This window comes from Rhinopithecus bieti, unplaced genomic scaffold, assembly GCF_001698545.2.
Source record: "Rhinopithecus bieti isolate Rb0 unplaced genomic scaffold, ASM169854v2 scaffold_11744, whole genome shotgun sequence".
NCBI lineage: Eukaryota > Metazoa > Chordata > Mammalia > Primates > Cercopithecidae > Rhinopithecus > Rhinopithecus bieti.
This window is the reverse complement of record NW_016807094.1, coordinates 714348-780009: the sequence shown is the minus strand read 5'-3', so window position 1 is coordinate 780009 and position 65662 is coordinate 714348. Positions and strand designations below refer to the sequence as shown.

Genomic DNA, 65662 nt, shown 5'->3' with positions numbered 1-65662 from the left:
AAAAAAAAAAAAAAAAAGAGTGACCACTAAGAAAAGATATTTTCAGAGAATAACAGAGAGGTTATCACTTACAGATTCTTAGTCTGCTGTGTGTTGCTACAACAGAATTCCACACACTGGGTAATTTATAAAGAAAATAAACTGATTTCTCACAGTTCTAGAGACTGGGAAGACCAATATCAAGATGCTGGCATCTGATGGGGGCCTTCATGCTGCATTGTCCCATGGCAGAAGGTGTAAATGCAAGACAGCACGACAGCCAGAGAGCAAAAGGAGGCCAAACTCCTTTTATAACAAGCCCACTCTCATGATAACTACCCCCCTCTCATGATAAAATGACATTAATCCATTGATGAACGCAGGGTTTTCATGGCCTAATCACCACTTAATGGTCTCACCTCTTAATACCAACACAATGGCAATTAAATTTGAACACAAGTTTTGGAGGGGTCATTCAAACCATAGCAAATGCTATAAAAACTATCAAAGAATGTATTTCAGAAAATAGAAAGTTAAAACCAGAAAGGAGGAATAAAGTCCAAGAAACACTGCAAACAAATAAACTGGTAACCATGTAGATAAATCTAAATAATAATAATAATGACCAAATTTTGGAGCATAAAAATAAGGTAAGATTGAATGTGGTGACTCACATCTATAATTCTAGCACTTTCAGAGGCCAAGATGAGAGAATTGCTTGAGCCTAGGAGTTCAAGACCAGTCTGAGCATCATAGAAAGATCCTCATCTCTACAAAAATAAAAAATTAATTAGCTATGCACGGTGGCATGTGCCTATAGTTCCATTACTTGGAAGACTGTGACAGGCAGATAGGTTGAGCCCAGGAAGTTAAAGCTGCAGTGAGCTATGGTCATGACACTGCACTCCAGCCTGGGCAACAGATCAAGATCCTGTCAATAAATAAATAAATAATAAAATAAACCGAGGTATAAAAAGTAAAATAAAGAACATAAATAAAAATTTCTAACAGGGCACAGTGGCTCACACCTGTAATCCCTACACTTTGGGAGGCCAACACAGAGAATCCCTTGAACCCAGGAGTTCAAGACCAGCCTAAGCAAAATAGGGAGACTTTGTCTCTACAAAAATAAAAAGTAAAAAATTAGCCAGACATGGTGGCATGCACATGTGGTCCCAGCTACTTTGGAGGCTGGAGGCAGGAGGATCACTTGAGCCTGGGAGGTTAAGGCTGTAGTGGGTCATTGTATTAGTCCATTCTCACACTGCTATAAAGAAATACTTGAGACTAGGTAATTTACAAAGAAAAGAAGTTTAATTACCTCACAGTTCTGCAGGCTGTATGGGAAACACAGAGACTTCTGCTTCTAGGGAGGCCTCAGGAAGCTTCCAATCATGGTGGAAGGCAAAGGTGCAGCAAGGTGTCTCACATGGTGGGAAAAGAAGCAGGGGAGCGGGGTAGGTGCTACACAACTTTAAACAACCAGATCTTTTGAGAACTCACTCACCATTGTGACGACAGTACCAAGGAGGATGGTGTTAAATCATTTATGAGAAACTGCCCCCATGATTCAATCACCTCCCACCAGGCCCCACCTCCAACATTCGGAATTACAATTCAACATGAGACTTGGGCAAGGACAACATCCAAACTGTATCAGCTATGATTACACCACTGCACTCCAGCCTGGGTAACAGAGTCAGACCCTGTCTCTTAAAACAAAAAAACAAAACATCTTCTATGGACCTTGTTTTATGCAAGAAGGAAGAGATTAAATTAGATAGTGTTAAATCAAGTGTGCACATTTAAAATTAAGAACACTTATTAAAAGGGGAACAAAGAAAACAAGATCAATCCGCAGGTGTCAGGAAGTGAGGAAACAATAAGCAATGAGGAAACAATAAGCAAAGAAAAAAAACCATGCTTAATGGAAAGGACAAAGTAAGATTTTTTAAATAAGTCCAAAAAGTCAGTAATAAAATTACATGTAAATAGAGTAAATCCTATTTCTCCACATCAGACATAGAGTGCCCTGACCACCTTATCCAAAAGTTTTCACCTCCTATTCCCTTTCCTATTTTTCCTCTCAGCACTTATTGCTTGACATGGTCATGCTTGCTTGCCTCTTTTTATTGTCTGTCTTCTTCCACTTGAAAGTAAGCTTCTTAGAGCAGGTCTTTGCTTTGTTCACTGCTCTGCCCAACAGGCACCATCATAAGCACTCAATGATTATATGTTGAATTGAATTAAATTTATAGAGAAGACACATGAATGACCAACAAAAATATTTTTAAATGTTTAATTTCACTAGAAATTTTAAAATTACAAAGTGAGACAAGCTAGCATTGTACCCACATTTCATCGGCAGCATTGCCTTGTCACACTAGATGGCCAGTCGCAGGTCATCATCATGTCATGGTGAATTTTACAGCCAGTGTATCTTGCCAAGTCAGTAAGCTGAGTAGTGCCAACTGAAAAATCACAAGATTCATAAACTTGGAAAGGAGACCTTTATTTCTCGTAAAAGGCTGCAGCCCCCAGCCTGGCCATCCTACAAATTGAGAAGCGTAGCCTCTGGCAGAAGCCAAGAGTAAGCATTTTGAGGGAGGGAAATGTGAGAAAGGAATGTATGCTGAGTGAGGCGGCCAAATATACTATTTAATAAGCTACAGGAGGAGTCATGAATATTTATGAAAAGACAAATGTAAGCATGTGCAATTTAGCTTCATGCCTCTTCATGGGTCGCATGTTCACAAATGGTGGCATTAGCATGATCCAAGGATGGAGTTTTTGACCCTCTAATGTTGAAAGGTGAGGCAGAGGATGTGAAAACTCCCACTGCACATCCTCTGTAGACTGGCCAGACCACTCCATGGTTGGTGGTCTCTTATCAGGAAGGAATGCCGGTTGGTTGCCGTGTTGAAACCGCAAAAGGGAGGAGGAAGGAATCCAGTCACAGCTTCAGATGATGGGCCAAAGGTGATAAAGGAATGATTCATCTGTTTCTTATTTTCCAGAGCTAGTTTCTGCTTACTCCTTAGGAAAGAATTCAGGTTAAAGGTTAATAAGGAAGGGGCACACTGAGGCATGTCTGATCTCCCGTCCTGTCATGGTCAGGGACTCTGATTTTTATTTTCTTTCCTTCTTTTCCTTTTTTTTTTTTTTTTTTTTTTTTTTTTTTTTTCTTATTATACTTTAAGTTCCGGAATATATGTGCAGAACGTGCAAGTTTGTTACATAGGTATACATGTGCCATGGTTGTTTGCTCCCTCTTCTACTATATTCTCCAATGCTATCCCCCTCCCCTAGCCCCCCACCCCCCAACAGGCCCCAGTGTGTGATGTTCCCCTCCCTGTGTCCATGTGTTCTCATTGTTCAACTCCCACTTATGAGTGAGAACATGCGGTGTTGGTTTTCTGTTCCTGTGTTAGTTGGCTGAGAATGATGGCTTCCAGCTTCATCCATGTCCCTGCAAAGACACGAATGCATCCTTTATGGCTGCATGGTATTCCATGGTATATCTGTGCCACATTTTCTTTATCCAGTCTATCATTGTTGGGCATTTGGGTTGATTCCAAGTCTTTGCTATTGTGAACAGTGCTGCAATAAACATATGTGTGAATCTGTTTTTAAGGTTTCTCTTTGGTACCCTCGGCCAAGACAGAGTCTGTTCAGTCAGTTGGGGGGCTTAGGATTTTAGTTTTATTTCTCACTAGTGACACTGACCCTTCCCAGATACTTCAGAAGAGCAGTTTGGCTTTGTCTTGAGAACAAGTGAGCTCCCTGACACTCCTTTCTCTTATCCTCCAAGGAAAGCACGATGGCAGAGATAAGAACTAAGGACTGTTTTCCCTAGACCCACGTTTCCCACTGACACAACTCCATCAAACATAGAGACAAGTTTTGCTTAATATTTTATACATTGAACACTAAGAACAAGGTGTATTTACCGTGTTGAGATCTTTCAACTCTCACTCACAAAGCACGCAACAGGGTATTTGGGAGGCACTGTTCCCGGTGAAGGCAGCTGAGAGGTAACTATCAGTGGACAGTAATCCCAGAATGTGTGGAGAACTGCCGGGATAAATTGAACAAGGGCGATTTGCATGAGGCAAGGAGGCGTCTCCGGGGAATGAACTCTCCCTGAGGAAAGAGAGGCTAGAGTCCACAAACTGGGTCTAAGACATTCTGAGCAGAGCATGGAGTATCACTCAGATGATCTTCCAAGGTCTCCTGCCTAAGCCACAGCAACATCAACAACAAAGGAGTAGATATTAAATGAACTAGAATATGAGAGTGCAAGAATGTAAGACTGGCCAGGCGCAGTGGCTCACACTTGTAATCCCAGCAATTTGGGAGGCTGAGGTGGGCAGATCGCTTCAGCCCAGGAGTTCAAGACCAGTGTGGATAACCCAGCTGGTCTCTACAAATAATACAAAAATTGGCCATGCGTGGTGGCGCATGCCTGTAGTCCCATGTACTCAAGAGACTGAGGTGGGAGGATAGCCTGAGCCTGGGGAGTTCAAGGCTGCAGTGAGCCGTGATCATGCCACTGCACTCCAGCTGGGGTGACAGAGTGAGACTCTGTCTCAAAAAAAAAAAAAAATTAAGAATTTAAGACTGACATGTGATGATGGAACAGCAAGGGAGATAGTATAAGCTTCATCTCAAGGAAAGAAGATGTAACTAGCAGATTGGTTAATCTGGGGACAATCCGCAGACTGGGGGAGTGGCCTTGGCACAAACCACAGCATGCACAGTGATGGGAACCATTAACCTTGGTTAGACATCAGTTAGGCACCAGTAGGAGCCAGGCATCAGGAAAGTGGTCACTGTTAGCATTTGCAGACGCCTGACTTGTAATATCCTAATTTGATTCTAAATAAGTTTGAGGGGGAGGGTCCCAAAATTCATATGTAGTTCCCATGGTTAAACAATTCAAGTGAGAAAAGAAACACTTTCAAAATAGGTTGGGTATTGCTCAAATATGGAAGATGGCAAGGTGGTGCTTTTTAGTATTGAGTTATTCAGTATTTCACAAAGGAGAGTTTCAAAGATGCTTTGAGCACTAACAGCATTGTGTCTCCCCAGGAGGATGTATAAGCTCTGGGTGCTTGTTTGAAATCAGTTTTATCCTCTCATAGTTACACCTTATGTGTAACTGACAAGCAGAGAGTGAATTCTGGGTTCAGTCCTGCCATTGATCCTTCCTCACTGTGAGGAAGAGAAAAAATTAGTAGCACAATTCCTGGTATTTGGTAGGTGTTCAGTAAATATTAACTTCTGTCATCCTCTGGTAGGGACTTAAAAGAAAGAGTGGAACTGTCTAGAGATGCTATCCGTTGCATTTTACTGAGTAAGGTCCCATGAGAAATATGTTTATCATATTCAGATGAGGCCTCTTGTCCTAGTGATCCCACTTGTTTTATGCTGGCCTAAGTGGATGCTGGGACTCACTGTGCTTAATGAATGTTAATGAAGGTGATGAAGACCTTTTAGGAGATGATTAACCTATAAAGTCCACCTTCTGCTTTCAAGTGGCTTTATAAGAAGTACACAGAGAGTCAACACTTTGAAAATAATGAATACAAATGAGAATCATGTCTGCTTTGCAAGAGGAAAGTTTATTAGGCGATTTGGGGAACTGCAATAAAGGTAGAAGCAGCAGAGAGAACAAAACACCTCGTATGCCACTGCCACAGCTCCAACCTCTGACCATCAGAACGCAAACTGAGTACAGGAGAAGGGCTTGGGGTGAGGAGGATCAAGTGGGCCTAGGTTCAGAGTCAGACCCAAACGCTGAGCATTTGTTCTCCTTCCACACCATAATTTGTGGTGATGCCTCGGGGTGGGGTCTGCTGGCTGACGGTTGTCAGAGATGTGGAACTGGCCCATCGATGGTAGTTCTGTCTTCATGCTATACTCCTGCTGGCCCCAGAGTATCTAGCACCCAAAGGTGTTGCAGGGCCCACAGCGGGAACGAGGACCACAAGCATTGGTGACGCAGGATCCAATGGACTTTTCATAGGCATTGGTGGTGGCGCAGGGGTTGGAGGGCAGCCTGGGATGCAGAAGCATTATACTGTCAGCATGAGAAGGGTGATTCAAACAAGGGAGGCTCAACCCAAAGAGACATAGAAACAAGCAGAAATCGTTCTCTGATGTCCTAGGAAGCCATGCCTTGTTTGGATCCCTTCTTCTACAGAGTTCTGATACAATGGCAGAAATGAGCAAACAACATGTAAGGTGGAATGCCAGCCTTCCTTCTATGACCCTGGACACACAAGAAAGTCACTTCCTCCTCTAAGCCTCAGCTTTCCCACCTGTAAGGTAGGACTGGTAGTACCAACCACACAGGATTATGAAAATTCCACAAGATTGTGTTCATAAAAATATTATGTTCGCTGGCAATTGCCATATTCTGTTAGTGATTAATCATCATCCCTATTGACACTCAAATGCTCATCTATAAGATGGTGATAATGAGTCCCACTCTGCCTGCCTCAGATGATTCTAACAAGAATTAATGAAATGGAGGATTTGAAAGTTCCATTTAAATCAGAGAAAGTGATCATTGTTACAGTTTTGTTTTCCTTTTTGTGGTGACAAGACAGTCCTGAAGATAGAAATATTTATTTGCCCATAAGCATCCAAAAAATCTCTGCTGGAGGAAGCAGTCAAGTCCCATGTCTATCTTTTGTAAAAGAAAATATAATTAGCCCGGGTAATGTTAGCGCTAAATATCCTATACTTCCCACAGCTGTAATACAAAACTCTGGCCTCTACAGACAGGTTGGCATCTGAAACTTGATCTTCAAAGTCCCTGTTTTATCCTACAGTAGAATAGTAACTGTGCCTTGCAGGGGTGCCGCCCACCAGGTACTCACTTGCAGTCCTCGCTCTCCAAGAGGCTCCGGTACGTGTTGATCTCACACTCCAGCCGGGCACGGACATCCAGCAGCACCTGGTACTCCTGGTTCTGCCGCTCCAGGTCACAGCGGATCTCCGCCAGCTGCGACTCCACGTTGGTGATCAGGCTCTGTACCTGGGACAGCTGGGAGCTGTAGCGGGCCTCGCTCTCCGTCAGTGTGTTTTCCAGAGAGTTTCGCTGTGGTGGGGAAGATCAGGAATGTCAGAGAGCTGCTCCTTATAGGGTTCCTCCATGGGGTTCCAAAAATACTCACAAGTTCCAAGGAGCTAAGGAGAGTGTGTGTCCCCAAGGGCATCCCCAGGACTCTGCCTCCCAATTTCCCATTGCTCACCAGCAGGTCAGAACAATACACACCAGGTTGTGCTGGGCCTGCAGCTCAATCTCCAGGGCGTTGACCGTGCGTCTCAGCTCAATGATCTCCGCCTGGTAGGACTGCAGCTGCTCTGCGCTGGATACCACCTGCTTGTTCAGCTCCTCGGTCTGAAACACCCAAGGGGAGAAAGGATCAGACCCTGCCTCCAGGGCCCTGGGGCACCTCGGGTCCTGAGTGGCCACGTGCTTAGATGCCCACCTGCGTGGCGAACCATTGCTCCACTTCCCTGCGATTGGTTTCCACCAGGGCCTCATACTGACTCCTGGTCTCATTCAGGACCTGGTTCAGGTCCACAGCAGGGGCAGCGTCCACCTCTACGTTGAGGCGGTCTCCAAGCTGGCAGCGCAAGGTGTTGACTTCCTAATGAAGAAAAGGGAAGAAATAAACCCACAGAGAGAAGTCTATCAATAACCTCTTTGAGGCAGTTCAATATAATGGGAAGAGGATTGCATTGCAACTTAGGAAACATGAGTTGAAGCCCAGCTGCCACCTCTGGAGATTCTGGCCTCTTCTCTGAATCCCTTCCCTCATCTGTATGATAAGGCTGCTTCATTAAATGATTGCTAATATTTCTACCCAATCCAAGATTCTATCATTTCTTTCTTATTTCCCCTTTGCTCAGTGATGAGCCTGGCATGATAATTGGCTTACAATTGTTGCTACTTAAATATAGAGAAACCAGGTTTCGTTCCTCCTATTTATTTCATGGGATACTACTAGAGTATGACACGTTTTCATCATCAAAACATCTAATGTTTGAGACATGCATCTGATTTCCTGTATTGCATTCAGCCATGAGATCTGAATCAACCATTATTTGAATTATTTCATTTCTTCCGTTTTTCCCATCGCTCAGTTCATCCATCCATCCATTCATCCATCCATCCATCCGTTCATCCAGCTTGAGTTCTAGTTATCTAGATGAAACAGAGTATAAGAATATTTTCTATCTCCTTCCAGTCTCGATCTTTAACATGGCACCTCTTCAGAAGCTGATAGATAGCATCAAACAGTAGACAGTAGTTTAAAGATATTTGTGTGATCTTTCAGCCATACATGTCTGGGTCCCAAGGGGCAATAGGTCAGCTTACCACACTCCTTTATGTAAAAAAGGGAAGCTGTCACTCATTCCCCAACAAGTCTCAAAGTACGTTTTGAGCAACCAGCAAAATGTTGTTAGGTCTAGGGTGCTTAGCAAATCAAGACCTACCTTATCCTATTCAGGGGGATCACAGAGCTCTCAGTATTGGGATATTGGGGGCTAGGACTCTTACCTGCTCATGGTTCTGCTTGAGGGACAGCAACTCCTCCTTCAGGGACTCCACCTGGGCCTCCAGGTCAGACCTGCACAGGGTCAGCTCATCCAGAATCCTGCGCAGGCTGTTGATGTCAGACTCCACCAGCTGCCGCAGGGACAGCTCCGTCTGGTACCTGCACACACAGCCAGAGGTCAAAAGAGGTCAAAAAAAAAAAAAAAAAAGTCTTTGTTTCTCAAGCTTTACTTGGCTGACTTAGTCAATTTTATTATATTTTGAAATATTTTGAATTTTAAAAAATTAAGGGAGAAAATACTCCTGTACTGAGTGAGAAAGTCTATTTTGTCACTGAGACACACATAAAAGGTATTGGTGGGACGCCTGTGGATAGTTTAGTCTAACATGAACTACGTTTGTTCTAAAAATCTCATTTACAGGTTGCTATCAACTAAGCCCTGCTGTTTTTGCCATCTCAAGTGAATCAGCGCCCTTCGTAAGCCTGCTCCACGTTGTCCTGCCATCCTTTCCAGCCTCGCCAAGAAGCAATTTAGTGTTGTGGAAGAAACACTGAATTCAGAGTCAGTTAGAGCCAGTCTTGTCATTGAATGACTGTAGATAGATACTTTAATCTCTCTGAGCCTTGATTTCCTCAACTGTAAAATGAAGACAAAACTAACACCTCACAGGGTTGGACTGAAGATGATATAGGTAAAATTATATTGTAAACTGTAAGATTCCAGGAAAATGCAAAGGATTCTCATGATTGTAATAATGGTCGTACCTAAAAGTATTGATTGATTCTCTGAAAGGAAATGGATTTTGCCTCCTGTTTTGTGGTTTAATAACTTCTTTTGGTGGGTTGACAGTGACTAACGTATACAAAGAGATCAATGTGAAAATCACTTTTAAACTTAGTCCAGACATTGGGTTGAAAAGGAATAAGAACGGATGTTGTCTTACAATCAAACTTAAAGCACAGGGCTGCGCACAGCGGCTCATGCCTGTAATCCCAGCGCTTTGGGAGGCTGAGGTGGGTGGATCACTAGAGGTCAGGAGTACAAGACCAGCCTGGCTAACATGGTAAAACCCCATCTCCACTAAAAATACAAAAATTGTCTGGGCCTGGTGGCACATGCCTGTAATCCCAGCTACTAGGAAGGCTGAGGCAGGAGAATCGCTTGAACCCGGGACACGGAGGTTGCAGTGAGCCAAGATCGCATCACTGCACTCCAGCCTGGATGAGAGAGGGAGACTCCACCTCAAAAAAAAAAAAAAAAAAAAAAAAACTTAAAACATAGAATCTGAGCACCTATTGAAGAGGCTTTGACATTTAGCCTAATCTTAACCCAATACAGGAATCCTCCCAATATCATCCAGAAATTTCTGCTTCCACACTTCCAGGATAGGGAGCTCATCACTTTGCAATTCAGCCTGTCCATTATGAGACTGCTCTGATGGTTAGGAAAATCTTACTTGGTTCTGAAGTCATCTGCAGCCAGCTTGGCATTGTCGATCTGCACCACCAGCCTGGCATTCTCAGACTTGCTGCATAGGATCTGGGGATAGGATTAATCATGAAATGGATTATACCAGAAATGCCTTGTGCCTTAAAGTGAAATGCTATTTTCTTTCAGCCACATTCCTCCCAAATAGCTTTGAGTGCTTCCAGATTTTCAGCTCTGGGATAAAAGGAGGATTTGATCATAAAACTGACCATTTCAAAACCAGGACAACCAATGTGAATTCATTATGAATTCTATTCTTATCTGCTTCTGACTTCCTGCAATAATTGAGGTTACTGGGCATCCAAGGGTCACCCAAGGGTGGGGTGACCAATCATCCCAGTTTACTCAGGACTGAGGGGTTCCTGGGATGCTAAAATGGGAAAAGTCCCAGGCAAGCCAGAACAAGTTGGTTATCCCACACACACACCAACTTTGTTCGGCCTGCTGACTTCTCTCCACTCTCCCCTCATATTGCCCTTGTTCATGCCTTTGCAAAAAGCTTCTTGCTCTACCCAGAATGCCCTCACCCACTAGCAGGACTCCTTGTGTAGCCCACATACTTAATCGATAACACTTCTTATGACCTTTGTGTGATCATTTTGTTTCCACATCTATCTGCCCTGTTAGACTGTGAGCTCCTGAAGGAAAGAGACCATCTTACTCAGTATATTATCCCCCATCCCAGCACTGTGCCTAATACTCTCCAACTCTGGGTAAATAAATGAATGATATTCAAATAGCACAACCCTTTCCTGGCATCTACTTTTCCAGATCTACAGAACAGTGGACAGTCAATTCCCTCCAAGAATCAAGGGCTTGTACAATTGGATATAAACTCCCACTCATCCTTCAAACCCTACTCAGATATTGCCTCTTCTAGGATCCCTCCCTAACCTACACCAGGTATTCAGTCCCAATTCTCTGTGGACTCTTTACTTATATCCACTTCTCCTCCAGAATGGATGGCCCCATATTGTCATCTGTATACATGGCTGCTCTAGAGGATGGTCCATATGTCTGTAGATACTGCTGGAGTCAACGACTCTCTTGTGTTGCCATAAACGCTATCTTTTGCTGCAGCTTTGAAAGGCTTTAAATATTTGGAGATTTACTTAGGAAATTCTTAGCATAGAAAATAAATCAGGTGCATACTTTTTTAAAATGCTATAATGCTCTGAAAACAAAACCAGGATATCATAATCAAACCAAAAAATCAGATATTCTGGTTTGGAGTAAGAAGCCATATAAGATTGTTATGATGGATTTTGGTCTAATGCTTCACTCTAACACCAGCCTGCATCCTTCCCTTGTGGTTCTACAACAGATTTTCTAAGACTACTTGATGTCATACCTAAGCCAGTGAATCTATGTCTTTACCATTCTCAGCGTTACTGCGAACAGACTTAGATCCGTTCACAGGTTAGTATGTTAAATACAGAGAAGTAGTTCATTAAGCTGGCAGTGTGGGTCCCACCTCCTCACCTTCTGCTGAAGCTCCTCAATGGTCTTGAAGTAGGACTGGTAGCTGGGGCACAGCAAGGGCTCCTGCTGCTGGGACCGCTCCCGGATGAGGTTCTCCAGCTCCGCATTTTCCCGCTCCAGCTGACGCACCTTCTCCAGGTAGCTGGCCAGACGGTCGTTCAGGAACTGCATGGTCTCCTTCTCGCTGCCATTGAAGGAGCCCTCGCAGAACCAGTTGCAGTTGCTCACATTGGCAGGGATGTTGCAGGCCCCGGGTAGGGTGCGGCCGTGGCAGCTGGGGGGCACGCAGGGCCGGGAGGAGCAGCTGGTGCGGCAGCTCAGGCTGGGCAGGCAGAAGTTGTAGGGCATGGTGCAGGGAGGCAGTGGAGCTCTGGAAGTCAGTTTCAAAACCTGATTCCTTTTCCCTGGGATAAGCCCTGGTCCTCTCCAGGGCTTTATATTCTGTCAGCAGTGGGTGTGGCAACCGTGTCAAGCATTCCCCCTTTTTACCTCCTTTGCTGATTTTTCCGTTTGTTATTTAGCCACTTCACCTGAGTCCTATACCTCATAAAATGTTTTACTCTGGCTTCTTGCTAAGTCAGGACTCCTCACAAAACATGCTGATTGGTTAAGTAAGAGCTTCATGGTTTGGCTTCAAAGTGACCAACCTTGCCCGCAGCAGCGCTCATCCATGGGACATTGAGCTAGAGTGACAGCTGGGCCCTGTCCCCAGAGTAGGGGGCACGTCTGTGCCTCTTTCTCCTAAATGAGGAAAGTCTTGTGTCTCATGCAGTTCATATTCAATTAAGACTCTGTGAGAAAAGCCATGTGAGGAAACCCATCTAGAAACTAGACTATGTGATAGGGAATCCTGGAAGCCGACTTATAAGGCCATTGGCTCAGGGTCCCTTTGCAGTTCCATCCAGACAGATGGAGGCAACTCTACTCTCTTCCTATGGGGCTGCAGGAAGCCACTCACCTCTGTTTCTACTAGTATTCAGTGTTCACAAGAACATTAAGAAAACTAAAATTTTGGGAGCACCTACTCTGCATGAAGCACTGTGCTGCATGCCCATGCACAGTGTGACTCTGTCACTGGTGATTGGTCCTGCTTGCTGAGTCTCCACTGTGCACCAGGCACTGTGCCAGACGCCTCATATGCACCAGCTCCTTCAGTCCTCTCAAAATGCTGCAAGGGTTTGTAGATAAGGACACGAAGCCTCTGAGAGGTCTCCCAAGGTCACGGAGCTCCTACGTGATGGAGCCCGGATTCAAAACAGATCTCTGTAATTCCAATGTCCACACTCTCTCTGTCATATTACGTGTCTCTCTCTTCCAGTCTTTTCAGTACTGAGATGCAATAATGCAGAAATACAGACTGAGCTCCACTGAACTCAATCAGTGCTGACAATATCCTAAATTAGAATGGGCCACAAAATAACAAGCCTGTTTTTTATTTATTAAAGAACCAAAAGTCACTTCTATGCTGATGGAAGGAAGTTTACTAAGTGAAAATGCATTGTACCCACTAGAAGCTTGAAAAAAAAAAAAGGAAACCCTTGGTTGATCTGATGGAGAAATATCCAAGCCTAGTTCTCCAAAGTAAATGGCCCTGCAAAGCCACCACTATGTCATGTGCGTGAAGTGGCATTTTATGACCATTGGCACATTTTGGCAAGCAGATGCTCTGCTCTCATGTGTTCCAGATGGAGCTAGGAAATACGAGGATTTTATGTTTAATCTATCAGTGCTCAAATTCTGAAAGATACTACTCCAAGTTGTTCCTTTTGGAAGCTACATATTAAGTCTTGCCATACAAGAATTCTTTTCCTACAGGAGATCTGCCATTTCTCACATCACCCTTCCTTCAAACTTGCCCTCACAGCCTGGGACACATTCTTTTGGTTATCCTCATTGAAGGCCAATCTTCATCTTTTAAGGGTGTGTTTATTTTTGGAACCAGCCAGATGTCATTTGAAACCACACCTAGTGCATAGGGTGAATAACCAAGCTGCATAGCATCTTTAATGGGTCAGAAACACGTTGTGACTGCAAAATAATAATGTGCATTTTCTTGGGTGACTCTGGAAGTCATTTCCAAGGAGAGGCTTCAAATATGCTTTTATAAAGGACAGCAGCTTTGGGGCAAACATGTGGTCTTCCAGGGTGAATGCATTGAAGGTACTGATATCCTCCTCTACAATCACAATCCACAACTTTCTGCCCCTCCTGCCCGAATCTCTACTTTTTTATTTTATTTTATTTTATGTGTTTTTTTTTTTTTTTTTTTTTTTTTTTTTTTTTTTTTTTTTTTTTTTTTTTTTGAGACAGAGTCTCACTCTGCTGCTCTATTGCCCAGGCTACAGTGCAGTGGTGCAATCTCGGCTCACTGCAATCTCCACCTCCCAGGTTCAAGCGATTCTCCTATCTCACCCTCCCTAGTAGCTGGGATTACAGGCACGCACCACCTGTAATGTGTCTGGCTAATTTTTGTATTTTTAGTAGAGACAGGTTTCCCAATGTTGCCCAGGCTGGTCTCAATCTCCTGATCTCAGGTGATCCACCCGCCTCGGCCTCCCAAAGTGTTGGGATTACAGGAGTGAGCCACCATGCCTCGTCTGAATCTGTACCTTTAAAATGATTCTACTATCAGTGAGATGTGGCATGAGCATATTCGTTTAAAATCAGTACCAGGCCGATTAAAGTCCTATTGGATGAGATCGAATAATATAAAGCAAATAGATGAATTCATTAGCTTTTCTCTAATTATCTTGTGTTCTTCTCTCCTTCTTCTATGCCCCAAGCTTCAAAAGAGAAAAATCTGACAACGGCACTTTTTAAAGAAAAGGAAAGGAATAATGTGTCACAGACTAGTAAATATGTCCATGGGGATCTCTATAACCATTGCTATAGCTTCTACCTCAGTCACAGTGGAATAATCCAGAGATAAGTATCCTTGTGTCTTTAAAAGTGGAGGTCAGAGTTTGGAAAACACAACTATTCCCACATCTTAAGTAGAAGTAACCATGATTTCTGCACAGCTACTTGGCCATTGTATACTAATAGTTGGAAGAACTTGGGTCTCTTGAGAAAACAGCCAAGTTTCAATTAGCTTCTCACAAATTCTGGAAGGCAATTGCTTTTTACTTACTCCACTTGCTGTGTACTGCGAGTCCTTACCTTTACGTGGGTGATGCTATTGTCTCTGTTCAATGGCCCTTCATTAAACACGATGAGCAAATCAAATCCTAACAAACCGAAAGGTTTTATACATGCCCATGTAATTGCGGCAGATGCTGTGGTTGAGGCTTCTGGTCTTAAGATGTGAGCAAATTGCAGTTGAGGTTTAAGGATGCTATTTATTATGGAAGCCCAGGCTATTTCCGTAGAAGAGAGTACACGAAAACCTACCAGCAATGCTTAACCATGGAGTGGACATAGGACAGGTCTTCTGCTGAGGCCACCTTCCTTGTTGTGGAACTTCAAAGGCATTAGGAGGCCTTCCTCCTTCTTCCCAAAGCTATCTTCTCCAATGTCCAGGCTCTGGTGCTTGAAATTCTCACCATGAGAAATGTAAAATGCATTCTTTTAGAAATACAAAGTAACACTGGGCTACTTGAAAATTAATTATGTTTTAATGTGTACAAATGAGAAGGAGAGGCCAGGAGCTGTATCACTGCATGCACACAGAGCAAGAAGAGGGACTTCTTGCCAAAGAGGGATCCCAGAGGGGAATTAGAAAAACAGAAACATTGTCCAATACCAACCCCAGCCCATGGTTTTGGGCCAGTCCGTTAGAGTTTCCTAGAAGAGCAGAAGATAGGGCTTCCACAAACTGTTCCATAAAGGCAACTGTTGCCAATTTATCAATCCTCCAGCCTCAGCACATTGAGAGGAGAAATTGAAGGGGTAATTCAGGAGCTAAGCCAACAGGTTTGGCCCTGTTCAACGGGGCTTCTAATAAGGGACAAGCAGGAGAGCAGCTGAAGAATGAGCCAGGTCAGCAGTAAGCTAGGCTGAGCAAAAACAGATACAAACACCTCAGAACAGAACTCAGGAGCTAGTTCTACAAACCCTCTCCAGAGCCACCATTGTTTCTCTTACACTCAGTCCTGGACTCCCAAAGGGAATGGAGTCTTGGAGTCTTCAGGGACCAAGCCAAGTCAGAAAAATATAAAGTTCATCGATGCTATGTGTTTTTTTAACTTTTATTTTAAATTCAGGGATACAAGGGCAGATTTGTTACATAGATAAACTTGTGTCATGAGAGTTTGTTCTACAGATTATTTCATCACCCAGGTATTAAGCCTAGTACCCATTAGTCATTTTTCCTTATCCTCTCCCTCCTCCCACCTTCTGCCCTTCAAAAGGCCCCGGTGTGTGTTGTTCCCCTCTCTGTGTCCATGTGTTCTCATAATTCAGCTCCCACGAGATCTATGCTATGTTTTTGACTACTCTAGACTATCAACTCAGTCTAGAATAGACAAGAGCATGACACAATCCAGGACGATGTAATTTAATGGTGCTAGTCTTCCTGAGAAAGTTGGATCCAGGGCCCACTCAGAGATGGAATGAAAACCTATATATGTATCCTGCTCTGCAGATCAGGGGAGAGGGCAGATGCTAAGACCTTTTGACAGTACACAGAAGATAAAGCAAAGTCAGCTGAGTACAAATGTGTTGTGTTGAACTTTTACATTACGCTCACTATCACGTTGGTGATTTGAGACAGACATGAAAAAACATGGAAATACAGCTTCTTCCCTCAGTATCCCACAGACCCTGTTCTCTTTTTAGTCACCAGGAGTCTCCCCGTTGCTTTAACAGTAGGTTTGTCTGGTTCTCACCGTCCTTGCCCTGGATGCTACTGATAACTCTTTCATTAAAGCTCCAACTTCTTTTGACTTCTATGTCATTTAAGGTGCTTCTCCACTTCCCTCTCAAACTGCTTATAAACAGATGTCATCTCTGTCCTCAAGATCTGGCAAAAGCAAGGCTGAACCTCACATCAAGGACTTTGGAGAGCCCCAGGTCAACTCTACGGTTTCTATCACTGCTCCTCAAGGTTCTTCTATACCCTGCTAGTCTCCATTGGACAGTCTTAACAATTCCTATAGCTCTAATTATCATCTTTATTTACCCAGCTCTTTGACATCTCCCCCATATCTAGTCATTCTTCTCCAGGTCTCTCCAATGGAGACTCGTTGTTGTTTCATTTTCTCAGGCTGAAAATCTTCAGACCCATAGTAGGTGTTTGTAATGGTTAATTTAATGTATCAACTTGACTGGGCCAAGGGATGCCCAGACAGCTGGTAAAACATTATTTCTGGGTATGTCTGTGAAGGTGTTTCTAAAAGAGATCAGCATTTGAATCAGAAGAGTGAGTAAAGATCACTCTCACCAGTGTGGGCAGGTGTCCTCCAATGTGGGTAGTCAAATAGAACCAAAAGGCAGAAGAAAGGCAAATTATTTCTCTTACTGACCCTTAAGGGAGAAGCAGGAGAGGGTCTGGAGAATAGGCCAGATCAGTAGTAAGCTATGCTGAGCAAAGACAGATACAGACAACTCAAAATGGAACTCGGGCTAGTTCCACAAACCCTCTCCAGAGCCGTCACTGTTTCTCTTACACTCAGTCCTGCACTGCCAATGAGAATGGAGCTGAGCTGGGACATCCATCTTCTCCTGCCCTCTAACATCAATGCTCCCAGTTCTTGAGGCTTCAGTCTCAAACCGGGACTCACACCATCAGCCTTCCTGATTCTCAGTCCTTTGGGTTTGGATTAGAACTATACCACTGGCTTTCCTGGGCCTCCACCTTGAAGACAGCAGATTATGGGACTTCTCAGCCTCCATAATCACATGAGCTAATTCCTCATAATAAATCTCTTTCTGTGTATCTATATATAGCCTACTGTTTCTGTTTCTCTGGACAACCCTGACTAATATAGTGTGTGATCAGTACTAGTTTCCTTCCTTCTCTTTCCATTGTTCCTCTACCTCTACTCAGCTTCCATATTTAAGCCTTGCCTCTAAAATCTACCCCTCTTCTGCCTCACTCACGTCCACTTATCTCAGTCCTTATTGTCTCTCACCTACTAATTGATCTTCCTTCTGTTTCATCCAGCTTCTAGGACTCCTCACAACCCAACCTGTACACAGCAGCCAGATACATCATATGGCAAACTCCCTTACAAGAAAATTTCATGCATAATCATTCAGAGCACTGCCAAACATGCTCCTACCTAACTACCTTGCAGTTTCATCTCCTATTACCACACTTACCCTCTGTTCTAGGCTGGGAATTGGGTTGTCAGTTTCTAAACAAACCTCATAACTCCTCCAGGCAAAGTTCATGCTCAAGAAACGTTTCCCTCTTCTCCTTTTTTTTTTTTTTTTTTTTTTTTTGAGACAGAGTCTCACTCTATCACCCAGGCTGGAGTGTAGTGGCACGATCTTGGCTCACTGCAACCTCTGCCTCCTGGGTTCAAGCAATTCCCCTGCCTCAACCTCCTGAGTAGCTGGAACTATAGGCGCACACCACCACACCCGGCTAATATTTTGTATTTTAGTAGAGACGGGGTTTCACCATGTTAGCCAGGATGGTCTCGATCTCCTGACCTCGTGATCCACCCACCTCAGCCTCCCAAAGTGCTGGGATTACAAGTGTGAGCCACTGTGCCTGGCCAAAACTTTCCCTCTTCTATGGCCTACACATACTCATCTGACCAGACATTTCCCAGCAAACTTTATTTCAGAATTATGCTAATATCATACAGTAATCGTTGATTGAAGTTGAAACCATGGGAAGTATATAAAGTTTTAATAACCTCGTGAATTTTCATTAGTTTTACTCTTCCTTATTTATTCCACTTACAGTATTCCATGGTTTACATAGGCTTTAATTAGGTGACGATATTGCCTCTTCTGAAGGGCCTGCAGTCAACGAGACAGGCAGACAAAATTTATATCAACAGAATAGTTGGGTTTTCAAGACTGACTGAGTGGTCCCTCTTTCTTGGAGCCTCTTCTTTTCATTCTCTCACACCTCTGAAATTCATAATTCTTTATCTACACCTTTCTTGAGCCACACTGATATTTGTCTATGATGGCTGTAGCTTTGTCTCATGCACTCTAAACTATAAGACATGCTGTGGGCCGAGACTGGGATTCACTTATTTGTATTTCTCAGTACCGCCCACAATACCTGGCACACACAGTAGATTGATTGTAGTTGTGTTAATCAGATAGGATTAAATTAAACGGATAATTGAGATTGTAATTGAAAGCTTTAAAAATTCAGAGATGAGGCAAGTGGGGTGTGGGGCAAGATTAATGTTTTGGGGGAGATGTTTAATGAACATTGGCCTTTCTTGGAATTACAGAAAATGAAATGATAAAGAGGCTATGGAAGTACATTATGGATAAGAGCAAAGATCTAGGGGAAAGAATAAACTTGAAGAGGGGAAAGGTAAGGACGGCATTTAAAGGGCCTATCTGGAGGACAACATATTAGGTATAACAAGTGGGCGGCAAGATGAACCAGTTTGGGAAAAATATGTTTTAGTCCGATTAAACATGATGTAATGACCTGATACCAAATGAAACTGTCATTGCGCAACAGAAAACCTGGAAACCAAGCTGAGATGAGAGGGAGATGTGGGAGTCATCAGCACAGAGGGGCTAGTTCTACATGAACAGGAACGTAGAAAGAGCAAGACACAAGGCTGAGAATATAGGTGTTTCCTTCATTTGGGACAAAAAGGGGAAGACAGCTAACAAGACAACAGAGAACAGGTAATTAGCGATATTTCAAGAAGACCCAGAGTGTGCAGGGTTATGGAAATCAATGAAGGTGCATTTCGAGGGAGGAGCAGGTATCTATATTAGCAAGTCAGGAGCAGCAGAGATGTTGAGAGGAGAGAATCACTGCTCTTTGAACAGTTTCTGTAGAAGCAGTTTCTGTAGGTTCTTCAGGCAGTTTAGGAGAAAGGGAAGCAGAACATTCTGTTCTGATGAGGGTGAGAGCCAGAGATAGCAGTGAAGTTTGGGGAGGATTTGCAAAATTGCCAAGGGCCCTGTAGTCAAGGCAAGGCAAGCATGGGTATTGAAGGCCAGGTTTCCTGCATGGCCTACCCTGGGTGGGAGTCTCCCAGAATGATGTCCTTCCCTGTCTACATCAGTGTTTCTGGTGAAGCATAAAGGCTTGGCTCAGTCATTTAATTCATTCTATTCTCCTAATGAAGGGGTATTTTTATGAAACAGCCATGATGAGTAATTTACAATGCATGAATATGAATGAGAAACATTTACTATGCCACAGAAATGAAGTTTATTGGGAAGTAAATGAAGTCTTCTCCTTGCATTCCAGAGACTGCCAAAGAAGAAAGGAAAGCAGGAAATGCAGTACGTTCAGGAAACACCCTAAAGTAGTAACTGGAGCTCAGATTATAGGGAGTTGAACGTCTTTAGAAACAAAGAGGCTCGACCCTCAACAGGAAGGAGTCGTCCAGACATTGGAAGTTGATGATGTGTGTCTTTGCTTGGGTGGGAAAGCTTTTCAGCATTCTAGAAATAACATAGTAGGTAACATGAGGTTTCTTGATGTCAGCTAAGCTCCAGAAAAGTCAGGACTTGAAGATCTTTCCTGTGGTTGATCTAAATGGCTCTGTAGATGCCTTCAAAGAGGATACAAACTTTTCAATTACAGCAACACTTTTGAGAGGTGCCACAGGATCCACAGGAGTTGCCACTAGCATTGGTGGTGGCGCATGGGTTGCAGGGGAGCCTAGAAGGACAAGGAGGTTTAGAATGGCTTTAGGAGGAGGTTTTAATGCACATACTACCTTGGGCTTGATGACACAACCTATGAATTCTCAGTGGTTGGAGTTAGTTGGAATCAAGTTCTTTTTGTTTTGTTTTGTTTTTGAGATAGGGTCTTGCTCTGAGACAGCTGGAGTGCAGTGGCGCGATCTTGGCTCACTGCAAGTGGGAGCCAAGGCTCACTACGCCTCCCAGTGTCAAGCGATTCGCTTGCCTCAGCCTCCCAAGTAGTTAAGATCACAGGCATGCGTCACCATGCCTGGCTAATTTTTGGTATTTTTGATAGAGATGGGGTTTCACCATGTTGGCCAGGATGGTCTTGAACTCCTGACCTCAAGCGATCCACCCACCTCAACCTCCCAAAGTACTGGGATTATAGGCATAAGCCATTGCACCCCGCCAGAATCAAGTTCTGATTACTACCAAATGCTTCTCTCTCTCCCAGAATGCCATGTGCAGAGGTAGAAAAACTGTCCTTTTCAAAAATATTATCTCATACACTTGAGGTCTCCTGGAACTTAATGTGCCTTACACAAATGTTATTCCTAAGACTGGCCAGCTCCTACCACCACTCCTCCATTGTTAGCCCCCTGAGGCAGGGGCTCTTCCCTTCCCTTTGGCCTCCCTTTGCTTAGCTATCACAGGTCACTGGACACACACTACACAGTTAATGTGTGTTGTCTGACTAGTTGAAAATATGGCCACCATTTGTGTGCATACAATATCCCACTGTACACATTCTTCCCAGACATTCTTTGCCCCATACTCACTTGCAGTCCTCGCTCTCCAGGAGGCTCCGGTACGTGTTGATCTCACACTCCAGCCGGGCACGGACATCCAGCAGCACCTGGTACTCCTGGTTCTGCCGCTCCAGGTCACAGCGGATCTCCGCCAGCTGCGACTCCACGTTGGTGATCAGGCTCTGTACCTGGGACAGCTGGGAGCTGTAGCGGGCCTCGCTCTCCGTCAGTGTGTTTTCCAGAGAGTTTCGCTGTGGTGGGGAAGATCAGGAATGTCAGAGAGCTGCTCCTTCAAAGGGTTTCTTCATAGGATTCCAAGGAAGTCACAAGCTCCAAGAGCTAAGGAGAGTGTGTGGCCCCAAACACATCCCTGGGACTCTGCCTCCCAACTTCCCATCGCTCACCAGCAGGGCTAAACAATACACACCAGGTTATGCTGGGCCTGCAGCTCAATCTCCAGGGCGTTGACCGTGCGTCTCAGCTCAATGATCTCCGCCTGGTAGGACTGCAGCTGCTCTGCGCTGGATACCACCTGCTTGTTCAGCTCCTCGGTCTGAAACACCCAAGTGGGGAAAGGATCAGACGCTGCCTCCAGGGCCCTGGGGCACCTCGGGTCCTGAGTGGCTACGTACTTAGATGCCTACCTGCGTGGCGAACCATTGCTCCACTTCCCTGCGATTGGTTTCCACCAGGGCCTCATACTGACTCCTGGTCTCATTCAGGACCTGGTTCAGGTCCACAGCGGGGGCAGCATCCACCTCCACGTTGAGGCGGTCTCCAAGCTGGGAGCGCAGGGTGTTGACCTCCTGATGGAGAAAAGGGTAACAATGAACCTACGGCAATGGATCTGCCATTTTCCTGCTCCAGGAAAATGAGCACAATACTGCCCAGAAAGCACTGAAAGGAATATTCTGATCATTTCCAAAGAGTGACACACACATTTTGTAGCAATAAACTCCAACAGGGATCACATCAACTGTTGTCCCATAGAAACTGAAACCTTACACCCTCTATAAGACTAAGTCTAATCTCCTTGGCATGTGCAAGTCCTTCCTCGCTTCCCATCACATCTTCACTTTCACCACACCCTTGGAGGTACTACATGCCCAGCCATACCCAGATACACCCTGCCCTGCCACTTCTGTGTCTTAGTTCAACCTCTTCCCTCAGACTGAAACACCCAAATACTGAAATCCTCCTCTTTGCATCTGAGAAGAGTTCCCTATCTCCTCTTGGGCAACCTGGATTATTTCTAGAGGATACTGCTTGTACATCTCATATAGTACTTGTTTCACTCTGTCTTGTTTACATCACTGTGTTTATATGACTGTCTTTCTATACTAGACTATGAGCTCTTTGAAGAAAAGGGCCATGTCTTATTTATTTTTTGTCCCTCCATCTCCACCACCAAATTCAGGACCTAGCAGTGATGAGCAGAGAATGAATGATGCCCCTCCTCAGTAATTCCAACACCTGCCTAACCCTCACCCAGCCGCTGGAGAATGAGCAGCTCACTCCACTCCTTGATATGGATGTAGCACCATCACTCTCTGAGAATACCTTGAGTTCCTCAGAGAAGGGTCCCAGACCAGGGATCCAGACAGTAATCGTCTCCTGATTCCCAGTACTAGTAGCTCAGCTCTGAGGCCTGCTTTTGTGAATTTGTTTCATACCTCCTCATGGTTCTTCTTCAGGCAGATCAGCTCCTCCCTCAGGGACTCCACCTGGGACTCCAGGTCGGACTTGCAGAGGGTCAGCTCATCCAGGATCCTGCGTATGCTGTTGATGTCCGACTCCACCAGCCGCCTCAGGGACTGCTCTGTCTGGTATCTGCATGCATCGGAGTGGGAGGATAAGTCAGAAAAGAAAACCACCTTCCCTTCTCACATGTTGTTTGGGTAGAATTGACCTGAATCTTCTTGAACTTACACAGCTTTCTGCCTCTTCTCTTCCATATGTTTTAGTCAAGCTGTCCATGGAGAGGCTGGAGAGGTTCCCTGACTCACCCTAACACCACGAGGAGCCCACAGGCACTATGAGATGAAGTGTCTCACTGTGCTCTCAGTTTTGTTAACTAATATACCACCAAATCAACTCCCAAAGAACAATTCATTTCAATCTCTGAATTTTGTGGTTTAACAAACACTTCCAAAAAGACCAGTATAGACCAAAGAGCAGGCAGCACATGAGTCCAGGTCTCTGTTTGAAACTGATTTTACATAACCAGCCCTAGGAGGAGAAATGGCTTTCTCCTCTCTTCCAGGCAATAGTAGGTCCCTAGGGCCATGAAAGAACCATAGGGACCTTGAAGTTCAACATACTTGCTTCTGAAGTCGTCAGAGGCCAGCTTGGCATTGTCAATGTTCACCACCAGCCTGGCATTCTCAGCCTTGGCACACAGAATCTGAAAAGAAATTTCTCTCATGAGGTACACTTGAACTTGAGAATGTCTTACTGTTCAAAGAGAGCCAGCTGCTGCTGGCCCCGACATGGCCGACCCCTCACCTTCTGCTGGAGCTCCTCGATGATCGTGAAGTAGGACTGGTAGCTGGGGCACAGCAAGGGCTCCTGCTGCTGGGACCGCTCCCGGATGAGGTTCTCCAGCTCCGCATTGTCCCGCTCCAGCTGACGCACCTTCTCCAGGTAGCTGGCCAGGCGGTCGTTCAGGAACTGCATGGTCTCCTTCTCGCTGCCATTGAAGGAGCCCTCGCAGAACCAGTTGCAGTTGCCCACATTGGCAGGGATGTTGCAGGCCCCAGGCAGCGTGTGGCCGTGGCAGCTNTTCCAGGCAATAGTAGGTCCCTAGGGCCATGAAAGAACCATAGGGACCTTGAAGTTCAACATACTTGCTTCTGAAGTCGTCAGAGGCCAGCTTGGCATTGTCAATGTTCACCACCAGCCTGGCATTCTCAGCCTTGGCACACAGAATCTGAAAAGAAATTTCTCTCATGAGGTACACTTGAACTTGAGAATGTCTTACTGTTCAAAGAGAGCCAGCTGCTGCTGGCCCCCGACATGGCCGACCCCCTCACCTTCTGCTGGAGCTCCTCGATGATCGTGAAGTAGGACTGGTAGCTGGGGCACAGCAAGGGCTCCTGCTGCTGGGACCGCTCCCGGATGAGGTTCTCCAGCTCCGCATTGTCCCGCTCCAGCTGACGCACCTTCTCCAGGTAGCTGGCCAGGCGGTCGTTCAGGAACTGCATGGTCTCCTTCTCGCTGCCATTGAAGGAGCCCTCGCAGAACCAGTTGCAGTTGCCCACATTGGCAGGGATGTTGCAGGCCCCAGGCAGCGTGTGGCCGTGGCAGCTGGGGGGCACGCAGGGCCGGGAGGAGCAGCTGGTGCGGCAGCCCAGGCTGGGCAGGCAACAACTGTAAGACATGGTGCTGGGACAGGTAATGGAAAAGCAGGTAAGCTGCTGGAGGTGGATGTGGGCGGGTTTGAGTCTCTCCTTCCTCTACGGTCCTTTTATACTATTAACGGTGGGTGGGGGCTTGGCATACGCATAGTTTCCTTTCCTAATGCTTCAGCTAATTTTTCTCCAAAATATGCTAGTTAGATGCTTCTAAAGAGTCCCCCCTCAACCCATAAAATTATTCCATTCAGCTTATGTCACACCAGGCTCTTCCTGGGTGCTAGTGGTTGGTGAAATCAGAGTTTCATCAGATGGCTTCATAGGAGATAGAATCATCACAGCCCCAAAAGGCTGTCCACATTACTCAGAGGGGAGGACATCCAGGGACATGGGGTGGAGTTGTTTGGGAATCAGGGATTCCTCACCCAGGAGGTTCCGCCACTGTTCTTTCTCCCCAGAGAGAGAACTCTGAGAGAGAGCTTTGAGAGTTACTCTTCCAGGTAACTCTTTCCTCCCACATTCATCATGTTTCAGCATTCAATTTGTTTTCATAGCAGAAACTCAACCTGTATTCGCTGAAAGGATCCTGAGCCTTACTATTGGTTGGGTTTTAGGGAACTTTCCAGCACATGGAGAGACTGAAAACAATGGCATGTTCATGGTTAAGAAATGAGAAAGTAAAATGGAAACCAACTGAATGGATGGGAATATACCTAAAAGGTAACATCTGCAAACGGCAGCCCACAGGTCAAGTTTACCCTGCTGCATTTTTGTAAATAAAGTTTTTGTTTGTTTGTTTTCTGTTTCTTTGAGATAGAGTCTCACTCTGTCACCCAGGCTAGAGTGCAGTGGCAAGATCTCAGCTCACTGCAACCTCCACCTCCCAGGTTCAAGCAATTATCTGCCTCAGCTCCCCAAGTAGCTGGGATTACAGGCGCCCACCACCGCGCCCAGTTAATTTTTGTATTTTTAGTAGAAACGGGATTTCACCATGTTGGCCAGGCTGGTCTTGAACTCCCGACTTCATGATCCACCCACCTCGGCCTCCCAAAGTGCTGGGATTACAGGCATGAGCCACCGCGCCCAGCAGTAAATAAAGTTGTTTTTTTGTTTTTTGTTTTGTTTTTTTTTTTTGTTTTTTTTGAGACGGAGTTTCGCTCTGCCGCCCAGGCTGGAGTGCAGTGGCCGGATCTCAGCTCACTGCAAGCTCCGCCTCCCGGGTTCACGCCATTCTCCTGCCTCAGCCTGCCGAGTAGCTGGGACTACAGGCGCCCGCCCCTCGCCCGGCTAGTTTTTTTTTTTTTTTTTTTGTATTTTAGTAGAGACAGGGTTTCACCATGTTAGCCAGGATGGTCTCGATCTTCTGACCTCGTGATCCGCCCGTCTCGGCCTCCCAAAGTGCTGGGATTACAGGCGTGAGCCACCGCGCCCGGCCTAAATAAAGTTTTAATGGAACACAGCCGTGCCCATTTCTTTAGCTATTGTATATGGCTGCTTTTGTGCTACAGTGGCAGAGTTGTGTAGTTGTGACAGACTATAGGGTCCACAAAGCCCTAAAATTAAAAAGTTTGCCAACTTGTAGTGAAGCAACAGCCTCTCTAAAGATGAGCAAGAGTAGAAATATCTAGAAGAAAAAATATGCTGGAAACAGTCTGGAACAGTGAGAGTTCAGACGGCAGTACTGAAGCACGAATATGAAGCATAATACCGCAGACTCACCAAGAAATGAAAATTGGAACAAGGTGCTCAGAGATACCTTTGTATCCATGGTGGCTTTTTCTCAAGTTCTCTGGAAATTTCTATCATCTTATTTCTAGACTTGCTCCTCTTTCTAGAGTATTAACTCTCCTAGAGGTATGACTCTGCCAGCCTAAGATGCTTCCAGGACAAACCACAGTGCCCATGAGAATGCAGCTTTACTCTGTTGTCCCTACAAGTAGACACTGTCTCTGGTAAGTGTGCTTCTCTCTATCACCTCTGGGATCCAGTTACCCTTTGACTCTTCCATAACCTAGGGAGCCTCTCTATTGCCCAGTAATCACTCTTAACAGAATAGCCTTCCCTACCTCACTTCTTTTCCCTGTCACTCTACCTTTGCTTTGTTCTGCATAGAAACAAAGTCATGTTTCAGAAAGAAGTCCCAAAAGATTATTTGTGGAACACAATACAAATCATTTAAAGAAGGATGCATCTGAATTTCAAAGGCAGCATGAGAGGAGCAGAAAAGTACATCTTTATTTTATTAATTTGTTTCCTCTTTTTTCTTAGTCTATCTAGAGGTTTGTAAATTTTCTTTATCTTTCAAAAAATCTCTTAGTTACATTGATTTTTTGCTATTGTTTTCTAGTCTCTATTTTATTTATTTCTATTTTTATTTATTTCTGCTCTAAGTTTTATCATAAGTATCATAATAACACTTAGAGCAAAAAGTGTTATTATATCGTTCCTGCTGCTAACTTTGAGCTTAGTTTATTCTTTATATTTTTTAATTTTTTAAATTTTAAGTTTTGTAGGTACATAGTAGGCGTGTGTGTATGTTTACATATAAGTTTATATACATATACAAAAACTTTCCTCTTAGTACTGGTTTTGCTGCATCCCATAAATTTTGATGTATTGTGTTCTCATTTTCAATTGTTCTCAAGATATTTTCTAATTTCTTTTTTGATTTTTTCTTTGACTCATTGATTATTTAAATGTGTTTTTTAATTTCTACATATTTGTGTATTTTTTAGTTTTTTCTTATTTCCATTCTAGTTTTCTAGTTTCATTCCATTGTTGTAGGAAAAGACAATTAGTATGATTTCAATCCTCTTAAATTCGTTAAGACTTGTTTTGTGACCCAACATGTGAGAACATTCTCTATCCTGGAGAATGTTCTGTGTGCACTGGAGAATATGTATTCTGCTACCACTGGATAGAACATTTTGTTTGTTAGGTCCATTTGTTCTATAGCATTGTTCAAGTCTGTTGTTTCCTTGTTGATTTTCTATCTGAATGTTCTATTCATTATCAAAAGTGAGTTATTGAATTCTTCTATTATTGCATTGTCTATTTCTCCCTTTGGTTCTGTCAATGTTTGCTTTATATACGTTAGGTGCTCTGATGTTGGGTTCATATATTGTTATGTCTTCCTGGTGAATTTTTTCATTATTATGTAATGTTCTTCTTTGCCTTTTGTGACAGTTTTTGCCTTAAGGACTATGTTGTCTGATATAGAGGTATAGCCATCGTGCTGTCTTTTGGTTACCATTTGTATGGAATAAATTTTTTTCCCATTCCTTCACTTTTCAGCCTGTACATTATCTTTAAATCTAAAGTCAGTCTCTTCTAGATAGCATGTAGATAGAGCTTGTTGGTTTTCTGAAAATCCATTCAGCTACTCCATGTCTTTGGATTGGAGAGTTTTATTCATTTACATTTCAATAAAGTATTGATAAGGAAAGACCTAATATTGCCATTTTGTTAATTCTTTTGTCTTTCTCAGAGTTCTTTTGTCTCCTTTTCCTCTCTTGCTGACTTCCTTTGTGTTTCATGGATTTTTGTATTATGTGTTTTTATTCTTTTTTTTTCTTTTGTGTATCTTCTGTAGGTATTTTTTTGTGGTCATCATAGGGCTTATATGAAACAACTTAGAGTTATAACTGTCTATTTTTAGCTGATAACTTTCACTGCATACAAAAACTACTCTTTTGCTTCTCCCACCAATACATATTTTACGTATTGGTGTCACGATTTATATCTTGTTGTATTGTGTATCCATTAACCTATTTTTATAGTTATAGTTATTTTTAATACTTTTATCTTTTAAATTTTATAGTAGAGGGCCAAGTGTGGTGGCTCATGCCTGTAATCCCAGCACTTTGGAAGGCCAAGGAGGGCAGATCACCTGAGATCAGGAATTTGAGACCAGCCTGGCCAACAAGGAGAAACCCCGTCTGTACTAAAAATACAAATATTAGCTGGGCGTGGTGGCAGGCGCCTATAATCCCAGCTACTCAGGAGGCCGAGACAGGAGAATGGCTTGAACCTGGGAGTCAGAGGTTGCAGTGAGCCGAGATCACACCACTGCATACCAGCCTGGGTGACAAGAGTGAAACTCTGTCTCAATAAATAAATAAATAAATAAATACATACATACATACATACATACATACATACATAAATTTTGTAGTAGAATTAAAAGAGTGATTTACCTACCACCATTATAGTATTACAGTATTCTATATTTATCAATATATTTAGGTTTGCCAGCAAGTTTTATACTTTCACATGCATTTATATTACTGTTTAACATCCTTTTGTTCCAAATTAAACAACTTCCTTTAACATTTTTTGTAAAGCAGGTCCAGTGATGATGAACTACCTCAGCTTTTGTTTATCTATAAAAGTCTTTATCTCTCCTTCAGTTTTGAAGGATAATTGTGCTGGGAATGATATTCTTGTTTGGCAGTTTGTTGATTGGTTGGTTGGTTGGTTTTCAGCACTTTAAATATATTATCCCATGTCCTTCTGGCCTGCAAAGTTTCTGCTAAGAAATTTACAATTGCCTTATGGAGGTTCCCCTGTACATGATGGCACTTTTCTCTTGCTGCTTTCAAAATTCCCTCTTTGTCTTTGACTTCTGACAATTCAATTATAATGTGTATCACTTTGATTTCTTTGGGCATCTTATTTGGGATACCCTGGGCTTCCTGGATCTGGCTGTCAATGTTCTTTCTCCAGTTTCAGGAGTTTTGAGCCATCATTTCTTTTAATAAGTTTTCTAAACTTTCTCTCTCTCTCTTCTCCTTCTGGATCTTCCTAATGTGAATGTTGGTCTGCTTGATGATGTCCCATATGTCTCGTCTTCACTCTTTTTTATTCTTTTTTCTTTTTGCGCCTCTGGATAATTTCCAATGGCCTATCTTTGAGTTCACTGATCCTATCTCCTGCTTGATTTAGTGTGTTATTGAATTCCTCTATTGAATTTTTCAATTCAGTTGTTGTATTTTGTAGCAGTGTGATTTTTGCTTGGTACTTTTGTATTTTCTGCCTTTTTGTTGAAAATTCCCACTTTGTGTATTGTTCTCCTGGCCTTGCAGAGCATCTTTATTATGGCTATTTTGTTTTTGTTTTGTTTTGTTTTGTTTTGTTTTGTTGAGACAGAGTCTCACTGTGTTTCCCAGGCTGGAGTGCAGTGGCATGATTTTGGCTTACTGCAACCTCCACCTCCTGGGTTCAAGCATTTCTCATGTCTCAGCCTCCTGAGAAGCCGGGATTACAGTTGCGCACCACCGCACCCAGCTAACTTTTGTGTTTTTAGTAGAGATGGGGTTTTGCCATGTTGGCCAGGCTGGTCTCAAACTCCTGACCTCAAGTGATCTACCCACCTTGGCCTCCCAAAGTGCTGGGATTACAAGCTTGAGCCACTATGCCCAGCCTATGATTGTATGGTTATTTTGAATTCTCTATTTTGAATATATGTTTATTTCAAATTCTCTTTCAGGTAAATTGTGTATCTCTTTCATTGGGGTCAACTTCAGGAGATCTATCTTGTACCTTTGTTTAGGACATATTTCCCTGTTTCTTCATTATCCTTGGATCTTTGTGCTGGTGTCTGTTCATTAGATAAAACAGCCACTGCTCCCAATCTTCATGGACTGGCCTTGTACTGGAGAAGACTTTCATGAATCAGCACAGTCAGAGATTCTGGGGACCTCTCAAATTTTTGTACCAGTCCAAACCACCATCTTTGCCGCCTCCAGGTATGTTGAGTATGGCTAGTTTCTATCAGCACTCTAGCACAGGTGAGACAGAAGCCCATCCCTGATACTGTCCACAGAAAAGTCAGAATATTGGACACAAGGTCTAACTCTTTCTCTCTCCAGGGAGAGCCTGGGACCCAGGGTTTTTCACTGGCTCACTCTGAACTTAGCCAGGGGAGAGGGCTGTGGTGAATATCCATGTGCTAGTTCAAATTGCCCTCTTTGTTCTCGATGGCTCCTAAATGTCTGGAGTATGCTAGATTCCATCTGTATTCTAAGACAGGCAAGACAGAAGCTAGTGCATTGGCAGCCCTCAGAAAAATGTGAATGTTCAATGTATGGTCTAGTTATTTCCTTCTCTCCCTGCAAAGAAGTTGGGAGCTGAGGCTTTCTTCCTAACCATATGACACTATGCTGAGAAAGCAGGGATTCTTGTGATAGAGTGTCTTAAAATCTTTCTACCAACTTTGATTTGACTGGTTTTACACTCATCCAGGATGCAAGAGCCTCTCAAATTCTTACTAAATTTCTCACAGATAAAATTTATCAGAGTATTATTATTGAATCAGTGTGTCCATGATGGTGAGGAGGGTCCAGGGCTGCTTATTCCCTCATCTTGCTGATGTCACTCTCCAAAAAACATAAATTTGAAATTAAATGACCAGGATTTACATCCTTACATATGATATGAGCTCAGAAAAGTTCGTTCCCTTTTTTGAGTCTTGTTTATCTCATCTCTTGAACTGAAATAATAATAATGCTGCCTACCTCATAGTTATTGTTTTGTTTTGTTTTTCAAAAGGTAAGGTATTGTGTGTGAACATGTTTGGGGGAGGGAGTGATGATGTTTATTTCCGTAAACTTCATTGTTCCTATTGTTGACCCAAGTGGCTCAGATGAAGAATTTTGTGAAAATTCTAATTTGTTAAGCAGACAAATTGCCCATTGCCCATCACAACTCGGTGGTGCTCAAACTTCACCCACTTACCTTGTAAGTACTAGGGGCACAGAACTCTATTCATAAATTAACCATCAAAATGCAAATGTTAACCTTAACTTAGTGGCTGAAATAGGAATTTGGCAGATAACCATTACCTCTATCTTCTCTGCTAAGTTCCTGATCTTGTGGCTTTGGTTATCTTATTTGGGGTAGTTCTTGAAGAGGATAAGTTCTCCACATGAAACTGTAATATCACCAAAACCTCTTTTCTGGTACTGGAATTGAAATGGGCTCTAGTTATCCTCTTGGAACCTTCCAGCCTTATAGCTCTGTGCAAGAATTTGTAATAAGGATAATAATGGCAGTATTGTTGTTGATGATGATTCTGCCATCTCATCAAGGCTTATTAGATGCCAAACAAGGCACTAAGCACTTTGGCACATGTCTCATTTGATTCTCCCAACAGCTTTATAAGGTTGGCCTATTTTCCCATGTTACAGATAAAGAAACAAACAGGGAAAGGCTCCAAATTTGCCCTAGATACAGGCAATAAATGGTGGAACAGGGATTTGGACAGTTCAGGTCTATGACTCCTGATCATGAACACCTAAACATAGTACAAAACCTTTATATTTGGCACAGAGGTTTCTCTGGTTTGTGAGGGAAATATTCATTGCTTCCCATCGCCCCTTACTTTGTAGTTTTTCTTTCTGGTTCCCTCTAGGGCCCTGTTCCCCACTCCTTCATACTCCATCATTCCTCCAAAGGCCTCTCTGCCCAAGCCTTTGGGCACCCAGCTAATCTCTATGGTACCTCCCTGAACTAAGGCCAAGTCTTACTCGTTTACTTTTCTCCACAGGGAAATAATCATCCTTTTGCACAACTGATCCAATCTGGAAACTAGATTGTCTTTTCTGAACATCTAAGCAAATGAAAATGCACAATCACATGACCTAAGTGATTTAGAACTTGGAAGAAAGACTACCCTTCTAACCATGAGCTTTTAACCCTGTAAAAGTTCATCTTAGAAGTAAATTCAGTTTCCTAGAATCAAATAATTCTAAAGCTAGAAGGATCTGAATTTATGGAGGAGAAAACTAGTGCCCAGACAATAAGTTAGTAAGGAAATGAATATCAATCGATCACTCTTTAGTCAGATAGTCTACTAGGTACCTTTGCATATAGTATTTCATCCTCACCCCAGAACCTGAGTGTTCAGATTCCATTTTTGTCACCATGTAGCAGAGATGAAGAATCTGAAATGTTGGGAGGAAATTTAACTCATTCAAAATGATGCAAGTAAGCAGGCTCCAGTCGGCCTGACCCGTCATATTTATTGTGAGTTAAGAGACATGAGACACTGACCTGGGCCAGGCTGTGACAAAATATAACAGCTGGGAGAAAATGCAGAAGAGAGATCATGGATTCCAATACCAGCTATGAGCACACAGACAAGGCACACCTAGGCTTCCTACTCATCGCTTTGCTCCTCAACAAACTAGGAGTTTAAAAAGTAACAAATCCCATCTGGACACAGTGGCTCACGCCTGTAATCCCAGCACTTTGGGAAGTCGAGGCAGGCAGATCATGAGGTCAAGAGATGGAGACCATCCTGGCCAACATGGTGAAACCCCGTCTCTACTAAAATACAAAAAATTAGCTGGGCGTAGCGGCAGGTGCCTGTAGTCCCAGCTATTCGGGAGGCTGAGGCAAGAGAATTGCTTGAACCTGGGAGGCAGAGGTTGTAGTGAGCCGAGATTGCACCATTGCACTCCAACCTGGTGACAGAGTGAGACTCCATCTCAAAAAAAAAAAAAAAAAAAAAGGTAATAAATCCCACAAGCTTATCATGGCATGGCTTGGCTCCTGGAAGTAATGGGATGTGCTTATATAGAGGAAAATGCTGAGCACTCCTGGACAGCCTGCTGTTCTGCCTACAGATGCTAACAGCAGCCTCAGGCCTCAAAAAAACTTATATGATGGCTTTAACTCCAGATGTAAGGATGAAAAAAAAAGTGCCTTAGCTCTATCCCAAAGTAAAGATAAAATTTGCAGGGAAACAGAAAGGAAAAGAAACAGCAAAAATATCCAGGAGATAAGCATAGGGAAAAATCAAAGGTCGGAGAGTGGTATATCCCGCCAGCTAAGAGTTTAGACCAAGATTGTTCAGGAGGCAATAAAACAGGTCACCAAAGAGCATCAGACATGCCAAATAGCCCAGACAACTGAAAAAGGAGCTGCCCTCCCACCCACCACAAGAAGAGCCTAGGGTCAAAAGGAATCAAATAATGCTGAGCTGACCATACACTCCTGGTGCAGAGCTGGGTTTAAAGAAGAAAGAATTTATGATGTGAAAGACAATAGGACAATAAGCAAATCCTGCTGTTGAACCTAAAGCCAAAAAGAAAAAGAAAATGATTATACTTTTTTTACTCTTAAGAAGTTTAGCTGTACCAGCAATAATAAAAATTGTCAATAATCCTAATAAAAATATGTGGTCTACAAAGTGTTTCCATAAACAGTTTTCCATGCTTCCTTTGGCAAGTTCATAAAGTAAATAGAGAAGACATGATTATCTCCACTTTGCCTTTGGGGAAACTACAGCCAGGAGAAGCCACATGTCTTATCTGAAGACACAGAGCTATTAAGGGTGTCAATGTTAGAACTAGAATCCAGGTTTTGGTGAGTCTCAACCTGGCTTTTGGAGGTTCATCACCTGTAGAGCTTCTAAAACTCCCAGTGGCAGGGTTGAATCCCAGACCAATTAAATCAGACTCCCTGAGGGCAGACTCAAGCCTCAAAAATTTTTTAAGTTCCCTGGGTGATTTCAAACACAGCCAAGGCTGAGAACCACCATCCTGCCATGTGTCTGATGATGATGACAGAGCACCTGGAAATAATTTGAAAGCCACCTGGAAATGTTCAAGGGGAGGTATAGCTACAACGATTGAGATTTTTATGGCTTAGAAAACATGGCAGAATTTACAGATCCTGTAAATGTTGCCTCCAGCCAGAATTTTCCTTTATTCCAGGATGCCATCTCTAGTCAAAGCATATTTAGAAATTTCTGTTTTGTTAATGTCTGTATCCTTTTAATATCCAGTTTGCTGATAGCAAACCTTTGGTCTTTGAGGATAGGTTTGACTTTTTAAAAGCTGTCCAAAGAGAAACCTTGTGAGTGATGTAGACAATCAATCAAGTTGGATCATTTTTAAAACCACCTTCATAGGATTGTGACTCATAACTGAATCTAAAGGCAGTTCCTGAAGAGACTTGCCAAAAATTAGTGGGAATCTGTGCATAGGGTACAACAATGTGGATGTACTTAATGCCCCTGAATTGTACATTAAAAATTGGTAAAATGGTAAATTTTGTGTTGTGCATATTTTACCATAATAAGAAAAAATCAGAGGGCTGGCAGGGTTGTGTTCCTCTCTAAAGAATCCCAAGGGGAATCCTTGCTCTCTCCAGGGTCTAGAGACGACCTGCATTCTTTAGCTCATGACCCACTTCCTCCATCTTCAAATCCTGCAAGGACAAGGCAAGTTCTTCTCACATCGCATCACTCTGACCTGTGTCCATAGTTTCGTCTCCCTCTCACTCTCTTCTGCCTCCCTCTTCCACTTTTAAGAGACCTGAGTCCACCTGATAATCCGAGATAATCTCCCTATCATAAAGTCAGTTGATTCGCAACTTTAATTCCCTCTGCAACTTCAATTTCCTTTTATATGTAATCTAACATATTCCCAGGTTCCAGGAATTAGAACATGAACATTTTGGTGAGAGATGGAGGGGACAATTATTCTGTCTACCACAGGAGCTATTAGCAGTATGTTTGTATTATTGTAAAATAATATACGTAAGCAGGATGTGGAAAAAGGAAACAAGCAACATGAGAGAGAGCTCCCGGACTGAGCTTGACCTGGGGTTTGGAGGAAATCACAGACACAGGGTGAATCATAGTAGAGACAGAATTCCAGGTCAGAGACTTCTCACAAGCCACGCAGCAAAGCACAAATCCAAATCCATCCTGGAACTTGAGTTTTCAAAAGAAGAATCAAGGGAGAAATTATGGTGGAGAGAATCATTGCTTTATCAAATATATATAGAATTTCAATTCACTTGATCATTTTAGGACACAGGACTATGTTTCACCCAAGTGGAGTCTGATTCCTGCTGGGAAAGCCTGGTGTGGTGGGAAAAGTCAGAGACCTCTGATCCCTTCAGATCATAATGGCCCTCTGAGGTTTCAGGAAGTCTATGGTTAAACACTTTCATGGGTCTTCATGAGAGTCAAAGAAAGATTCCCTTTCTTGATATACACTGATGCCATTGGGCGCCAGCATTGTCCCTTTCAGTACTCAGAGTTCCTTGTAGCAACCACCAGCTGTTCACAGTGCCAGGGAACTGGGCCTTACAATAGCACTACTCGGGGACTAGTTTTGTCCCTTTTAAAAAATTATAAATAAGTTGCGGTCAGGAACTGCGTCTTTCTTCATGTGTCTCTCCCCAATCCACCACCCAGCGTCTGCACAGAGTAGCTATTCAACAGGTACTGGTTGGATTGAATTGAGAAAGGCCAAAGGATCAAATAAAGAGTTGATGGGGTCTCTAAGACCTGGAGTCGAGGAGGGAAGAGAGGAGCTGGAAGCCCAGGCTGTCAATGATTGACCCACACAAGGGAAAGGAGGAATTCTTGGGCATAGCAGGGCAGGTCAGAGGGTCTCTTCACTGGGAAATTCCTGGACCACCAATAACCCAGAATAATACAGCACTGAACCCGAAACTCTCACTGAAAGAGATGAGTTTTCCAGAGCTTCTTTCCAGCCCACAGCTCATGCCTCTTCCGTTCAGATTTGGATACAAGCAGCTCTGGGAGATGTCCAAGTCAGAAGGAAAATCCAAGAACGACCAAGGGGAGATAGGGCCTGCAGCCCTCAGCCCCTCCACCCTCCTTCCCACAGGCCTGCCTGCCTCGCTCCTGGGTCCAGGGCACCAGATTCGCCATCTGCCCCCGAGGCATGAAACTGCTCTGGTATCCAAGAGTCAGGCCATTATATGGCCTGTCTTTCAAGTGGCTTTTTATAGCTTACTCAGGTGATGAGCACATTGAAACAAATGAATACAAATGAAAAAGGCATCTGCTTTGCCAAGGAAATGATATTTATTAGGAGGTTAAAAAGGAGGGCCACTGGCACATCAGAGAGTTCTCTGGGTGAGCATAGGAAGGAACAGACCCCCAGGAAGGAAAGGGTGAGCAGGACAGTCTAGAGTAGTTGGGGAGGCTGCAGGCTTTGGGTGAGTTTCTTGGCTGCCTTACAGGGGCCACTCCAGCCATGCAAATGATGTTTTCAGGCCCCTTTTGTTAAACCAGAGCCAGGTCACAGCTCTGCAGTCCTGGGCCCTGCATCCTTGCTCCTCCAGCATTTCCTAGGTCCTAGCGCACGAAGGAATTGCAGGGCCCACAGCGGGGGCGTGGGGCACAGGGTGTGCAGGGGGCAGGAGGAATGCAAGGGGTGCAGGGATTGGAGACACAGGGTCCGATGGACTTGCTGCACGCGTTGGTCGTGGCACAGGGATTGCTGGGCAGACTGGAGACAAAAGAGTGATGTGGAAAGGTGAGTTAAGGGAAATTTTAAAATCATATGCCAGAGATATCCCCAAGGGTAAGAATGCCTGTCAGGACTTGGCCTAGCCTAGAACAGAGAAGGCACAAGCTCCCCTGCTACAAAGATAGCTCACGTGGTTAATGGTCTCCCTGCCATAGAGCACCAAGGTAGACAGAAACTCTGAAACTGTGATGTCTACTCTCACATCCGTTCATGCCAAACTGATGACATGGGGTGACTCATTTACCTTCTCCAAGCCCCAGTTTACTTTCCTATAGATTGGAGGAAATACTGATCCAGCCCACCTGGTGGTAATTATAAGATCAAATCAGGTAGTCTATGGAAATGTACCCACTAGACAATACGGTAACCTATCATGCAGTCATGCATATTATCATAGTAGAATGCAAAGACTTGGCAGTGCAATTTCAGTTTGTACATCAAACAACTCTTGCTACCAAACCATTTATGTTTTAAATGATGGCCATATTATGTTGTCTGAGTTCTGTTTGAGCATGTCTAGTGTGAAGACATAATTTCCTTTCCAAGGTATGCAATCTTTGCATGGTGTCTGAGTATTACACTCACATGTGCATCGCTTCATCAAACACATCTGCCCATGTACTCACTTGCAGTCCTCACTCTCCAGGAGGCTCCGGTACGTGTTGATCTCACACTCCAGCCGGGCACGCACGTCCAGCAGCACCTGGTACTCCTGGTTCTGCCGCTCCAGGTCACAGCGGATCTCCGCCAGCTGGGACTCCACGTTGGTGATCAGGCTCTGCACCTGGGACAGCTGGGAGCTGTAGCGGGCCTCGCTCTCCGTCAGTGTGTTTTCAAGAGAGTCTCGCTGTGGTGGGGAAGATCAGGAATGTCAGAGAGCTGCTCCTTCAAAGGGTTTCTTCATAGGATTCCAAGGAAGTCACAAGCTCCAAGAGCTAAGGAGAGTGTGTGGCCCCAAGGGCATCCCCAGGACTCTGCTGTCCCACCAAAGTAGGTCAGAACCAATACAACCAGGTTATGGCTGGGCCTGCGGCTCAATGCTCAGGGCATTGACGCGTTGACGTCTCAGCTCGATGATCTCCTGGCTGATAGGAGCTGCGCTGGCTCCGAGCTGGATACCACCTGCTTGTTTAGCTCCTCGGTCTGAAACACCCAAGGGGAGAAAGGATCAGACCCTGCCTCTGGGGCCATAGGGTGGGCCTTGGGTCCTGAGTGGCCACGTGCTTAGATGCCCACCTGCGTGGTGAACCATTGCTCCACTTCCCTGCGGTTGGTTTCCACCAGGGCCTCATACTGACTCCTGGTCTCGTTCAGCACCCGATTCAGGTCCACAGTGGGGGCAGCATCTACCTCCACATTGAGACGGTCTCCAAGCTGGCAGCGCAGGGTGTTGACCTCCTATGGATGCAGAAAGTACAAGAGTTACTATGCTCAGCAAAGAATGGACTCTAAGGAATGGCATTGCTTGTTGAAGCCCTGTTAGTCTGTTCTCTCAGAACAGAAACTTTGAGTGGAGCAGTCTATGACAGCTCAAGGCACTCCATGTGGCATAGCCCCCTCCCCACTATCTGCTGTGCCATGGCACTTGGCTTCAGAAAAAAATCCCAAAAGTTTGCTTGGTTGCCACTGAAGGATGGGCTAATTGATGTTCAACTTTCCCAGTTTACAACTGGCTGTGAGGACCTCAGCATGCAAAAAAAATAAAATTGGCTGTGCAATTTCAGACCATATATCAAAAAACTCTTGTTGTCAAGTAAGAGATAAAAGCGTTTCATGGCCCCTCCCAGGAGAGACAGGAAGAAGCTCACAAACACTCTTCACCAATACTTTGAAAGAGTAGAGACTCATGTTTATAAGGTTTGATTTTTTTTCTTGGTCTTTGGCAAAAAAAAAAAAAAAGACTTTGCAAAGCAATAATACTACAATGCTAGGATTCATTCTATAACGGTTGTACAATTTCAAGCACATGGAGCTGCTCTGGGCAACTCAAAGAATGTGCTAGTTTGAAGTGAAAGATGTTTCCTGCCTGGGAACATGAACAGGTCTTATCTCTCTCCAATTTTTCTCTTGCCGTGATGTTTTTAAAGGAAACCCTCAGCCTTGTACTCATACTCTGCATTCTGCTGCCCCTAATCACTAAAGCTACCCTAAGCCAGAGGCTGAGACAGGTTTGTGCATTTCTCATTTCTAGTCTCACCTGCTCATGATTACTCTTGAGGCACAGCAGCTCCTCCTTCAGGGACTCCACCTGGGCCTCCAGGTCGGACTTGCACAGGGTCAGCTCATCCAGGATCCTGCGCAGACCGTTGATGTCCGACTCCACCAGCTGCCGCAGGGACAGCTCGGTCTGGTACCTGCACAAGGAGTGGGTCAGAGCACTACCTGGTAGATCTTCAACACTCACAGGAATGATTTTTGATAACCTCATGTGCCTTATCTTTCCACTTTCTGTAATGAATAGGCCCAGGAGACAGAGGTTTCTGGAGGCCCCATCAATACCCAATATTCATCCTAAAACAAACAGATTGATCTGAGTCCTCATCTATTTTTGTGATTTCTTTGCTTGGTTCTCCCCAATCCTCTGCAGAATCCTTCACAGCAAGTGGGTAGATCTGTTTTTCAGTACAGCCATGGAAATCCCTTTTCTGTAACTAAAGATTAAACAGAAGAAATGGACACTAGTGCAAATTCTGAACAACTCACTTGGTTCTGAAATCATCCGCAGCCAGCTTGGCGTTGTCGATCTGCACCACAAGCCTGGCATTCTCGGACTTGGTACACAGGATCTGGGGAGTGAGAGGTGGCTTAGTGAGGACTGAAAATAAATATGACTTCATCAACTTTTTAAAAATGACTTAAAAAGACATTTTGAAATAAAATAGGAAGCAAGAATTATGACAGCACAGAAGCAAGAAACACACTTCTCTATCACAGACAGAATCACAGCAAACTCTCTTGCTTGGAGATGACAGCAACGCCCCTCACCTTCTGCTGGAGCTCCTCAATGGTCTTGAAGTAGGACTGGTAGCTGGGGCACAGCAAGGGCTCCTGCTGCTGGGACCGCTCCCGGATGAGGTTCTCCAGCTCCGCATTTTCCCGCTCCAGCTGACGCACCTTCTCCAGGTAGCTGGCCAGACGGTCATTCAGGAACTGCATGGTCTCCTTCTCGCTGCCGTTGAAGGAGCCCTCGCAGAACCAGTTGCAGTTGCTCACATTGGCGGGGATGTTGCAGGCCCCGGGTAGGGTGCAGCCGTGGCAGCTGGGGGGCACGCAGGGCCGGGAGGAGCAGCTGGTGCGGCAGCTCAGGCTGGGCAGGCAGAAGTTGTAGGGCATGGTGCTGGGAGGGAGGGAGTGAGTGCCTGGCTGAAGACAGAGTCTAAATTCTCCAAGCCACAGAGCTGTGGGTCTCCTTCCTCTAGGGAGCATTTATATCCCACTGCAGAGGGTGTGGACACAGTATGCAGTGTCTTTTTTCTTTTTATTTCTTCACTTCTTTTCAAATGCCCTTTCCTTCAGTCTGTTATTTGCCTTCCTCAGAAGAGTCCCTTATCCCATAAAATTCTTTACTTGGGCTTCTTGCTAAGTCAGGACTCCTCCGCAGACAGTCCACCCATGAAATCAGACTTCTGTAGTAGGCCTTCAAAGAGGCTACACAGTCCAGCCCAAGTATCTGCCCTCATTAATTGAGGTGTTGATCCATCCAATGACATTCTTTTGTGTCACATAATCCTGCAGGCTCATAAAAGTACTCATGTCCTGGTCCACCTGCCATTTCTAGGGAGAAACACGGATTGGTTCGAGGAAGAAGTTGCATTAAGAAGCCACAGTGGACTGTCTTTCCCTCTTCATTTAAAGAAGAATCTTCAAATGATGGAGCATTCCATGCCTTGGAAGCCTTAAGGTGGATGATTAGAATCAATGGAGGACATGGCTGAAAATATTAGACAGCAATTTGTGTTTTACGGGTCTGTGTAATACTTCCCTGCCAACACCACATATTACTTAAGAAAATTGTAGAGGAGAGAATTTTAAAGGTAGAGGCTTTGATAACTAGTTTGAGAACAGAGAAGTTTCTGAGGTAAGAGATCATTGTGAAAGAAGGCTGAAAAGTGCAAACTGAGAGAGCCATAAAAAACACACTTAAGGCTGGGTGCAGTGGCTCATGCCTGTAATCCCAGTACCTTGGAAGGCCGAGGCAGGCGGGTCACGAGGTCAAGAGATTGAGACCATCCTGGCTAACACAGTGAAACCCATCTCTACTAAAAATACAAAAAAAAATTAACTGGGTGTGGTGGCGGGCGCCTATAGTCCCAGCTACTCGGGAGGCTGAGGCAGGAGAATGGCATGAACCCGGAAGGCGGAGCTCGCTGTGAGCCAGGATCCCGCCACTGCACTCCAGCCTGGGTGACAGAGCGAAACTCTGTCTCAAAAAACAAAAAACAAAAAACAAAAAAAAATTGCATTTAAATGATCTAGGAAAGATATTTAGGGGCAGAGAGAAAGGAATAAGGAGAGAGAAAAGAATAAGGAGGTGTTTGTCAAACATTTCTTCGGGTGTCCATAGTATCCAAACAGAGTAGATGGATATGTTAGGAAAGTCGGGAGATAGCCCAAAGGGGCCTCCACAGGCATGAAATCACACGTATCTGATCTTTAAACTTCATGTGAATTGACCCTATATTCCATAATATATCCATGTTGGCTTTAATGTTTTTAAAAAGCCCCTTTTAAATTTCCAGTTAAACTTTCAAATATTTTGCCCAATTCGCTAAGAGAAAAGGATACACCAGGAAGATGTGCTATATTCTGTCCTGGGCTTCCCATCTCCAGCCCTACTGTAGATGCCCCTGCTTTAAGAATCAAAGGTCTAAATGTACCAAAGGAGGTCTCTGTGGTTGTATAATTAAATCCAAGGACCTGAGCACCGGAAAAGAAAATGCTGAGCACAGCATGAGCAAGGGGGTTTTGCAAGGAAAGCTGGAGTCATTTGGGGTTGCTTTGGGAGGTGAAGGAAGGCACTAGAAGATCTGAGGAAGAGGTAGCCAAAGTTCTGAATATATAAAAGTTGCATAATTATAGGCACCGTCAGGTACCACCTGCATCTCTGGAGGCAGCACCCCCATCTCCACTGTGGCTTTGGCTGCCAGCCAGAGCTGCCGTTTTATTGACAACTTATTGGAGTGCTTCTCCCATTGAACTTTCATGATGGTATTCATGTCACACTCTGCTTGGGTCTCAGATAAAAGGTCCTTCATCTACACTCCCCAAGACCATTATCACTGCTTATTATAATGCCATTCAGATGAAAAGCCCCACAGCACTACAAGGAAGATCTAGACTTATAATAAAATCTATACTTCCTTGTTTCCTTGCAAGACAATTAAACGTGGAGAAATAGGCAGGTCTACAGGCTGTTACCCCTGAGAATCTCCAGAGGAAGGACGCAAGGCTAGGCGGCAGCTGTCTGTGGGGAGCTTCTGCCTCATTTCATCTGGGCTTGGGGTGAATGGAAAGGCTCATGCATCTGATTGATGAGCACTAGCTTACAGATGACAGCACAGGCCTTCTGCTTCCTAACTCTTGTCAGCCTGCTCCGAGCACTGGCTTTCCAGCAAGCAGCTATTTCCTCAGCCCTTTCTTCTTCCCCAGCCAGGGAGGCTTTAACCTAAGCCCAGACTAAATGCCAGCAGTTTTCTCCAAGCTCTTGGGTCCTATCTACTGACTGGCCGGCATAGCCTCATGGAGACTGTCGTCAAAGAAGAGTGTTTAGGCTCTACGTATGAGAAGATTCACGGAATGCATTGACAAGAAAGCAAACATAGAATTTTTGTACAATGCAGAGAGATCAGACAAATGGAAAGAGATGGAGACAAGGAGAGATAACAAGAAAAAGAAGAGACAAGGAAGAAAGTTAAGAGGGAAGAATCTTCAGAATCACGCAACAAATCAGACACAGTCAGCCCAGCTTCCAAGGGGCTAACCTGGAGAATGCAAAGCTGAGAAGAAGCCAAGGCAAAATCAGCCAATAGACTGAGGAGTGGCCCACCATGCTGAGTGTCCCACAAGGCATAACTCGAGTTGACTCAAAAGATCTATGGACACGGGACTGCAGCTTCTGAGGCCTCTGAAAGAAGTGACATTGTTCCAAGGTGTCCAGACAAAAGCATCACCTCTGCGATCCAGCTTAAGATTTGTTTGTGGCTGAGAAATATACTGCCATCTACATCCAGGCAGTGTAAAGTCTAAAAGGAGCGACACTGCCTGTTCCTGAAGCAATAAGGAGTGGGAAGAGAAGAAAGGAGAAATGAAGCAGGGAGAGGCAGTCCTGCACTGGCTGCAGGTCATGGCCAGTTGGCAGCCACACAGAAGATGCAGGAGAGAACAAGCGACCCCTGTTATCTTCTGGTTACTCCTAGAGATTCCTTTTTCTCCCTGCTGGTTGCCCTGCAGAATGTGAAATGGCACAAGAATTCAGGATGGGGACCACAGAGAGACTGGCTGGTGAGTAAACACAATGCTGCCATCTGTTGTAAATCTAGCTTCTTTCTTGCAGTGTTTCTAAGATCTCAGTGGGCTTGAGTGAATTTGCTCCTTGAATTAGTGGGAAAAATGGAACCCCAGGGTTGTAAGGTCCCCATGACCTCACACAGGCAAGGGATAGAGTTCATGCATTCTCTTAGTTTCCTAGTTGGAATATTTGCAAATTTTTTTCATTCAAGGAGAAATTGAGCAGTCAATGGGCTATCAAACCCACATTCATTATTTACTTCAATTTAATTCAGAACACATTTATTAGACAGCTTCTCTATGCTGAGCATAAGACTAAACTAAAACAAAAGAATCATAGTTCTGGTGAAAAAAATGTTTTTTATGAACAATTCAGGCCAAGATGGGTCCCCAATATGTATGAGAGATAGCCAGAAGTTAAGGAGATGAGATATTTTGAAGGTGTAAGATGGACATTTAGAATCATGTTTGTATTCAATGTAAATAGAAAACGGGTACTGGGCACAGTGGCTTGCATCTGTAATCTCAGCACTTTGGGAGGCTGAGGTGGGAGGATCACTTGAGCCCATGAGTTCAAGACTAGCCTGGGCAACATAACGAGACCCCATGTCTACAAAAAAAAATTAAAAATGAGTTTCAAAATTAGCCGGGTGTAGTGGCACATGCCTGCAATCCCAGCCACTTGGGAGGCTGAGGCAGAAAAATCACTTGAACCCAGGAGGCGGAGGTTGCGGTGAGCAGAGATTGTAACATTGCACTCCAGCCTGGGCAACAAGAGCGAAACTCTATCTAAAAAAAATTAAAATAAAATAAAATTTAAAAATGAGCCAGGCTTGGTGGAGCACGCTTTAGTCCCAGATGCTCTGGAGGCTAAGGCAGGGGGATTGCTTGAGCCCAGGAATTTGAGGTTACAGTGAGCCAAGATCACGCCACAGCACTCCAACTTGGGCAACAGCAAGACCCCATCTAAAAATTAAAAATAAATTAAAAGAAAACTGTACGTGTGACATTATGGGCATTAGTCACTTGTTGAACATCTACTGTGTGCATCTGCACATCTACAGTCTCAGGGGCAGGGGATATTGTGGGGAGTGGAAGCATGTCATGTCCCTGCCCCCTGGGAACTCTGAGTCCTGCTAAGCAGACAGGTCCACAGCTAACATAATGTAATGTGATTGGGCCTTCACCCAAAAGTATCTCCTTCCCCTACCCACTCCATTTCTTCCTACACCCACCCCTGACCCAAACCCCATTAAGGGCATTCCAATCCAGCTCATGATTTTCAGCCACATGGCGAGGGGATGAAGCCATTTCAGGTTATGCACTTGTATCCCAAAGAGTTGTTTGTGCTTCACTCTCTAAGTGACTCAAGCAGGATTCAGAGAACTGTTCTCGTTAGAATCTTGTTCTCTTTAATAATCTAGTCTTCAGCCAGGCAGGGTAATGAATTGTTTCAGCATCTGGTTCTTGTTGCTTTGCAGACCACAGGAGAGGCAGTGGTGATGGCCCATCTCTTCAGCCCTGTGGCATGCCCACAGGATCCATGGGAGTCAAGGTAAGTTTCAAAGCAAATGAAACAGGCTTTTTGCCAGGTGCAGTATAAGAAATCATTCCAGGGATGTGGTGTGGGGCAGAAAAAGAAAAGTGCCCACAGTAAATCAAGTAAATTGACAGAGGAAATAGAAAGGGGAATAAGGCTGGTAGAGGGAAACAGAGGGAGTACACAGTCCTGCTGGTGAGTGGACACAGTTGTGCCCCCTTGAGACCAGAGAGACTTCCTGAGGGCAGAGGGCCTTGGAGACCAATGTGAATGACTGAGGCAGACTGTATAGGATGTCCAAGAATCAGGGAGGAAGGAAGGGAAAGGAACATTTGGATGCAATAACCAGCATCAAACAGGGGAGCCTCCAGGCGATGGTGAAAGGTCAGAAGCTGAGTCTAAAATGTTAACGGGGGACAGCACTGAGAAGATCACCCCTAGGGAGATCCCAGACCCTAGGATGCCTTTCCTGTAAAATCCATCCAGGATTTCAGAGTGGTCTGAATGTAAAGTTTTATCCACATGTACCTCCAGCAAGGCCCTCACAGTTGGGAACAGGGAAAGAGCAGGGGAACAGAAATGAGAAGACTTGGGGTTGGGTGCATGGAGCTGCCCCTCACCTGCCGTGAGGTGCGGAGGGGTCATTTCACCTCCCTACACCTGTACCTCTCCCTCTGCACGATGGGGATTGTGATGCCTGTTCCCCTCTCTCAAGGTTGTTTGAGGCCTCCATTTGGATACAACACAAAGTACTTTAACAAGTACTTTGTAAATGGTGAAACAATGAACATCTATAGATTCTATTTCCCTCCTCCTCTTTCTCAGTAGACAAGGTGGTTTTACAATGGCAGGAGGTGAGTTGAGCTTTTTTGGCAACTCTCAGTTTATTAAAATTACCAGAGTCCTCAAGCTTGAAGATCCTGTGATACTAAAGAACTTTCATTCCTTGTACCACCCTTGGTGGTATAAATTCTCAGAAACGTTTCTTCTAACATAAACATACTCTTTTCCTTCAAGGAAAGGAATCAAAACAATGGGGTTATTATGATTCTGTCATCCTGTTGACAAAATCTGAGACTTGGCCTCTGTAAAGCACAGTGGTTAAGAGCACAGTTGCCGGAGGCAGGCTACTTGGATCTGAATCCTGGCTTCACCACCTAATAGCTGTGTGACCTTGGGCATGTTACTTAACCTCTCTGAGTCTTGGCTCCTTGTCTGCAAAATAAGGAAACAATAGTATTGGCTTTCTAGGATTGCTGTAATGATTAAATGAGTTTACCCATATGATTGTAGTATAATATAAACCAACGCCTGGCTCATAGTAAGAGTTTGATGGATATATGCTTCTGTGACAATGATGATGATGATGATGAAGCTATATGACTTGATGATGATGATTCTGGTGATGGTGATGGTAATGAGGACCTGTGTGGTTTCCAGGGAAACTCTTCACATACAACAAACACACAGACGCGTGTGCACACACACACATGTACTGTCTTATCAAAGCTAATCTTTTAATTAGAAATGAGAGAGCACTGGATGTGAACTTAAGAAACACAGGTCAATCACCCTGGGGCCCCACTGACTCACTTTATGTCACCAGCAGAATCCCTCAACCACTGAATGACTCACCTTCTCTCTCTCTCCCTTAAATGGGAAGGACAATGCTTGCCTATGCTGTCATGGTGCAAGAATAAGTGGGTTTATTTTGTTAGACAGCTTTGAACTTGTTGGATAAAAGGAGCTATTTAAGTACAAAGGAGGTGAGGGCAGCTGGGTCAGATGCTAAATTAAGACTAATGGAGATCGCTGTTCATTATTGAGAGCTTCTCTTGGGTAGGTGCCCAAAGGGTGTGTCACGTGTGCCAAAACACTTTTACCACTTGAGAAAAAGAACAGAGGAAGAGAGGGTGTGGCCGCCTCTGACCCTTCCTGGGCTTCCTATGCTGTAAATCCTAATGTCTCTCGAGCAGATCAGTCCTATGTACATGAGCAGTGACCAACAAGTAGGACGCTGGGCTTGAGAGTAGTTGGAGGAAGAGCAACCAGATTCTCACTTAAGCTCCCTCCAGCCTTGGGGCTAGGAACTGTGATCACTCCAGCACCACAGCTCTGTATCAGGAAGACCTGGATTAAACCAGAACCAGCTGTACTTGTAAATTTTTCAGCAAACTACAGTGATTCAGAGAATTCACAGAACAGAAAGGGAAGACCAAAACCAGCTCCTAAAGTAGGTTTGGTGATTCCACTTCAATGCTTATGGTTTCACTGATCAATAAGACTTATAAAGCAGGGATGCACAGAGTTGTGGGGGCTAGAAGACCTCTTACAGCCATCTCAACCAGCCCCATCAGTTCCCTAAATATTCCCCTCAGCATCCCCACCAGTGATTCTGAAGCCTCTGCTTATCTCCAAGGATGGGGAACTCTGCTGCTTCTCCGGCCAGCTGTAATGCTGAATTCTGGGGATGTGCTGATTCTCAGCCATGGATATCAAAATATGGAGCTTTTGATTCATGTTCTATTGTCTACAAATTCCAAGCTGAGCAGTTGCCAGAAGGACTCACCAATGGGGGTTATTGGGGAGGTTGGATGGGACAGCTTGTTTGGGCCTTTCTAGACTGATAGAAATAACCATCATTTAACATTTTCAGAGTTTGCAATGTAAAAGAGAAAGGCTCTATCGTGATCTGATGGTATGAGGGATTCCTCACTGGAGGACATATCAGGAGGGCAAGGCCAGCCGTTTCTGTAGAGGATCTGGCTAGTCAAGGGCTCACTCTGCAAATAAACCCCCTAACCCAGTGGTTCTCGAACTTGAATCAACATCAGAATCACCTGCAAGTCATGATAAAACAGACTGCTGGTTCAGAAAGTCAGGGGCGGTGCTCAAGAATGTGCATGTCTAGCAAGTTCTCAGGTAATGCCAGTGCTACCAGCTGGAGGACGACACTTTAAGAACCACTGCCCTAAACCTTCTCATGTTTAATTTGTTTCCCCCTCAAAGCTTCCAAAGAAAGGGCTTTGGATCTGGTTCAAAGAGACTGGGTTTCAAGTCTTGACTCAGCCACCAGCTGAGAATAATAACAGCTGCTTCTTCTTTGCAGGGCTGATGTAGGGCCCTGTGACACAAAGTCGGCGAAGCCCCAGCCAGTGCCTTGCTCATAATGAGCATGTAATTCTAAAAGCTCAATTTCAGTTACCTGTCCTGGGGCTTCTGGTTCATGTTCTATTGTCTACAAACTCCAAGCTAGACAGCTGCCAGGACCCACCAGTGGGGCTTACTGGGGAGCTGGGATGGGTCAGGTTGTTTGGGCCTTTCTAGACTGATAGCAATTACCATCACTTAATATTTTCAGAGTTTTGCAGCGGTCTGTGATGCCGCAGACTTGAGCTCTTCCTTTACACAAGGACCAGGTGGCTTATCCAGATAAAAGGGAAATTTTACTTAGCGTCTATATTTTAAAAGTTCTATCTGTAAATCTGTCTCCAAATACACTCGGTGAAGTTCAAGGTTGGGTATCTCTCCTCTGTGCCACTTTGCCGCAGTCCCATTTTTAACTCCAGACTTCACTGGCTTTGCAATCTCCCAGAACCACTCTGGTGAACCAGCCACAACCCCCGTCTACAGAAGCATGTGGTTCAAGGAGTTCCCAGCAGGGCTCTCAGCATGGGATGGAGATGCTGAGGCCAGACTGCACTGGGCTCATTCTGCTGCAGAAGCGAAGTTTAATAGCAAAATAAAAACAAGGGTGCCTGCCCCATCTCAGAGAGATCAGGAGGCAACAGAAGAGAGAAAATGGCGCACTCGAGACACCTTGAGGGGAAGAAACACAAATCCAGCCACAGGGGCTGAGCTGCTGGACTCAAACACCTGTCCACAGAGTGGCACTGTCTCTCTTCAGTCTCCTGCCTGGCTGGCCAGGGAGGCAAGGCCCAGGTAGCAGGCCTGCAGAGCAGAGCCTAACGAGCTGAAGACACCTCCCCTTTCCCAGCACCTTGGGCTGAGGAGTGTGTCAGTATCCAGTTGATGAGCAGAGCCCATGGGTGGCCCGGGAGCAGGGGGCACAGGCTGCAGGGGCTGGACTGGGAGTGCTGAAGGCTGGGGTCGCGCATGGGTTGCAGGGAAATCTGCATAGAGAAAAAAGTTGTTTGAAACATTGGCATGAGAAGTATGTGAAAGACAAAAGTATATTATAGACACATTAGAATTAAAGAGCGAAAGAGGACTTTAGACCTTAGAGGTCCCTCTAAGCCTAAAAGGGGCAATGACGTGCCCATAGTCCACAGCGGAGCTGGGGCCAGAACTCAGTGTACCTGTGACCCAGGCCAGGGTCACATCCCATGTGGAAGGAACACAGCAGAAAGGCCAGAGGAACAAGAACCGCCCAGATGTCAGCCACTGATTCCATTTAAACACAGCCCCTCATAGTGTTCCTTAGTGCTTAAAGGGGTGTATCAGCCCTCTGCCCCTTTTCACAGGGCCATTGTGGAACTAAAATGAAAGAGTAAGTGCACATGCCCTTAGCAATACTTTAAATGCTATGAGCACAAAGAATACTCGTTACTGGAATACTTCTCCTAGAGAGAATTTAGCAAAACCTGAATGTGCTGGGCACTCAGTATTTTAGCCCCCTATGGGAGTAGCCAGCAACTGGGAGCACAACGTGGTCAGCAAAACAAATGCTGTGACCTGAAAACTCCCGCACACCCTCATCTACGTCTAGGCAGGCATTAGCTCACCAGGCCTACTGGTAGCAAGTTTGTCTCCAAAGATGGGATCTGCGATGCCACCCCCACCAGGCCTCCAGAGCTCCTTTTAGGTCATTCCCAAAAGAAGTTATCTGTTTTTGCACACGGTGTTGACATAGACAACAACAGGGCACATACTTGCAGTCCTCACTCTCCAGAAGGTTCCGGTACGTGGCAATCTCATTCTCCAGCCGGGCCTTCACGTCCAGCAGCACCTGGTACTCCTGGTTCTGCCGCTCCAGGTCGGCCCGGATCTCAGACAGCTGTTCCTCCACATTGTTGATGAGGCTCTGCATCTGGGCCAGTTCTGTGCCGTAGCGGTCCTCGGCTTCACACAGGGAGTTCTGTAGACAGTCCTTCTATAATATCAAAGAAAGAAGGAAACAAGTTAAAAATCATGGATCTCTGCCTCCAACCTCTTAGGATTGTGACACCCCAAGACATTGCCAGGTCCAGAGGGCAATCTAACTCCCTTTAGCTGTCTTCAGCCAGAATAACTAACGCTCTTCATGGTAGACCTTTAAGATCAGAGCCCTCTGACCTGAGTTAATCACTGAGTTCACTCAACATCCACATCTACAGGGAAGTGCTTAAAAGAGATGAAACCAATGTTTAAGCTGAGTCCGTGGTTGGTGTTTAAGGCCTGTACTGACCCCAGAGAGCTGCTCATGGGTAGTGAGAGCCAAGCTGGGTCTCCCATGCATACAGAGGGACTCACCAGCGTGTGCTGAGCCTGAAGCTCCACCTCCAGGGCGTTCACCGAACGTCTCAACTCCAGAATCTCCGACTGGCAGCACTGCAGCTCCTCGGAGCAGGACATGGCCTGCAGGCTGATGCCTTCAGACTGGAGCACAAAGAGACACGGTCACCTACCTGCCCAAATGGAGGCCAATCCCCACTGCTTAGCAGTCCCCCTCACCTGGGCTTGGAACCACTGCTCCACATCCTGGCGGTTGGTCTCCACCATGGCCTCATACTGGCCTCGCATCTCCCCCAGCACCCTACTCAGGTCAATGGTGGGCTCAATGTCCAGCTCAATCCGGAGCTTGTCTCCCAGCTGACCCCTCAGAGTGCGGGCTTCCTGTAGGCATCAGAGGAGTATGACCCACCTGCAGAGCCCCCCACAGCCCTTCACCCAAACTCTCAACTTCCACTTTCCATCCTCCCCAGTAATTTTCCTGTGCTCCTCTGAAGATAAACCGCTGCCTGCACCAGCCCAGCAACTTCCAGAAGCTGTAGACGAGAAGCAATCTCCCACCAAAAGCCAGAGCTCACCTGCAAAGCTTCAATCCCAGGCAGAAGGAAGCCTCTATTTTTTTCCCCCAGATGAGCCTGAATTCACCTCCAGAAAGTCTCACTGCATCACACCAAGGGTCACACACCTGCTCATGGTTTTTCTTGAGGCAAAGCAGCTCTTCCTTCAGGGACTCCAGCTGGGCCTCCAGGTCACACTTGGCAAGGGTGAGGTTGTCCAGCACCCTGCGCAGGCCACAGATGTCAGCCTCCACCAGCTGGTGCAGCGAGCGCTCTGTCTCATACCTGTAACAGGAAAGTGCAGGAGTCACAGTTACAGAGCAGGAAGGGGCACCAGGACATGACTCCCAGCTCGCAGCTTTAAGTCCACTGTTCTGCCCTTTGCCTTCTAATTGTGAGTTGGCTTTTCCTGTGTAGTGTGCTCAAAGCCCAGAAAGCAACAGGATATTCCCCACTCAGTCAATACTAAGCACTTGAGATGAACCAGGGGGAGCAGCTGGTACTGAGGATACTGTGATGGACACACAACCAGCACCTGCCTTTACAGACAGATGGCCCAAAAGGGAGGTGGCAAAGTAACCAGGTATTTGCAACACGGTGCAATCACTGCAGACCCCTCTCTACAAGCCCCATCCTCAAAGGGACCCTGGATTCCCTCTTAGAGTAAAAGCCACATTGCCAGAGTGAGAGGAAGGAAATGGCTTTCTTTAGCTCTAGAAGGGTGAGACTTGCACAGTGCCCTGAAGAAAGATGATAAAACCCAGTGCCCCTTCCAGCACCCAGGGTAGACCCTCCTTAGGTGGTGTCAACCCTTTGACTTTCACTTGTTTTTGTCTTAGGCTATGGAGCATGATTTCTGCTATGAATTATCAGCACTCACAAATTAATCAAGCTGCAGCACAGAAACGTATCCTTATTAAAGCAACAGTTTCTCAGGAAATTGCCTCAAGAAAGGAAAATTTGGTACAAAATTTAAGGCCAAGTCCCACCTCTGCCACTCAGTACCCACATGGTTTTTGGCAAGTCACACCAGCACCCCAAGCCTCAAGGGTCCCTACCTGCAGAGGAGAGGCTATCCCTGCCCACCTGCTTCACAAGTTTCTTACCAGGTGGAGGATGCATTCCAGCACATGTTGTAAACTGTTAATGCTAAACCACTGGAGAGTGGATAGTTTTTCAGGATCTTGAACTTAATGCCTTTTGTTCTCTCGTGCTGTAACTACTGGGTTGGGGTTTGGGTCAATGACATCCGATGCCACATGAGACAGAAGCAGCCAACTTGGCATTGTCCCATCCCCATCCAACCCCAACTCACTTGGCTCCTTCCTATCCCCGTCCAATCCCAACTCACTTGGTCCTGAAGTCATCTGCGGCCAATTTGGCATTGTCTATTTGCACAACCAGCCTATTGTTCTCCGATTTGGTGCACAGAATCTGGGATAAGAAAATAGGTTCAATAAGTGACTTACTGATCCCAGAGACACCTATAGCCTCAAGTGAGAGGAAGTTTTATTGGCTGAAGTTGAATCTACAGCATCCCCCTGAACAACACAAACTCCCAAACATGCAAGAGATGTTTTCATGGTATGGGAAGAAAGATTTGCAAAAGACTTCTTGGAAAAGGATGAAGACATAGAGTCAAAGCAACCAGGAGATGGAAGACAGTAGCAAACTGAACATATAACAAAGACTTGCTTTCATTTTGCCAGATATGATGCTTAGCCCAATATAAATAAGAAGATCTGGCCAGGCGCAGTGGCTCACGGCTGTAATCCCAGCACTTTGGGAGGCCAAGGCAGGTGGATCACCTGAGGTCAGGAGTTCGAGACCAGCCTGGCCAATATGGTGAAACCCCATCTCTACTAAAAATACAAAAGTTAGCTAGGAGTGGTGGTGCACATTTTTAACCCCAGCTACTCAGGAAGCTGATACACAAGAATCACTTGAACCCAGGAGGCAGAGGTTGCAGTGAGCTGAGATTGTACCACTGCACTCCAGCCTGGGTGACAGAGTGAGATGCTGTCTCAAAAACAAACAAACAAACAAAAAAATCCAGAATCTAGGCCACAGAACAGTGAACTAACTATGAATGTTTTAGATAAAGTAGGATCTGTTCTAAAGAAGTTCTTTCCTCTAGCTGACCAACCTCCCCACAGATCTTCTCTGAATCTAGCCAGGTTTCTGTAACCCCTATTTTGACATTCCTTGTCTTCCTGGCTCTGAAACTAAGATGTAGGCTCTTCAGAAGCTTTAGCTGGATAATCAAAGGTGACAACAGATATGCAAAAGATGCTGATGCTGTTGTGTGGATAGACACTGCCTTGGCAAGGATGTTAGGAAATACTCCTTTTGCCCTGTTTACTGCACCAGAAGTTTCAGCATACAGCAACTGTCATAAACACAGCACAGTTTTTGCATGGTTTTCATGAAATTAGCATGGTTTTTGTGACTACGATTTAGGGATTTGATGTGCTGAAGTTAAGTAAGCATGAACTCAGAATCCTGGAGAGATAAATTCCACGTCTCACCCTTTACAAATTCCCATTCACCTTCACTCAAGAGATTCTCTTCCCACATTAAAAAAAAAAAAAAAAAAATCCACTGCTGACCCAGGGTCAGTAATCTTTTTTTGTAAAGGGTCAGATAGTAAATATTTTAGGCTTTGCAGACCATACAGTCTCCATTACAATGACTGAACTCTGCCACTGTAGTACAAAAGCAGCTGCAGACAACACACAAATGCATGAGCATGGCCATGAACCAATAAAACTTTATTTGAAAAAGCAGGTGGTTGGCCGGATTTGGCCAACAGGCAGTAAGTAGATTCCTGAACCCTGATCTGGTGCACTGCAAACCTCACCTTCTGCTGGAGCTCCTGGATAGTGCAGAAGTAGGACTGGTAGTCCGGGCACACAGTGGACTCATGGCACTTGCTCCTCTCGCGGAGTTTGGTCTCCAGTTCTGCATTGTCCCGCTCCAGCTGGCGCACTTTCTCCAGGTAGTTGGCCAGGCGGTCGTTCAGGAACTGCATAGTCTCCTTCTCGTGGCTGTTCAGGGTGTTTTCGCTGTAGGCCCCACAGATTCCAATGTTGCCAGGAATGTGGCAGGTCCCTGGCAAGGGACAAGCGGTGTGGCAGGTTGGGGGCAGACAGAGGCTGGGGCGGCCCAGGGGAGTCGACCCCACACGGACTCGGTTGGCATGTGCCACATTAGCCAAGAGGCACAGGGAGGCAGCACTGGTCTCTGAAACCTGCTCGCTGAGGAGGGAACTGCAATGGTCGGAAGTCATGGTGCTAAAAGGCGAGATCCTGCTTTGCCCACAGTTGGATCTGCTTGAAACCAAAATCTTCCTCCTCCTGAAGATCTTATATAAGCCTTAGTGGGTGTTGGTGCAAGAAAACTGGCATTTTCCTCATTAATATTTATGTCAATTGCTATACAATCACTCTATTAGTCAGTGGTTTTTGTTTCCTATAAAGAGTTAATGAGCTCATGAAAGAGGCCCTAACCTCTTGCTTCCCATCACTGCAGGGTCCTGGAAAACAGAGAAAACAAGGTCTTCTTCAAGCAGCCCACTTTCTGTGGCTGTGGAATCTTTCCCCTTCTGTCAGCTTGTGTGTATGAAATAATCAAGAACTAAAGACTCCTAAAATTTCCTGCAAGTCTCTCTCACTCCCACATTCTTTTCCTACCTCTGACTGTTCCCACTGCAGCAAAACCTAAAATATCAGTCAATCAGGCACATTGCAGAAAGGGAAAAATCATGATTTGTTTGTTTTGATAGATATTTATGGAGTGCCCAGTGTGGGACAAACACACATCTAGGCTGTCTTGTAAGAAGGGGATTTTAGATTTCAATAAGAGAGATAAGAAAGTAAATGATCTTGATATTATGAAGACAGTAAAGGGAAGTATTTTTTTAAAAAGAGAGCTGCAAAGATTTTGATGTGGAAGAGAGCTCACTGAGAGACCAGAAAAAGACTTCATGGAGTAGGGGATTTTCCAAATGTGTTTTGAATGATATTTTCCATAAAGCGTTGGGGAGTGAGTTTCTCTGAGAGAGAACAAGATAAACACAATCAAACATTTGGAAAATGGAAAATTTGTGTTGGTGTTTATAATGGAGACATTATCCCCGAGCCCTGGAAAGTTGCATTGAGTCCAGGTTATGAAAAGCCTTGAATGTCAGGACCATGGTCTTGAGGTAAAGGTGAGTGAAAGGTAGGGATCTGCCCTGGAAGATGACGTTCAAATATAAGGAAAAATAAATAGCCAGGTTCCTTTTGAAGGAAAGTAACAGAAAAAAGGTAGAAAGTTCCTTCATACAAATTGTTAGAAAACTGAAAGTGAAACCTAAGTTCCAAATTGATCTTGGTGTTTGAAAACTAACACACTTTTTAATACTCCTGGGGTTAAAGAAGAAATCAAATAAAAAAATTTTAAGTATTTTCAACTGGATAAAAATCAATACACAACCTATAAAACAGATGTTGGCAATTAAGACTTTCCCTTTGCATATGTGAAACAGATAAGCAGTTTGAGGAGTGAGGAAAAAAAGGCTCATAATAAAACTGATGGTTTGCAATTTTCAGGAAATAAAATTATGCTTCTGTGTACTGGAGTCTACAGGCTAATTAAGGCAGGCAGTGATTAACGCTTTATGGTGTCTGTTCTCAGGGCCTCACCCGCCTTCCCAGGCCTCTTTCCTTTCTGTTGACCCTCTCACCAGACTGAGTCCCTCATCACCCTTGTTTACAGAAGATACATATTCAAGAACTTTGATCTTTCATCTTTTGAAATATTTTTGCATTTCTTTGAAATGCACCTACCTTGATTGTCCATTGCTTGGGAGACTCTAGAACAAAATTTAAATTTCCTTAATCTTCAGACACACTCAGAGCATCAGAAGCTTTATGGCCTCCCTTATTTCTAAAACAAGCCAGTGACCATTTGTTCAATAAACCCTGGAAAAGGGCAGCTAGCCAGCTTCCAGTCTATGCTAACAAAGATGCTACTTTGACCCCATTCCTAAGATGAATGAATTCACCACAAGGGCCCTTGAAGCAGCAAATGTGTGTTTCAGCCGGCCCTAAAACATAGCATCTCCAGGACGAAAGGGACTTCAGGATCCTCTAGTCTAGTACCCGTTTGCTTTAAATCCCCTTTAATGGCCTTCCTCTAACTAGTCATCCAGTCCACCATTTTCCAGGAGAGCTCACACCATCAGTTCCTGTGGCTTACAAACAGCTTCTCACGCTTTGTGCAAGACACTGGTATCCAGAAAATTAACAGCAGCTAGCTCAGCCTTAAGGCACTCACATTATAGATAATTGTTAGAAAGTCTTCACAAATCTACCTTTGTGTTACCTCTCCCTATAGCTTTCTTTGGGTCATTCATTCATTCATTCAACAAATATTTATTGAGTACCTACCCTATGCCAGCCAGGGACTGAACCAGAGGCTGGCAATACATTGGCAAGTGAGTCAGAGGGTTGGCCCTGTAGTTCATTTACTCTCCAGTTCTCCCCATGGTGTACCATACAGGATAAATCTAATCATTCTGCCACATTCTCAGCTCTTTGTGGCAGATGTGAGATTTCTCACTCATGGTTCTGCATTCAGCATGGTTCTAAATCCCCTTGCCATCCCAGGAATATTCCTCTGGACACGCTCCGTGATGTAACAGTTCCTATCACTCTTAAGTGGGGGCTGTACAGTGGGATTTCTGATGAGTTTAGATTGAAAGGCTGCCAGTAGATGGCCAGAAAACCTTCTTGCCCAGGACTTTGGTGTAAACCATGCTGGTCCCACTGGCTGTTCAGCCGTGACAACCAGCCAGCCACCACTTGGTCCCATATACAGTCAATGAGACCCATGGGGACCCTTCCCTGTAACTCTATACAGATGTGGGTGATATTCTCCAAGGCATGGCTTACCTTGTCCTGGTGACTTACTCTAAGTGTCTGATATTCCTGAACTCCTGTTATACCAAAGCCCTTCGCAAGGGGATGGGGAATGCAGAGATGAAAAGGAGAAATTTCCACCCTCAAAAAGCTGAGAGCAGAAAAAGAGGTCATGTAACTCAGTGGAGGGATAAGTGACTGGGCCCTAGAGCTACAGAGGGGCCATCAAAGAGACTTTGTCTGGAACTTAAGATTGGGAAGACTTGGATGGGCAGGAAAGGGGGAGACAGTTTTCCAGAAAAAGAGGATGAACAGGCCAGGCAAGGTGGCTCATGCGTGTAATCCTAGCACTTTGGGAAGGTGAGGTGAGCGGATCATGAGATCAAGAGATTGAGACCATCCTGGCCAACATGGTGAAACCCCATCTCTACTAAAAATACAAAAATTAGCTGGGTGTGGTGGCATGCGCCTGTAGTCCCAGCTACTCGGGAGGCTGAGGCAGGAGAATTGCTTGAACCCAGAAGGCGGAGGTTGGAGTGAACCGAGATCGTGCCACTGCACTCCAGACTGGGTGACAAAAAAAAAAGAGGATAAACACAAGAAAACACTCAGAAACAGAGTGGGCTCAGGAGAACTGGGTACAACCTCAGAAGTGCAACAGCCAACAACAGGCCTGTCCCAAGTGCTGGATCCCCAAAGAAATGAGTTTGAATGACACAAAACGTCAACCCAAAGAGCCAAATTGCATTTCTAAAACCTGTAAGACTGAAGTTTGTACACCTCTATGCTAAAAATATTATCTGCTTCGATTTTTGTAACATCTCCACCAGCGGTTGTCAAACTTTAGCCAGCAACTCCCAGAGGGCTTGCAAAAATGCAGATTTCCAGGCCCCACGCCATAGTTTCTGATTCAAGTGGCCTGGGGTCAGGCCGGGGAGTCTCTATTTCTAACAAGTTCCCATGTGACACTGATGCTGCTGGTCTGGGGACCACCCTTGGAAGACGGAACCACTGCTCCATAGCAATAGACAAGCTTTGTGGTGACTTCATCCTAGGTAAATGAAGCACCAGGTCACAAAACAGAATTTGATGAATTCAAGAGGAGCCCGTGTTTGGATTACTGTACTTCAAATCAGTTAGCATGCAGTTTTCTCTAACGTAATAAGCAAGTTCTGTTTGTTTCCTAGTTTGCCCTTCTTTGCGGAGGTTTGTTTTAGGAAGATATCTAGGATGAAGGAGAGGGGAGAGACAAGAAGGAAAATATGAACACTGTGTTGCTTATGCCTGTGGGGAAGAGGCCAGTCCATGCGAAAAACAATGTTCGTAGAGGACAGAGAAAGGTCACATGAAGTAATATTTATTGACATCTATTATGTGCAGGGAACCAAGCTTGGCACTTGGTATACAATATTTTACTTAATTCTCTCTCACACACACACAAATCTATATGCCCAAATTAGATAGACACCTACTATGTGCCACCTACTATGTTATTTGACCACCTACTATGTTACTTGACCACCTACTATGTGCCACCAAATATTATACTATGTGCTTCCCATATCGTCGTGTCTTTTCATCCTTATAACCACACTACAAAGCAGTTACAAGTATCCCACTGTAGAGTGAAGAAAACAAAGCTCAGAGCAGTTAGGGAAGTTATCAGAGCTCACAAAGTTGGAATGGAAGTATGGGCCTTGAAATGTCAGCCCAGGGCTGCCTGACCCTGAAGTCCAAGTTCTTTCTGCTCTGCCCAGTGACCCAGAAAGGGGCAGAGAGTGGAGTCTGGACTGAAGCCCAGGCCAACACTCCTAGACACCAGCTGTCCGGCTGGATTTATTCAACAAATAGCTATGAGGTTCCCGCTCTGGACCACACAACTCACCTAAAGAGCTAGAGACAGAACAGAGTCCTCCGGAGGTTTTCGAGCAGATGAAAGAGAGAATCAAAGGAGAAATTTTAGAAAATTAATCCAGTGCCTGTCAACCTAAGATAATCAAAAGGCTCAGGATCTGGTTAAGAGTTTTTGCAAGCATGGCACGTGAAAGCCATCTTCTGGGGACACAAGAACACTGAAGAATGGCAGTCAGTACTCCCAGTGCAGGGGGAAAGTGAGGATCATTTATATAGGCAGAAATAGAGGTGCCAAACAGAATTACAGCATTTTCCATACAAAGGCTAATGTACAGATGTAAGATCTGATTGACTGCTATTGATTACACTCTCGTGGGGATGCTTAACATTCTGTTGTAAAGAGGCAGCAGTCACAAGGGCCTCCTTCTCCAATGTCATTTACTCCAGGTTTGAATATAGACAAAGGAGTCTGGTTACTGTGCAACATGTCAACACACAAGTCAGGAAGCAACAGTCCTTGCAGGAGAGAAGAAAAACAGCTATATGGCATGACCTAGTTTCCCAGGCTTAATTTTCACCTTAGCATAATAAATTTAAAAAGCCCTGACATTTCATTTTCTTTGTTTGTTTGTTTTGTTTTGTTTTGTTTTGTTTTGTTTTGTTTTTAGATGGAGTATCGCTCTGTCGCCCAGGCTGGAGTGCAGTGGTGTGATCTCGGCTCACTACAACCTTCGCCTCCTGGGTTCAAACGATTCTCCTGCCTCAGCCTCCGACGTAGCTGGGATTATAGGCATGCGCCACCATGCTCGGCTGATTTTTTATTTTTAGTAGAGACAAAGTTTCACCATGTTAGTCAGGCTGGTCTCAAACTCCTGACCTCAGGTGATCCACCCGCCTCGGCCTCCCAAAGTGCTAGGATTACAGGCATGAGCCACTGCGCCCAGCCCCATTTTTTTTTATATGCCCAGTGTGCACCCTAGAGTGGGAACACTCAGTCTCCATTTCGTATGCTCTCCAGCACGTAATACAGTGCCTTGTACATAATATTTACTCAATAAATAGAACACAAAAGAGTGAAGGGCTGGTGGTGTGTGCAGAACAAATCCGGCACAGAAGAGAGAAGGCAGGAGGGGGCTCTTCCAAGAATCCAGGCAGGATGTGATGGATGCCAAAACCAGCCACCAGCAGTGCTGATGGAAAGGAAGGCACAGAGGACATAGATGCTGCAAAAGGACTCTACAAGACAGGGCGACTTACTGTACATGGGGTCAAAGGAGGAAGAGAAGCCAAAAGTGGCCCCAAGGTCACCCCCAAGTTCCTAGGACAATTGTGTGCTTCAAGGAAGCTAAGAAGTCAAAGGAAAGAGCTGGCTGGAGCGGGAGAAGCTGCATTCAGATTTGGAGAGGATGAGTGTGACATGTAGCTACCTGGGACTGGCCACTAGGGGGTCAGAGACAAAGGCCTGGGGCCAGGGTAGAGCAGCCTGGGTCACTGAGAAACCCTCCTCCTCAGATGCTAAAACATATTTACACCTGGCAGGCAGGTAAAGCAGGTAGGCTTAGCCCAGGGGCTCGTACCTAAATAGGAACAGTGATTCTAACTGGGAGAGTCTGTGTATCACCCCCAACCCCCAGTGGGGCTGTGATGTTTGGAATCTCTAAAACAGATGGCAGGGAAGCTATTTTAGTTAGAGGAAGTATCATTTGAAAACAAGCATAACCTGTATTCGAAATGAGCTGTCTTTTAGTCATGATACGAGTTTGGTATTTACATTTTTGAAAGTTAAAACATTAAGTAAGAAGGCAAGGTATCTTTATATTCATTAAGTGGGAAGGCATGGTTATGAAACACTGAATTAGGAAGAAAAAAGATAAATTAAAAATGGTTCACCAAGCTGAGCTCATGAAGATTATAAGTGGCCATGAGAACAGATGAAATTGATTTTGTTCTTGGTCAGGAAGACAAAGAGAAGATGCTGAGAGGAAGGACAGGAGGATGAGGCACACACCATCAGCCTTAGGTATTGTCATGCGCATCCGTGTGAAGAGACCACCAAACAGGCTTTGTGTGAGCAACATGGCTGTTTATTTCACCTGGGTGTAGGCGGGCTGAGTCCGAAAAGAGAGTCAGCGAAGGGAGATAAGGGTGGGGCTGTTTTATAGGATTTGGGTAGGTAAAGAAAAATTACAGTCAAAGGGGGGTTGTTCTCTGGTGGGCAGGAGTGGGGGGTCACAATGTGCTCAGTGGGGAACTTTTGAGCCAGGATGAGCTAGGAAAAGGAATTTCACAAGATAATATCATCGGTTAAGGCAAGGACCGGCCATTTTCACTTCTTTTGTGGTGGAATGTCATCGGTTAAGGCGGGGCAGGGCATTTGCACTTCTTTTGTGATTCTTCGGTTACTTCAGGCCACCTGGGCTTATATGTGCAAGTCACAGGGGATGCGATGGCTTGGCTTGGGCTCAGAGGCCTGACAGGTATCACATATCATCATCTTCAAAAAAAACTATACAAATAAAAAATGTTCCTGTTCAGGAAAGTCCAGAAATTCACTTTGATCTTCTTGGCTTCCCAGTGTAGACAGTGGTGGGGGCAGGAGTGTGCCCTTCCCCAGAGCTCTCTCAGTGACTGCAGTGTCCACCCCAGTGGCCTGCAGCTGTTCACCCTTTCTCCTTTCCACTTTGCTGGAATTTGTGAGAAATGGCATTTGGTGTCAAACAATACATAAGTGCATGGGCATCATGAGCCCCAACTGGTGTTAACCACGCGAAGGCTGGGAAGAAATATCACACGTCAGCCCACAGGCAGTGCAGGATTGGTGAACTGAAGATAGACGGGCTCAGCACTAGGTGGCTCAGAACCAGATGTGGCCCCCAACCAAGGAAGCAGAAGCCTCGGGGGAAGGAAAATAAGAGACACCTGGTTGCAATTATTGTGGCCAAAGCAAAGCCTCTTGGGCCACATTCAGGGCTATATCCATCCAGTCAGTGAGAGTATGTGAGGCAGAGAGGCATAGAATGTCCAGTCGGGAGAATCACTTGCAAGAAGAGATGTCTGGGATTTGGTACCAGAGGGAGCCCTGAGCTCTCAGGCTAGGATAATGAATGTGAGTAAAGCCCCAGGGTCCAGGTGTCCTGACTGGGCTGGTAACCCACCTGCCAGCTTCTAGCCTTCATTTTCTGTGTACCTGAGTGGCACCTCCTGCCACACCTAGCCATGGTACCTAACAAGTAGAGCTTGTCAAGGGTGTGACCTGGCCAAGAAAGGTGGGGACAGGCCGGATCTCCACAATCCCATCACACTGAGGGTCAGGGAGGGTCACAGCCACTTCTTAAAACATGACTCTTGTGGGTTCCTCATTAGAAGAGCCCACAAGAGCCCACCAAACAGTCTTGTCCTCTGACAGCCCAATGAATGCTTTTCTGGATTCAGTTAGGCTACTTGGAGTGAGAAACAGGCCTCATGACTACAGAAGGTGACTTTTATTACTGCGTATACATGAACAAGGAGTATGGCCAAACTTCCCAGCCACCAACATAGAAATCTAGGGCCCCAGTGCTGAGAGTGGGTTCTGCTACTATCTCTTCACCTCCTTTTTCTCTCTGGGAGGAAGAGACTGTACCTGCTGGTTCGCGGGGAGCCTCAATAAACCAACATCTACTGAACACCTTCTAGATGCCAGGAACATTAGATACATTACCCCTTAACCACAGTGAGAGGTAAATACAACTATCCTACTTCCACAAACGAGGAATAGGTTTCAAGAGAGTGCAGCGACCTGGCCAACTACACTCAGCAAGGCGGGTTCAAATCTCACTTCAGAGTCACGAAGGTGGGATTTGAATCCAAGTTTCCCTGACCCTAGAGAAGATCCACCTCCACCACACTATGCTACCACGAAGAAGGACCAGTTTTTCATTGCTCTTTGCACCAGGGCACGTGGATGACCTGAGACCCAAGAGTTTCATTCTTCTGGACATACTTGGTGCTTGCCATAAACTGACTAGCATGGCGTGGGAGGCAGCAGCCTCTCCAGGCTGCTCCTCCACCTGCTCATAACCACGTCTGGCTGTGAACCACCTTGGCCTGTGCCAGAGCCACATCCGAGAGGCAGGCAGAGACTTGGAGTGCTCTAATGGCAGCAGCAGCCCTCACCGCCAGCACCTCCAAGACAGCAGCAGAATAGACAGCAGACACGTCAGTGGCAGCGTCTCTCTAGAGAAAACTACAGCCTGGAAGTGACCCAGGACCAAGACCCCAGGCTCCAGTGCCCAGTCTGGACCTCTACATTTGGGAGAGTGGGCGGGAACTCCATGGCTCCGTGAAAGGGGCCAACTGGAGTGAGAGGAAAAACTTGGCAACTTGGCCCAGGCAATTCTCAACACGACCTTCCTTTGACAAGATTAGAACGCTAAGTGATGTGATTTTGCTCTTGGACAAAATACCAAGAGGCTGAAGATGCCAAAAGCATGGTAGGGACATGTTAGCTCTGAGTTGTTTTGAAAGAATTCAAACTTGGCAACGAGCATCACTTCCTTCCACCAGTCTGTAGGGATCCCTGGGCAAGGTGAATACACATCCAATGTCAGGAAAGGACCTTCATCCAGAGGCCCCAGAGCACTGCAGGGAGCTCCTGGAAGCAAGATGTCAGGGCCAGTGAGGACACAGGACCTGACGACCAGGACTCTCTGACACTTCACATACAACCAACACCAGGGGGGACAGCACTTGGTGCAGGAAAGAGGTTTATTGACCATTTAATGCAGGGAACCCAGTGACATTTTAGGAGATTCTGAAACACTGGAATAGAACCAAAAGAACCAAGAAGAGACACTGGGAAAAAGAATCACTTTCATGGAAGATAATTACAATATTTCAGCAACAACAAAAAATACAGCTTAGAGGCATAGGCAGGGAGACACTCCTTGGAAGTGTCTGCTACCCGTTGATTTAGGGAAAATGCCTCAGTGAGTCTGGTCTTTCTGGAAGGAAGACTGAGCAAGGTGAAGGCACTCCTGACCCCAGTGCAACCAGCCTCAACCTTCTGCACAGGAACTTCGGGCCTTCAGAATCATCTCCCCATGCTGGCTCCATGGCCAGAGGGAGACCCACCGGTGACAGGGCCACAGCTTGGACAAGAAGTACAGGAGGCAGGCGTGGAGCAGGGATTGCAGGGGAGTCTGCAGGGAGAGAAAGAAGAAGAGTTACATTAAAAAGATGTTTCAGTGATTGATGGACAAGGGTAAGACCAGGGTGAAGGCTGGGCCTGCCACCAACAAGGCACACAGACCAGAGAATCTATACCAACAGTTCTTTCATCTGTGTCTTTCCACATCCAGGAGTCCTTGGGGAAGACTTGGTTTAGGGACCTGGCTATCATTTAGAGAACATTTTCTCAATAATCCAGTCTGCACAGACCAGGAGAGGTTAATGAGTCACTGAGCAGGAAAGCACAGAAAGGCTTGTTTATTAAGATGATATCTTCTGCAAGCACTTCCATCACCTCTGAGGAATTGCCTGACAGTCATGTATGTGGTTTAAGAATTGCCCAGATTACACATACTTGCAGTCCTCGCTCTCCAGAAGGTTCCGGTACGTGGCAATCTCGTTCTCGGCAGCCCGGGGGCCTTCACGTCCAGGCAGCACCCTGGTACTCGCTGGTTCTGCCGCTCCAGGTCCAGCCCGGATCTCAGACAGCTGCTCCTCCACGTTGCTGATGAGCTCTGCATCTGGGCCCCCCAGCTCCGTGGGCCGAAGACGGTCCGCTCAGCTTTCAGCACCAGGGAGTTCTGCAGACAAGTGCCTTCTGTAGTGGGAAATAAGGGGATGAATATGGCAGGCCCCCCAGGGAAACTGTTACATGCCGCGCAAATTTTGATGGTGATAACCAGGTGGGAGAAACCCGGGTGGTGAGAGCCTCCCAAATAAAAGGCTAGCTGCCATGGCACGGGGCATTTGGCAGTGCGGTGAGGGTGAAGGAGCACATACCAAGGTGTGGGGCTGGGCCTTGGCGCTCCGCACCCTCCAAAGGGCATTCACCGTGCTCTCAGGCTCCAGGATCTCCCGACTGGCAGCACTGGCAGCTCCTCCGGAGCAGGAATCACTGGCTGCAGGCTGATGCCTTCAGACTGGAGGGCACCAGAGAGACAATAGTCACCTCCCTGCCCAGAATGGAGGCCAGGTACGCCCTGCTTGCTGTACCTCCTCCCGTTCACCTGGGCTTGGAACCACTGTTCCAAACATCCTGGCGGTTGGTCTCCAGCATGGGCCGCTCGTACTGAGCCGCTCTCTCGCCCCAGCACCCCTGTTCAGGTCCATGGTGGGCCAATGTCCAGCTCGATCACGGAGGCTTCTCCGCCAGCTGACTCCTTCAGAATCTAGCTTCCTACGGAAAGGAGGAAGGGACAGATAGCCTGCATGAGGAAAGGGCCTTTGATGGAGCAGAGAGCACCAGGACCCCGCCCCTGCAAACAGTAGGAGGGGAGTCTCACACACAAGCAAATGGGAAAGTCTTGCTGAGAGTGCAGTGGGGAGAGCCCACCTGGACACCTTCCTTGTGCCCAAGGCAAGTCTGCACTTTTTCCACAGAGGCCCTCTGGACCCTCAGACCCCCCTCAGTCCTGCATCCTGATGTCAGCTGAGCCCAGACAATGCTCTGAGAGCCCAGGGGCCAGGGAACTCCCCTGTCTGCCCAGTGCCCTCCCCGGGAGTCTGAGCGGCCAGGGCCACACCTGCTCATGGTTGCTCTTGAGGGAGAGCTGCTCCTCCTTCAGGGACTCCTGCTGGGCCTCCAGGTCAGCCTTGGCCAGGGTCGCGTCATCCAGGAGCTTCTGCGTCCCACACTTGTCTGCCTCTACCAGCTGGCGCAGGGAGTGCTCACTCTCCAGCCTTCCGTCACGGGAGGTACAGGGTCAACAAGAATGCCCCAAGAGCCCCTCTCGTCTGCCCTGCCTTCCACCTCCCACACCACCTTGGATCCTCATTTGTTCACATGGGCAACATACACTATGCTCAACCCTGTAGCTACAGAGTTTGTAGTCAGGACATTATGCCCATTGACCACATGGAAGACTGAGGCTCAGAAGCAAAACATGAGTTTTTCAGAATTCTATGCCCGGTTAATAGTAAATGCA

General features: G+C 45.4%; 4 protein-coding genes, 1 long non-coding RNA gene and 1 pseudogene across 5 annotated transcripts; 1 reads left to right on the top strand and 5 right to left on the bottom strand.

Moving 5' to 3' along the window:
• Positions 1–5580: 5580 nt before the first annotated feature.
• Positions 5581–11918, bottom strand: LOC108534685 (keratin, type I cuticular Ha3-II). The gene is made up of 7 exons (XM_017880158.1): positions 11527–11918; positions 10013–10095; positions 8558–8714; positions 7482–7643; positions 7265–7390; positions 6867–7087; positions 5581–6040 (listed from the first exon to the last, which is right to left on the bottom strand). The coding sequence occupies exons 1-7, from the start codon at positions 11872–11874 to the stop codon at positions 5923–5925; spliced, it is 1215 nt and encodes a 404-aa protein (XP_017735647.1). The 5' UTR covers positions 11875–11918; the 3' UTR covers positions 5581–5922.
• Positions 11919–19795: 7877 nt separating this feature from the next.
• Positions 19796–24460, bottom strand: LOC108534691 (keratin, type I cuticular Ha4). Its single transcript, XM_017880164.1, has 7 exons — positions 24098–24460; positions 23912–23994; positions 22739–22895; positions 21710–21871; positions 21493–21618; positions 21096–21316; positions 19796–20290 (listed from the first exon to the last, which is right to left on the bottom strand). Exons 1-7 carry the CDS (start codon positions 24443–24445, stop codon positions 20203–20205), a joined length of 1185 nt encoding a protein of 394 aa, XP_017735653.1. The 5' UTR covers positions 24446–24460; the 3' UTR covers positions 19796–20202.
• Positions 24461–36542: 12082 nt separating this feature from the next.
• Positions 36543–40050, bottom strand: KRT31 (keratin 31). Its single transcript, XM_017880156.1, is given in 9 exon segments — positions 36543–36696; positions 37344–37564; positions 37729–37737; positions 37739–37798; positions 37801–37860; positions 37954–38115; positions 38915–39071; positions 39421–39503; positions 39703–40050. Coding segments are annotated over 9 exon segments (1254 nt in total).
• Positions 40051–44686: 4636 nt separating this feature from the next.
• Positions 44687–54869, top strand: LOC108534709 (uncharacterized). The gene is made up of 3 exons (XR_001887017.1): positions 44687–44779; positions 50689–52585; positions 54700–54869. It is a non-coding gene; the product is annotated as an uncharacterized LOC108534709 (long non-coding RNA).
• Positions 48783–54061, bottom strand: LOC108534687 (keratin, type I cuticular Ha7-like). Its single transcript, XM_017880159.1, has 7 exons — positions 53633–54061; positions 52124–52206; positions 50901–51057; positions 50438–50599; positions 50237–50362; positions 49657–49877; positions 48783–48897 (listed from the first exon to the last, which is right to left on the bottom strand). The coding sequence occupies exons 1-7, from the start codon at positions 54059–54061 to the stop codon at positions 48783–48785; spliced, it is 1293 nt and encodes a 430-aa protein (XP_017735648.1).
• Positions 54870–63600: 8731 nt separating the features above from the next.
• Positions 63601–65662, bottom strand: part of LOC108534680 (keratin, type I cuticular Ha7-like) — a 3406-nt pseudogene continuing 1344 nt past the window's right edge.

What these genes read in the sequence shown, in the direction of transcription:
- LOC108534685 (XM_017880158.1), bottom strand. Translation starts at nt 11,874, where the DNA reads ATGCCCTACAACTTCTGCCTGCCCAGCCTGAGCTGCCGCACCAGCTGC. An exon ending in TTGAGGAGCTTCAGCAGAAG is followed by an intron (nt 10,096 to 11,526) that starts GTGAGGAGGTGG and finishes TCCTATCCCCAG; the next exon opens with ATCCTATGCAGCAAGTCTGA. An exon ending in TGCAGGCCCAGCACAACCTG is followed by an intron (nt 7,088 to 7,264) that starts GTGTGTATTGTT and finishes TCCCCACCACAG; the next exon opens with CGAAACTCTCTGGAAAACAC.
- LOC108534691 (XM_017880164.1), bottom strand. Translation starts at nt 24,445, where the DNA reads ATGTCTTACAGTTGTTGCCTGCCCAGCCTGGGCTGCCGCACCAGCTGC. An exon ending in TGAAGAAGAACCATGAGGAG is followed by an intron (nt 21,872 to 22,738) that starts GTATGAAACAAA and finishes TTTCTCCATCAG; the next exon opens with GAGGTCAACACCCTGCGCTC. An exon ending in TGCAGGCCCAGCATAACCTG is followed by an intron (nt 21,317 to 21,492) that starts GTGTGTATTGTT and finishes TCCCCACCACAG; the next exon opens with CGAAACTCTCTGGAAAACAC.
- LOC108534687 (XM_017880159.1), bottom strand. Translation starts at nt 54,061, where the DNA reads ATGACTTCCGACCATTGCAGTTCCCTCCTCAGCGAGCAGGTTTCAGAG. An exon ending in TCAAGAAAAACCATGAGCAG is followed by an intron (nt 50,600 to 50,900) that starts GTGTGTGACCCT and finishes TGATGCCTACAG; the next exon opens with GAAGCCCGCACTCTGAGGGG. An exon ending in CTGGAGAGTGAGGACTGCAA is followed by an intron (nt 48,898 to 49,656) that starts GTATGTGCCCTG and finishes TTCTCTATGCAG; the next exon opens with ATTTCCCTGCAACCCATGCG.